The 65,890-nt window shown below is 36.7% G+C and overlaps 4 protein-coding genes and 1 long non-coding RNA gene across 5 annotated transcripts in view; 3 read left to right on the forward strand and 2 right to left on the reverse strand.

Annotated features, from left to right (window-relative positions):
• LOC121266140 overlaps positions 1-3,595 on the forward strand; it is a 6,225-nt gene extending 2,630 nt beyond the window's left edge. The window contains exons 2-3 of the mRNA XM_041169874.1: positions 40-149; positions 3,252-3,595. Of these exons, the coding sequence (XP_041025808.1) occupies positions 40-149; positions 3,252-3,472 (331 nt within the window). The 3' untranslated portion in view covers positions 3,473-3,595. The remainder of the gene's footprint in view (positions 1-39; positions 150-3,251) is intronic.
• A 3,967-nt stretch (positions 3,596-7,562) lies between these two features.
• LOC121264161 (protein SUPPRESSOR OF FRI 4-like) lies at positions 7,563-21,060 on the forward strand. Its single transcript, XM_041167238.1, has 7 exons — positions 7,563-7,807; positions 9,273-9,373; positions 12,070-12,190; positions 12,367-12,803; positions 19,873-20,027; positions 20,107-20,160; positions 20,837-21,060. The coding sequence occupies exons 1-7, from the start codon at positions 7,614-7,616 to the stop codon at positions 20,906-20,908; spliced, it is 1,134 nt and encodes a 377-aa protein (XP_041023172.1). The 5' UTR covers positions 7,563-7,613; the 3' UTR covers positions 20,909-21,060.
• Positions 20,123-32,501, reverse strand: LOC121264162. The gene is made up of 3 exons (XR_005940460.1): positions 32,484-32,501; positions 27,964-27,975; positions 20,123-20,262 (listed from the first exon to the last, which is right to left on the reverse strand). It is a non-coding gene; the product is annotated as an uncharacterized LOC121264162 (long non-coding RNA).
• On the forward strand, positions 23,393-43,910 carry LOC121264160 (GTP-binding protein ERG-like). The gene is made up of 8 exons (XM_041167237.1): positions 23,393-24,071; positions 27,692-27,781; positions 29,597-29,742; positions 41,077-41,235; positions 41,344-41,410; positions 42,244-42,351; positions 42,473-42,612; positions 43,306-43,910. Exons 1-8 carry the CDS (start codon positions 23,565-23,567, stop codon positions 43,388-43,390), a joined length of 1,302 nt encoding a protein of 433 aa, XP_041023171.1. The 5' UTR covers positions 23,393-23,564; the 3' UTR covers positions 43,391-43,910.
• Positions 43,911-53,713: 9,803 nt separating this feature from the next.
• LOC121266161 (protein UNUSUAL FLORAL ORGANS) lies at positions 53,714-55,306 on the reverse strand. The gene has a single exon (XM_041169898.1). It carries the CDS (start codon positions 55,181-55,183, stop codon positions 53,855-53,857), a length of 1,329 nt encoding a protein of 442 aa, XP_041025832.1. The 5' UTR covers positions 55,184-55,306; the 3' UTR covers positions 53,714-53,854.
• Positions 55,307-65,890: the final 10,584 nt, after the last annotated feature.

Genomic DNA, 65,890 nt, shown 5'->3' on the forward strand with positions numbered 1-65,890 from the left:
CTGTGGTAACATTATTGCTTGTTACTTCTTTCTTTCTAGGTTGGACGTAACAATGGCAGGAGTAATAAGAAAGTTTTTCATTGCGTCCATGTTTATGTGGGTTGCTCCTGTTGCAATATTGTATGGTTTTAACCATAATTTGCTTCCAGGTAAGATTACTTTTTGTTGATATCCTGCCCGAACATTTCAGTTCTATTATCTGTCATATAATAGGTTGTCTTAAAATTTGTATTGCATCTTAGAAGAGATTTCTTTCTCGATCCAGCTGCTCACTGGTTTAATATTTTGCCCTTTGCACTCGATATGACAGTTACCTATTATTTCTTGTCCATGAGTTTCTTATTTCGGTTTTAAACCCTAATTAGGTTTTAAACATTCCGAGCTTCCTTGTGGGGAGGAATTGGAGAGGAAACTAAGTTCCACTTGGTCAAGTGGAATAAGGTATTTACACCGATTTCTAGTGGAGGGTTGGGAATTTGAAATATGCGGATTTTTAATAAGGCACTCCTTGGAAAATGGTTATGGAGGTACCATCAAGAATGGGAGTCTATGGAAAATTATTATTGAGTTGAAGTATGGGAGTTTGCAAGGGGGTTGGTGTTCTAATGAAGTGAGAAATGTGCATGGTGTCGGTTTGTGGAAGAATATTAGAAATGGATGGGAGGATTTTGCTCGTCTTACTAGTTTTGTGGTTGGTGATGAATCTAGGGTCAGTTTTTGGCATGACTTTTGATGTGGTGATTCAGCTCTTAAGGCCATGCTCCCCACTTTCTTTCAGTTGGCTCTTAATCAGGAGGCTTCGATGTCTGAGTAGTTGGATTGTAGAGTGTCTGGAGGAGTGGATAAGATGATATGGTTACCATCCAAGAAGGGGAGATTTACTGTACAGCTGTACTATAAGTCTCTTATGACACACTCTATAAGAAGCTTTCCATTGAAGAACATATGGAAGGCTAAGGCCCCCCTAAAAGCTTCTTTTTTTGTATGGACAGCTTCATTAGGGAAGATTCTCACCTTAGATAATTTAAGGAAACACCGCTTTATTGTATTGGATTGGTGTTAATGTGTAAGAAAAGTGGCGAGTCTATGAATCACCCATTATTCCATTGTGATGTAGCCATGAGTTTATGGAACGATATCTTTGCGAGAGGGGGGCTCATTTGGGTAATGCCAAGAAGGGTTGTTGACTTTTTGGTCAGTTGGCAAGGCATCCGAGGTAACTCAAATTGCAGCTACGTGGAAGATGATACCGACCTGCCTATGGTGGTGCATATGGATGGAGACGAACGGTTGGAGCTTTGAGGATCGTGAACGGACAATGGACGAGCTTAAAACCTTTTTTCTGCACACTTTATTCCATTGGTCGATTGTAATAGACTTTAATGTACATGATTTTCTTGTATCTCTAGACAGTCATGCCTAGGTGTGGCTCTTGTATTGTCCCGTGTACTTGGCTTTGCCTATTATCAATAAAATTTCTTATTTACTGATCAAAAAAGAGTTGTTGTATTTGTTCTAGTGATTCCCTGCAGTGGACTGTTTATTTCAGTAGAGCTGCTCACAACTGGGAAATTGGAGTTATTTCTGATTTTGCCAGTTTATTGTATTCCTTGAATTTTGGTAATAATGTGGTGGACAGGATGCTTTGGACGAAGACAGGGAGTAGAAAGTTTACTGTACGATCATTGAACAAGGTTTTGCCAAGTCAGAATCATTCTTCGTTCCCTTGGAAGTGTATTTGGAAAAGTAAGGTGCCACCTAAGATTACTTTCTTTGGCTGGGCAGCATCTCTTGGGAAAATTTTGACGTCGGATAATTTGAGAAAGCGGGTCTCATCGAAATAGTCGGTGTTATATGTGTAAGAAGAGTCGGTGGATCATCTTTTACTTCGCCGTGAGGTGGCAAGGATGTTATAGGTGGAAATCTTTAATAGAACGGGCATTGCATGGGTAATGCCCAAGAGGGTAGTTGACTTGTTTGTGTGTCGGAAATATGTAAGGCCAATTCACATATTGCAGGTGTATGGAGGATGATTCCTCTATGCATCATGTGGTGTTTATGGATTGAAAGAAATGATCGAAGCTTTGAAAATAATGAGCATTCTCTAGATGAGCTAAGAAGTTTCTTCGTCCATACTCTATTTCTTTGGGCCTTCTCTTGTGTACTTAATGGAGCTTGCTTCAATGAATTTCTTGTATCACTTTCTAGCTCCTTATTTTGTAACTAGGTGTATGCTGTTTGTATACCTTATGTGTACTTGGGCTATGCCCATTTACTACTATCAATATAATGTTATTTTACTTATAAAAAAAGGTATTACTCATGTATACATCCTTTGTACTTGGTTATGCCTATTATTATGAATAAAACTTCTCGATACCTATCAAAAAAAAAATTATTTCTGGCAGGGATTTTTTAGTTTCCTTTGCACTCGATAAGACAGTCCAACACCCGTCTTTAAAGATGCTTACATAGGAAGCCTATGGGTCCTAGTTAATGAAAGTTGAGGAATGTACAGAATTGGCAAGTGCACTTGTGCCTCTGTTTGTATGCCATCATATTTAACAAGAAAACATTATCAAGCTTATCTTGAAAGCCTTGGCAATGTGGGAAATTCATCATAGGACCTCAATACTAAAAAGTTTGAATAAAAGCTTCAACAAGTATCCACAAGATTAGAAGCAATAAAGTTCGAATTGCAAGAAATGGGTGCTGGAAGCTATATATTGGGGCTGACTTGGTTGAAGTTGTAATACCCTAGATTGAGCATAGGAAGGTGGTGAACGAGATTCCACGTTGCTTGGAAAAGAGAAGTTCTCAATCTTTACTAAGAATTTCGAGGGGCTCCAATTGTAACATATTATATTTAATACACGGTTGAAAGGTATTCCACGTTTCCATGTATTACTAGTTGAAGTAATATACTATATCTTATGATCCTTACAACAGCCAATGCAAGTCGTTTATGTGAGACGCTTTTAAGCGCAATACAGAGCCTGTTTCTGGCAACTCGATATCCGTTCTTGTTTCAACTAAGAGTACTGATGGCTGGAATGTTGGGTAACAAAGGCTAGCTGTTCTTCCATACATATCTTTTACATCAGCGATTATTTTTTATGGGCTCTGCTTTAACTTGATTAGATTCTATGCTAATAGTTTTTATTTTTTGTTGGGGTGTGGTTATTTAAGTTATTTGTGGAGTTTCTTCGATAGCCAGATGACCTCAATTAGTACTTGCTCATCTTGAACAGGTTCAACACAGTTGTCTCCCCATTCTCTGACGCTGGTTAGTGGCTTCCTTGCTGTCATATCTGTCAATGTGGTTATTGCCCTCTATGTATATATGGCAATGAAGGAACCTTCAGATAAACATGAGCCAGATCCTGCATTTCTTGCTGAAGCGAAAGCTAGTGTCAGTCAGTCTACAAGTCCAGCCGATAATTCTTCCCAGCCAGGAAAGAAGCAACAGTAGTTTAAGCTTAAAGCCTTTCTCGTGTACCAAAAATGAAAAAAAATGCTGAGAAAACTTGCTGGTTGGATAATTGTCAAAATTTCACATGATAAAGTTATTCTCAAGCTTGGTGTTTGATTATTATTTATCTTTGGTTCACTTTTTACTTATCAAAAGATTATTATATTTTGTTACATCCGGCTTTTGATGCGTTCTTATTTTTAGTGGGCTGGATTTGTAGTCAAATTCTTCTTGCATTAAATTTAGGATTCCTCAGGAGCAGTTACATGATAGCAGCCTGGTTGACCAGGCAGAAGCTTTCCTTGGATGAGCGAGAGCCTCTTCTACATGGGGGCTTATCTTTGTTCATATAGAGGGTACAGTGAAGAGCATTGCGCGTGTAGCAAAGCTGTGCGGTGTGTCTGTCTGTGTGGCTGATTGAGGACCCTCATTAGTTTGTAAGGACCTTGATCATTTCCTTTTTATTGTTGTGCTTGTATTAAAGATTGAGGACTCTCTGTAATTTGGTTGTGTTCACTTGTGTCGTAGCCCCTGCGTGTCTCAAGTGTCGTGGGGCACTTTACAAGGGAAAGAAAAATGTGTAGGAAAAGTCTGGCTTGTGACACCCGTTGCATAAGCGGGGGAGTGGACACAACACAACCAGCCAGACAATTATGCTATCATTCCGACCAGATTGGTGAAAACTTAGGGCTCGATTGGATAGTCAGATGAGATGGTTTGAGATGAGTTGAATAAAATACTGTTAGAATATTATTTTTTAATATTATTATTGTTTTAGAATTTGAAAAAGTTGAATTGTTTATTATATTTTGTGTGAAAATTTGAAAAAATTATAATTATGAGATGATATGGTTTCTGTATCCAAACGAGCTTTAAATTTATCTCATTTTATCGCATTTTATTAATATGATGAGGAAATTTATTTAAAAGCCTTATTTTTTACACATTCAACACACATAATATCTCTTAGTTTTTGAATTTATTATTTTTAAAAAAATTAATTTAATGCTTGATGTAAAAATTAAAATGCCACAAAATGCAGTGCGATAAGAATGATATGAAAATCTAATATTAATCTAGAAGTATTATAGTTACAAAGAAATTTTGTATTCTTGATGTAATTTTACGTAATATGTTAGATTTTTTGTCTTTTTTTTTTTAAAAAAAAATAATAACAAACGTGTCATTCAGTTATAGAATCTCATGCAATTACAGCAGTACAAACAAACTTTACAAGCAAAATGATAAAAGTTATACATTGGAGAGTGCAGCTTTATCCACAATTAAGCGGCTAATAAGAAAATGATCCTATCACAGTCGACAGTATCAAACACCATGGGTGCATGACGCACCAAAAGATGTGCAGCCTCATAGCCATGCCGTTTAACATGAACAATGTCAAAGGGATAAAAATAAGATAACAAGGTTCTGATCTCTTTCACCAAAAGACAACATTCTAGCAACCCAATGAAACATCTAGTAATACATCAACTTTAGCATCAGATGGTAAACTATTACATGGAGTGAGAAATATCCTACCAAGAGAATTTGGTTGCCAGTATTCATCCCATATCCTAATATGGTTACCCCTTCCTATCCGTTATAAGCATCTTGCTTTTACAACTCGTTTTGATTCAAATATAGTTAGTCATGCAAATGAAGGTGTATAACCCAAATTGGAGTTTAAAAAAATTAGAATAAGGAAAATATTTAGCTTTAAAAACTTGATAAAACAGAGAATTTTGATTGTGAATTAACTACCATGTTTTGCCAACGAAGCCCAATTGAAAGCTTCCAAATTGCGAAAGCCCATACCACCCTGGATCTTCGACTGACATAAACGACTCCACTTGACTCAATGAATTTTTCTTTCATTACCATGTTCCCACCAAAATCGTGCATACATTTCTTCCAATTCCTTACAAAACCCTTTGGAAGTTTAAAACAACTCATAGTATAGTTAGGAATAGCTTTTACCTTCGCTTTAATAAGGACCTCTCGACCAGCTTGTGAAAGAAGCTTCTCCTTCCATCCTTGTAACTTTTTTCAGATTTTCTCCTTCATTTCACAAAAACTAGCATGCTTAGAACGACCCGCAAATGAAGATAACCCAAGATATTTATCATGAGGTCGAATAGATTGTACACGCCTTAGTGCCTTGATCTGATTTATGGCTTCAAGTCTGGTATTTTTACTGAACATCAATTCTAGTTTTGCCCTATTAACTTGCTAATCCGAAGCTTCCTCATAAATAGTTAAGATGTGCTGAGCTTTGCATTTGCAGCGAGTATTGCATGACAAAAAATGATGCTATTGTCAGCAAAAAATAAGTGATTGAGACAGGGGCTCTATTACATACGCGAATACCTTGTAAAGAATATGATTTCTTCTCTTTCTCTGTGAGGCTTTATAGTGAAAGAACCGTATATTCTGATCCTCACTACTTAACCATGAAACTCTTGATTGCTGCTTCCACAACAATTCCTCTTGTTCCAATAATACATTTACTTTATCTCTTAGCCTATGTATAAGAGAAGATGAGTAATCAATCCTAGAAGATGCAGCAAGGAAAGCTAGTTCTTTTTGCTTAGCAACCAATTTTTGTTTAATATTCCCAAATTGAAATCGACACCATAAGTTTTTAAAGAGTCAATCAAATTAGGCACAGTAGAATCATTTCTTGAACAATTCCAAGCTGCAACTATGGTTTCCTCACAGCCTAAGGAACCTGCCCTGGTGCCTTCAAAGCGGAATAAGGACTCGCTTGTTTTTGGAGATGAGATGAGATGAGATGAGATTAAAGTTAAAAAGTTGAATAAAATATTGTTAGAATATATTTTTTAATATTATTTTTGTTTTGAGATTTGAAAAAGTTGAATTGTTTATTTTATTTTGTATTGGAAGTTGGAAAAGTTGTAATGATTAAATGAGATAAGATGAGATGTTTTTTGAAAGCAAACGAGGAGTGTCTTTGACTAGGAGCGTAATTATGAAAACCCTTAGTGTTCAACAACAGACAATTATGGTAAAAAGCAAGAGTGCACATATTCTGAATGTGGAAATAGGGATATAACTCCAACCAATCCCAATTGCCCAAAAAACGATACTGCCTCTCCTTAACATATGCAAAATCCTCTTGAAAATTACTCCCAAGTAAGCTGTGTTTAACCTACGAAATTGGCAATAATCAATAGAGCGGTGCTACTCTACTGCTTGAGTAGTCCCGTTCATTTATACCACTAGTTTATTTTGAATTTTTTTTAAAAATTTTTCTTTTCACGTTTTTTAATAAATTTAATATTTTTAAAAAATAAAAAAAATACATTAATATATTTTAAATCACTTTCTTAATTATTAAGTAGAAAAAAATTTAAAATGACAAGTAGTATACTTGAGCGGTAGACTTGGGACGGCAAAGTAGTATTTCTCTAATCAATAACATGTCTAAAATCTTGCATCAGTCATTCTGGATGCATCCTATCACCCAATTTCTCAAAGTTGGAGATAATTTCATTGAAATCTTCAAAACATAACTGAGTCTCAGAATTTGTAGCAAGTAAGCTACATAAGAAATTTGATAAAGCTTTTCTATGGCACACCCAAAGGTGACCATAAAAAGCTGTGATTCGCCAAGAAATATCTCAATTGAAATTAGAGATATAAGCATCAAAACAAGATCAGGAGCTTCCCTTCGGACAATGTCACCAAGGGCACAAAGAATCCAAAGAATAATACGTCAGAACTATTTTATTTGAATTATATTAATTCACAAGAATGTGTGAGCTTGATTAAAAAATATATCAAAATATTTTGCAGTAGATAGAGAGAAGAAGCAACGAAGGCTATATTCAACAAGAAAAATTTTATACACTATACTACTATTTTATTTTTATCCTATTAAATAAGATGTGTCATATTTATCACTATTAAATGATCATTTATTATATATTTCTTTATTATTTAATACTTTTATATATTCAACAATCAATTTCGTTAATATAAAAAAAAATGCTTTCAGAATCAACGGACCACGTGGCAGTATTCTATTTGACATGCAGTGTAACGAGAGAAGAGGAGGGAGACCCTAATAGACCTAATCGGAGGCAGAGATCATCAAAACGGGAGCGAGAAAAAGAAGAGAATGGGAAAGAAGAAGAAGAGGACGTCATCAAAGGTGTGGTGCTACTACTGTGACAGGGAGTTCGAGGATGAGAAGATACTCGTGCAGCACCAGAAGGCCAAGCACTTCAAGTGCCATGTCTGCCACAAGAAACTCTCCACCGCCGGTGGCATGATCATCCACGTTCTCCAGGTCCACAAGGAGTCCGTCACCAAGTATTTTTTTTTCCCGAAACCTTATAATCCCTACGTATGATACGCTTTAGTTTTGTTCCGTGGGTTCTTGGAGTTTTTCTTGATTAATTTTTTATACCATATGTGTTTTACAGCTCAAACTATTGGGGGGATTCTTAGGGTAACCATTGCGATTTTGAAGCTTTGAGCATGTTTGTTAAAACTGTTTTTATTAGGCTTTGAGGAGTGATGGTGTGATATAAATGCGTTTTAAGAAAACCAAACTATGCTGCTTCTATTTACTTTCGATCTTTTAAACCGGTGATAGACTGCCCTAAGCTTATTTTTATGAAAATAACTTTTTATCGGCATTATGTATTGAAAAAATCCCTTGGGATTCGCTCAATTAGCGAGAGCCCTGGTTTTGGGTATGCTCACCCAAGTCTAATGGCCTGTTTGGGATTGCGTTAGGAGTCTTAAAAAGTGCTGAAATAATTTTAAACGCTCTTTAATGGAAAAATTAGGTTATTTGGGTGATACATATTAAAATACTTTTTAATCTCAAATAAGCTAAAAAGTATGTTTGAGGAAAAACAACATTTTGATGCTCTCAAATGTGCTTTTCCAAATAATCTGGAATGTAGTTCAAATTTTAAAAATACTATCAAATGGGCGAAAATATCCATACAATTTTAAGATAATTACAATTTTCAAAGTTTCAAAGATATGGTCATAATCTTTAGAAAATCCAATGATCGTCATTTCTACATCAAAAAACCATCTTTTAATTTGTTCCAAACAAATGTAACATGTTTGAAAGTGCTTTAGACATATGGTTACTAAAAAGTAAATAACTTTTTAATAATAAAACTTATTACTTTAGCTTTAAGTTATAAACCCTAAAGCTTAAGCTTTATTTCCTACCGCAATCTTAAACATGCGCTAAGACTCGAACCAATGGGTGCAAACAACTTCTAGGGCCAAGTCCCATCAGTGGAAAGCTCATGAGTTACCTGAGCCGTGTGATGGAAGACATTACGCACATCAAGGGTTTAACTTTGTAAAAGACATGTTGTGTTTGCATTGTTTCCAGTTCCTCATCATATAAAAAATTCAGCATTATGAATTGAAGAGGAGTTGTGGGGGATATATGGTGACAATTAATGGAGGAAATTGATCAAGGTGTGTTTGTCAAATTAATAACTAAAATGAAAGCTCGTTATAAATTTTTCTTTTTATCAGAAAGCTTATTATAACTCAATCAGGGAGATCATTCATTAACTGTCTTAGATGTTTAGACTCTCGAGACATTAAAAGAATAGCAGGTCTCTTTGGCTTTAGTCTTATGTTGGGGTTTATTTATATTTGAAAAAAATTATTAGTTGACTGGGAAGTGGAAATTTTTCTTTTTGTAAATTTTGTTTTGTACATGGATTGACATTGGCTGCTTTGGGATTTTTAATCTAAGTAGTTTTTTGAAACTGTTGTGCTTATATGATGTTTGCAGAGTCCCTAATGCAAAACCTAGTAGAGAGTCCACAGATATTGAAATATATGGAATGCAAGGAATCCCTCCTGATGTCTTGGCTGCTCACTATGGAGAGGAAGGTGAGGGTGTTTGAAAAGCATGGACAAATATTTATTATCTCATTATTTTCAGTAATGAAAAATATTATATTTACAATAAAGGAAAATACGCCAACAATATTGCAAGACTTTCTATACCATTGATTTATTTTTCATCATTGTAATTATAGTGATTCTAAAAATTATTATTATCCCATCCTTTTCCTCTTACATTGTATTATCAACTCTCGAATTTGGAGCTTTGGAATTGGCTGATAAAGCTTATCATCAGTTAAGATTACATCATATTCTCTTGTTGGTTTTTCCAGGTGGCTTTATTAATAAGTAATGAAATTTTGTTAAAAGCACATTATGAGAAAGGATACACCTAACTACTGTAAAACATAAAAAGAGCTAAAGTTTTTAAATTCTAGAAAGCTAGTGAAATGGGAGCTAGTTTACATAGAGGGTATTGAATACAATGGCTTTTAACTTTGATACTGTCCTCTCTATTCTCATGATCTTCAAAAGTTTGGGCCTTGGCTTATTGTTAAATGCACCACTATATGAAATGGTTTCTATAGAGTTTTTTTAAATGCTTTAAATGAGGCCTTGGTGGGATCTTCAGTCTCAAGCGTGTTTGAGGACATAAGGAGATGCAATAGAAATTAATTTCTCACTGGAAATTAAGGAATTGTCGAGTATCCCGAGAAACCTAGAAGAAACCTAGAAGAAACATTCAGAATATAGATATTCCATAATCTTGGTATAGACGCACCACGGGCTGCCCCCACAGATTTTTACTTCATCTGGGGTTTTACTGCCTCTTTTGCCACTAGTTTCCAACCAAATTCAGACAACATTCTTTATTTATATCCATGTCTCCAGCTGTCACCTTATCTCGGAACTTCAGTGTGATTGTTGGCATGATATTTATTTCATGAGGTTTGTGGTTTCTTTTTCCATAGTTGCTACACTGCAAAATCTTTTCTTGGTTCTCTGTATCATCTGTAATAAACTTTACATTTGCAAGTGCTTCTTTTGCTGAAACTCTAGTTAGCTTGGAAACCTCTTGTGCATTTTTTTTTCTGTCCACTCTCTCTCTCTCTCTCTCTCTCTCTCTCTCTCTCTCTCTCCTTTCTTCTCTATTCTTGAATTCATCTTTTATAATGGTCATCTGTTAAAAGTAGACACAAAAGGACTGCTTCTGAACTTATACCCCATAGAACTGTCTACATGATACTGTTCCTTGGCCTGTAGGCCTGATAAAAGGTTAAGAGTCCTAGCTCTTTTGTTGTGTTATGTCAGTAACGGCTGTGCTTTTGAGTCAAGAGAAGGGTAAACAAACACATCCCATTGCACATGAAATTTAGGTTTACTGCTTAACCTAGTCTGGGAAATATTAAGAACTGAACTGGATTAAGAAGTATGTTTAACCCCTAGGGTTGGTTCAAGTGGTAAGATCTTTGGTCTTGGCGGTATGCTCCTTCTAGGTCTAAGGTTCGAACCCTTGGGTGCTAACAATTTTTAGAGGCCATCAGATTTGGGGAATTTCCACTTGAATTACTCGAAGTGCACTTGCTAGAAACTCTTTGCCGAGGACCTGTGCACCTTTGGGATTACTCGGGGCAGAGTTCCGGACACCTGGTGCCAATAAAAGAAAAGTATGTTTCTGGCTGAAGTAATATCCCCTATATGTAGGGGAAGGGAATCCCATAGTTTGGTGTGCAAGGTCCTCTTTAACATAAAAATTGGAATAACACAAGATTTATGGGCTGAAAGGATTAGGAAGCATGCCTTATTGGCAACTCCAATAAAAGTGGTAAACTGTCAATTGATAAACCCATGCATTTTTTGGTTGCGCTTAAATGCACTTGCCAAAATATTAGCGTGAAACACAAGTTTGGCGGGTGCTTATTTTTCTCCCAACTTATCTATTTGAGTAGCATCCATCCCACTGCACACTGGCATGTACAACCAAAGGGACAGGAACAGAATAAGAAAGTACAAGCATGCATAAGAAAGAAAGTGCAACTTCCAGGGATAGAAAACAGTTCATTGGATCCCAAGCAAATGGATCTTATAGTTTGCAGTTCTGTTTCCAGAGGAACAATTCTTCATGCATTTGACCAGTATTTTCATTTTAACTTATAGTTTGCAGATCTTTTTCCAGTGGGACAATTCTTTCATGTATTTGACCAGTTCTTTCCATTTTAATCATCAAATAAATTTTACTTCTTGTTTTTATCCCGTGAACTAGCACGCACAAGCAATGCTCTTGTATATGTCCCGTATACTTGGGCTTTTGCCTATTCTTATGATCAATAAAATTTTGTTTACCAGTAAAAGAAATTATTTATAGAAATAAAAATTCTTGTTAACTCCTGGTTTAGGTCTAAATTTTTAATGGGAGAACCAGCCTTTGAAAAGTTAGAAAATGGCTTGATGCTAATCTGAAGCAACATAAGCCTAATGCACCCGCATGAAAATGTATGCACCCACCCGCATGATAAAAACAGTATTGGCTTTCGGTGTGCTGATATGCATGCTTCTCCAGTCCTTGAAGTTCACATGCATATTTTTTCTATGGGTATTAGAAACTAATAAAATAAACATGGAAGGGATGCTATATGTGTCTTCCCTTTTAGTCCGATTACATCTGATAGAAAAAATTTCCAGAGAGGTTTTCCTTGGGAGGTTGTTTTTGCATATTAGTGACATTTGTGTTTCTTTTGCAGAAGGCGACGCTCCATCAAAAGTGGCTAAAGTGGATATCCCATCTACCTCACGTGGAGGCGTAGTGTTAGGATCATCGGGCATTGGATATCCTCAACCTACTTTGAGCACAATGCAGCCAATGTATGTTCTCTGTTTGAATTTTTCTCCCAAGATTTTCTGCTACACATTTATCTTGCATTTGATCTGATGTAAAAGTAGATCTGAATTTTCACCTTATCTTACAGCACTGAACACTGTTTTTAGGAGATCTCCACTCTAGCTAATGCCTTGACTTTTTTTTTTTTTTTTTTTTGGCGGGGTGTTGGTTATAGTTATAACTCTGCAGTACCAGTGCCTCCTGCTGCTTGGGCAGTTCGTCCTCGTCCCCAGCCTTGGTACCAACAGTATCCTGCAGTTTCAGTTCCTCCTCCTCCCCCATTGGGTTATGCACAACAGCCATTGTTTCCTGTGCAGAACATGAGGCCACCTTTACCATCAACCACATCACCTGTGCTACAGCCTTCACAGATTAATCCTCCAGGACTGCCCATATTCAATCCTGCCCCTGTATCACAACCATTGTTTCCTATTGTTGGGAACAACAATATGGCTACTCAGAGTTCACCCTTTTCTGCTCCCACGCTTTCGACAAGTATTCTATCAAGCTCTCCAACAGAAGTTAAAGGCTCAATTGACGCACATTCAGGTGCTAACACTTCCGTGACAAGCAATTACCAAGCACTAAGCATTCCAGGTTGGATATATCTTAAAATTGATTTATGTAAAAGGCTCTTTTGAATTTTGGTTTTCTATCAACTCTCCCATTTACTGATAAAAAAACATTTTAGAATATACCAATAAAATTGTAAGTTCAAATTTAAACAAACCATCATTCGTGAAATTATATCATTTTATATTCTTGATGTTGGGATATCATTGGTATCACTAGATGTTTCCGTATGTTATGTCGTGGACTGAGTATTGTTTAATCAGATGTGCTTAGATGTATCTTCATTGGAACACTTCTTTCCTTTCTCTCTCCTCCTTAGTTTCTCTCCGTACACTTTTCTCTTTTCTGTGTATTGGCGTTGAAGATGGTTTCCATGGATTTTTGATTGAGATTGAGATGATCTTTTTTAGTTTCTACATTTAAGGATTGGGTATAGAAAGGCAATCCTCATAGAAACGAAGTTGTTTGAGATAGTGCATGCAAGAAGTAGAGCATTTCGTATCATTGAGAGGGAAGGAAGGTGACTAAAGAGTTGGTAATCAGTTTCACCACTGCGAGATGTGTTGTGCAGTCTCTTGAAGGTTGTGGTCGAGTGGATGCCAAGAAGGATTACATTAAAACCTTCAGTTATGGCAGCAATGCCTATATTGCTCAGAGGTCCTCTAATGCTTTCGGTAGACATTTGGCCATTGTGGAATATAGAGGTGGTGGTAGGAGAAGCATCATCATTGTCCTAGAAGATGTTGGAGGTCTAGGCTAGAGAAGGCTGGCGTTGGAGCTCCGTTAGTTGAGTGGTGGTGGGGTGAAAGCTGCAGGGGAGAAGTATGGGAGGGAGGCTCCCAGCCATCTTTCTGTGCAGAATACCACCTCTGCCAAGACCTATGCTGAGGACATAGTTGGAGTTGTTCCAGCCTTGAGAGGAGCTGCTAGTAATCCAGATTTTGATTTGAAGGGCAATGATGGAATTTTAAAGGAGAAGGGCAAAGAGGAAAGCCATGGCAGAGATGTTTACACAAGAAGAGATGAAGGCTCTCTGATCAAGGGGAGAGTAGCTGAGAAGGTTTCCTTACTTAGAATAAAGGAGGAACTTATAGCTGAGAGGGAAAGGCTCACGAGGTTAGTTGATAGTATTGACTTGGATCTGGGCATGGATCAGGGGCCTGAAATAGCCCGTGGTGCCCCTGAGGCTTTGAGCACACAAGTGGTTGGGCCTAAGCCTTTGGGCCCGCAGAAGGACACGGGGGAAAGTAAAAAACGGGGAGAGCTAATAAGAACTGGGTTGGTTAGCATGTAGGCCCATCAACGTATGAGGTTGGCCTGAGAAGCAGGCCTGGAGATGGAGGCCCAAGTTTTCAGGCCCATCAATGTATGAGGTTGGGTCCTCATTCGGTGCTTCTCTACCGGCGATTGACACCCATCGGACGAGGCCACCACAGACTTGGTCGACGGAGGTAGGCAAACAGGTGGCTGGTCTCCTGGACGAGGGGTAGTGACGGCGGCGCCGTGGTCAAACACTAGGGAAACTGGTCTAGCTTTCGAGGCAAAAAACGCTAACTACTTTGGTCCAACAGTCACGGAATCACCATAGACCGTGCCTTCGGCTAAAATGATGGCCCTCTCAAGATCAGAAATGGACCCTAAGAGGTGAGGGGTGGTGAGGCTGACAAGGAGGCAACATGAAGCCCTTTGGTGTTGGTTCCTTTTGATTCCTTTAGGACTGAAGGAGAGTTTGATAGTGTGGGGACGGCAGATATAGTTCCCTTGGTGTGTGAAGATGTGTGCTACTGGGACGACCCATTCCCACTGCTATCCCTGCATCCGTTCAAGAACAGTAATCCTCAGGCTTCAAATTGGGTCTTGAACAAGGCAAAGGATATGCAATTCAGTATGGGGATTTTATGCGATGGTTTTGAGGACCAGCTCATTGCCCTCCTTGTAGCTATAGAAGCAGGAAAGAACAGTATGGGATCACCCAGGGAGCTCGCATCAGCAAAGAAGCGAGCAAGAGAACTCCAAAGACTTGACTGGATAGTAAATGATGGAGCAAGTGGAAAGAGCTCTAACCGGGGAAGACTGAGGGGAAGGGCAAAGGATGTGGTTTTATGAAACCAAAGATTGTTTCTTAGAATGTAAGGGGGCTGAATGAGCAAGATAAATGCCTTATGGTTAGAAATCAGCTTCGTAAATGGAAGGTGGACGTTGTATGTTTACAAGAAACGAAACTTATAGTTATTTCTCTTCATATCATTAGAAGTCTGTGGGGTTGTAGTCAAGTGGGATGGCATTATTTACCATCCAAGGGAGCATCTGGGGGCATACTAGTAATGTGGGATCGGAGAGTGGTGGAGAAAATGGAAGATTTTTTGGGAGATTACGTGGCGGCATGCTCGTTTAAGAATGTCATGGATGGGTATCAGTGGGCTTTTGCCGGAGTTTATGGGCCTAATCTTGATTGGTCCATAAGTTCACTATGGGATGAGTTGGCGGGTATTGGCAGCATATGGGACCTACCTTGGTGTCTCGGAGGTGACTTCAACGTCACTCGTTTTTCGAGTGAGAGATCGGGTGGTTTGGGTTTCAACCCACCTATGGTAGATTTCTCTAACTTCATCTCTGAACAAAATTTATAGGTTCTTCCTCTTGCAGGTGGCTCTTTCACTTGTTCTAGCAACCGAGATCTTCCATCTTGGTCAAGGCTTGACATATTTCTAATCTCACCGGATTGGGAGGCTCATTATCCGGACCTCATTCAGAAGAGATTACCCAGGTTATGTTCGGACCACTTTCCCATCCTTTTGAACTGTGGAGGCATTTGAAGAGGTCCAAGGTACTTCAAATTTGAGAACATGTGGTTGAAGTCTAATGGTTTTCTGGACAGAATACGTCAATGGTGGTCATCTTACCATTTTCATGGCAATTCTAGTTATATTCTGGCTGTAAGTTAAAGTCTTTGAAAAAAGATTTGAAGGAGTGGAATGCACAAGAGTTTGGTAATGTAGAAAGCCAAAAAATTGTTCTCTTGGAGGAGCTTATGGGGTTGGAGGGTGTGGAAAAGGAGAGGGTACTATCTGAAACCGAGCGGGGGCGCAAAACTCAGGTGACTGCGGACATTGAACGAATCTCTTTTTGGAAGAAATATCTTGGCGACAAAAACCACATGCTTTATGGTTGAAGGAAGGGGATAGATGCATCAAGTTCTTCCACCAGGTGGCCAACTTGCATAGGCGGAACAATGCTATAGAAAACTCCGATAATAGACAAGGCGGCCTCATCCAACCAAACCGAGATTTCAGATCACATTGTCAATTACTATGATAAGTTGTTTTTGGAACAGTTTTCGCGGAGGTCGAGACTTGATGGGCTGGCTTTTGATGTTCTTGATCCGCAGGCTTTGGAACAACTTGAAAGGTCGTATGAGGGGTAGAGGTCAGATTGGTAGTTAAAGGTATGGCGGGCAACAAAACCCCAGGCCCTGATGGCTTTACCATGGCCTTTTTTCAAACTTGTTGGGATGTACTTAAAGAAGATGTCATGGGGGTTTTCAATGAATTTCATGGAAGTGGCGGTTCGAGAAAAGTCTCAATGCAACCTTTTTAGCACTCATCCTTAAAAAGACCGGCGTAGTAGAGGTGAAAGATTTTAGTCCCATTAGCCTGGTGAGTGGGTTATACAAAATTTTATCCAAAGTATTGGCGAACAAGATGAGCAAGGTGATGGAAAGTTTGATTTCGAAGCCTCAAAATGCCTTTGCTCAAGGTAGGCAAATCCTTGACTCAGTACTTATTGTCAATGAATGCCTAGAGAGTCGTATTAAGTCAGGAGAGTTGGGACTTCTATGCAAGTTGGACATGGAGAAAGCTTATGATCACGTCAATTGGGGCTTCTTACTTTATATACTTGAGAGATGTGGCTTTGGCACTAAATGGTGTACTTGGATCCATTATTGTATCTCTACGACTTGTTTTTCTGTATTGGTGAATGGCACGTCAAAAGGCTTTTTCAAAAGCTCCCGAGGATTGCGACATGGGGATCCCCTTTCTCCACTTCTCTTTGTTTCTTTGATGGAAGCTTTTAGTAAGATGATTGCAGGGGCGGTGGCGGGTGGTTTCTTATCAGGATTCTCAGTTGGTGAGGCAGCCTCAGGTTCGCTCAACATCTCACATTTATCGTTTGCTGATGATACTCTAATCTTTAGTGATGCCAGACATGAGCAAATTCGAGCTTTGAGGGCTTTTTTATTATGCTTCTAGGCTGTGTCAGAGTTGAAGGTGAATCTGGCCAAATCTGAGGTAGTGTCAGTGGGGCTTGTACCCAATGTGGAGAGTTTGGCGTCCATATTGGATTGCAAGATATCTCAGCTACCCATGAAATATCTTGGTCTTCCGTTGGGTGCGGCTTTTAAATCAAAATCCATGTGGGATGATGTGCTAGAAAAAATGGAAAGGAAATTAGCCGGTTGGAATCGGATGTACTCATCCAAAGGGGGTCAAGTGACTCTCATCAAGAGCACTCTTTCTAACTTACCAACATACTTCCTCTCATTATTCCTGCTTCCTGCTAAGGTGGCTCATCGCATGGAGAAACTTCAACGTGATTTCCTTTGGGGAGGGATAAAGGATGAGTTTAAATTCCACTTGGTGAAATGGGCCACAATTTGTTCTCCCATCAAAGAAGGAGGCCTGGGAATTTGGAATTTGAAATCTTTCAATAATGCTTTGCTGGGCAAATGATTATGGAGATATCACAATGAACGGGAGGCCTTGTGGCGAACCGTCATTGCTTTGAAGCATGGAGAATCATGGTGAGGTTGGTGTTCCAATTAGGTGAGTGGGCCTCATGGAGTTGGGCTTTGGAAACATATTAGAAGAGGTTGGGATACATATGCAGCACATACGTGTTTCAAAGTTGGAAATGGAGTGAAGGTAAAATTTTGGCATGATTTATGGTGTCATGATCGGGCACTCAAGGAAGTTTTTCCTCAAGTTTATGGCTTAGCAAGAAGAAAAGAGGCGTCAATAGCGGATTTAGTTATCATCTCCAATGGCCTTCCACAATGGAACATTACTTTCCATAGAGATGCACAAGACTGGAAAATGGATGAATTTTCGGTGTTCTTTGACCAGGTGTACTCCACTCGTGTGTCGGGTGAAGGTGAAGACAAGATTTATTGGCGTCCTTCTAAGAAGGGAGTTTTCACAGCCCGTTCTTTCTACCATTCTTTGACCATGCACACCTCAGCCCGTTCTTTTCCATGGAAGAGCATCTGGAGGACAAAGGCACCTCTAAAGGCAGCCTTTTTTGTTTGGACTGCCTCTTTGGGGAAGATTCTTACTATAGACAACCTGAGGAAACGTGGAATCATAGTTATGGACTGGTGTTATATGTGCAAGAAGAGGGGCGAGTTCACTGACCATCTATTACTACATTGTGAGATTGTCAGGATCTTGTGGAATGAAGTTTTTGTTCGATTGGGTTTAGCTTGGGTGATGCTGGAAAGGGTATGATGACTTTCTAGCCTCGTGGAGAGGTATTCAAAGCAACTCGCAAATTGCATCCATATGGAAAATGATACCTATATGTCTATGGTGGTGCATTTGGAGGGAGCGGAACGCAAGAAGCTTTGAAGATCAAGAGCGATCGATGGAAGAGCTTAGAAATTTGTTTTTCAATACTTTGCTTCATTGGTCGATTGTAATTGATTTCCATGGCATGTCTTTTCATAAATTCCTTGTATCTCTAAACTAGCACGCATAGGCGTTGCTCTTGTATATGTCCCGTATACACTTGGGCATTTTGCCTTTTTTTTATCAATAAAAATTTGTTTACCGATTAAAAAAAAAAAAAATGTATCTTCTATAAATTATTTGTATAGGATCCTCTGCTTTCTTCTTCAGAAACAGTATAGCTATCAGGCTATGAATTTCATGCATGTATCGCCTCTTGACAGTATGGATTTATTGCTTGCTTGCCTAAGGGCTGTGTGATGCCCATGTTTTTTTGGTACCATATAAAATTAGACTACATTGTCTTTTTAGGACTTTAAACAGAGGAGTCTCCCGCTTCTGGTATGATTTTCAATTGATTTGTTAAATTTAGGAGATTCCTTGTTTCTCTCTTTTATTTATGTTTCTTATTTTTCTTGTGTAGTTGCTATGCAATTTATTGTGTCAATAGGTATATGTAAGATTTAGATATTGCCTGTAGATGTTTGTCAAAGGATAAAAAAAAAAAAAATCCTAAAAACATAGAAACGATGCACCTCACAAGATAAGTTCCATCATGATGTTTAAAGAATACTTTTTTTTTTTTTTAATCTTGACCATATTTACCTTAAGTTTCTCAATCTCACCCTGTACCACTTGGCCAATCTTCCATTGCTCTTGTATCTCTTACTTTGTACACTTAACTTTAGTCTCTACACATATGTTGAGGAGTAAATTGGTCTCTACTCTGTTATTTTTGTAATCTCTCTCTCTCTCTCTCTCTCTCTCTCTCTCTCTGTGCATAGACATAAAACCAATCCCTAAGGCTTGGCTCAAGTGGTAAAGGCCTTGAGTTCGGGGGTATGCTCCCCCTAGGTCTAAGGTTCAAATCCCATTGGGTGCAAACAATCTCTAGGAGCCATCAAATTGGGGATTTTCCTTGAATTACCCGAGGTGCACTTGCGGGAAACTCCTTGTCGAGGGCCTGTGCACCCCCGGGATTAGTTGGGACACTGTTCATGGACACCTGGTGCCAATAAAAAAAAAAAAGCATAGACATAAAACCATCACCTAATATATATGTGAACAAAGTGTTCTTTTATGAGAAACTTTGCTGCTGCTGCTGTGTGTTTTGGGCCTGCTATTGGTATCAATGCTACACCAGTTTGATTTGTTTTCTTTTTAAGGCGTCTTGTAATTTTAAACTGCTTTCATTGGATTCATTGGATACCACTATTTCTAGAAGTTGAACTTTGATACTTGTGTCACACTGTTCTGCTGTGTACTTGCCCTATGTTCATCTTCCATTCCTAATTGGCGCCTTTGTTGTTTATAATTATGTTGATTTTGTGAATCTTTGTAATTTAATGCATTTTTTACACTTACTCTAGGCGGGCCATTGATCAATTCACATTCTTATGCATCTGGTCCAAATACTGCTGGTCCTTCAATTGGACCACCCCCAGTAATTGCAAACAAAGCTCCTGCTACACAGCCAGCCACTAATGAGGTCTATCTAGTTTGGGATGACGAGGCAATGTCCATGGTTAGTCCCTTCCCCCACTTAAAAGTCTGTAAAGGATGCTTTTGACTATTATAATTCTTACTAAATGTGGCTATTGCAGGAGGAAAGAAGAATGTCCTTAATGAAGTATCAGGTGCATGATGAAACTAGCCAGGTAAGTTGTACTACTCTTTAAACTATGGAGTTGCTTTCGCATCTAACCAGATCGTAGGCTTTGCTTTTTAGCGTTTTCAGATTCGATTTTTATGCTTTCTTTCTTATTTAGAGAGATATTTTCAAATTTTTCCTCTTCAAAAGTGTTACACACTTGTTTAAGAATGTGCGAAGTCATTTAATCATTGTGTTTTTCTTCTGTTAACCCATTCGGTTGATGGACATGTAAACTGCCATTCGGTTTGCATGCAATGCCACCACTCTTGTGGGTATCAAAATATGCAAGTAGGTATTTACATTATTTTTGCTGGTAATTAGTAATTATTTCGTCAAGCTTGCTTCCAGGATTCTCGAACCTAGCATTGTAGTCAGTCAAGAGCAATGTGTATGTATTTTCTCTTGAGATTTGGATTTACCTGTTGTTATTCAATCTCCTATGCTTGATTCCGAAGTTTGGGGTTTTGGGTGGAACAAGGTGTTAACCATCAGATTTTTGCCTATTCATACAATTTGTTTTATGGTCGATCAGTGAATTTCAGACTTGACCAGGTCAGCTTCTTTTGCAAAGTTTGGTATCTCTTGCTTAGGACCAAGCTTTATGACATATCTGGTTTGCCCAAGTAGTTGATAGACATGGTTTCTTTCTGATTGTCCGTATGGTAATTTATATGTTTCAGATGAGCTCTATTGATGCAGCCATAGACAAAAGAATATTGGAGAGCAGGCTAGCTGGTCGAATGGCCTTTTAAAAATCAAATGGATGAAATGTTTCTGTCAATGCATTGTGCCTAAAACATTGTCGGCAGTCATTTTAACAGCAAGGCAATGCCTTGATCTTGGTTCTCACCGACGTCTTGTAATTGGCCACTCAAAATTTATTCGTGTCTTGTATTCTTAGCAAGAGAGGTTGGAAGGAGCAATTTTTAGTTTATTTTATTTTATTTTTATGTAGGGAATGAGTTTTTTCCTTTCATATTATTTTTTCTTCTATCCTTGAAAATGAGAAAATTGCAATTTGCTTCTGCTTGAAGTGTGTGTTTGTGCGCGCGCGTGCGGTCCTTCCGGGTGTAAGTAAATACAGTCGAGTTCAAATTTTTCATCAAGTTGGATTTTATGTTCACCAACAATTCATTTATATTTGAGTGAGTTGAAGTTGGATTATTTGCATTATATCTTATAATTTTATCTACAAATTTTGTCTTTTTGTTAATATATTTATAAAGTTTATATATGCATATATCAATGACTATATTTATAAATATTTAAGTATCTTGGTTAGTGATTTCCTATAATCTATTTAAATATTAGAAATATTCTCATTATAAATATAAATATAAATATAATATTATTAAAAATAATAATACAAAATTATTTGAGCTTTTACGAGTCGAGTTGAGCTGTTATATCATATAGATAGATAGCGGTACCATTTTACCAGGTCTAGAAGGCTCGGATGGATGTCGGTGAGATATGGGTTTGAGAGCTTGATGGGTTTGAGTGTATTGGTGGGCGAAGAGGTGTGCTGTGATCTAGGGTTGGCTAATTTGGCCGAGGAAGAGATGATTCTCAAAGCTGAGCTTCTGCAAGCCATCGGTGAGAGAGAGTACTCGAATCAATTACTCCTCTCCATCAAGTAACCATCGAGATCATCACGATGCCGGCTAGGGTTTCGTAGAATCGTTGCTAGGGTTGAGAGAGGAGGGAGGGGGGGGGGGTTCCGGGGTCACGGGCCGAAGGATCGAGATTTTTTTTTGCCTTTTATACAAATTCGGTTATACCGGGTTATGAATACGAAACCCGGGTTTCATACCTGGGTCTGGACCGGATATATCCGGTTTTTATAATACGGGTTCCCGCCCGGATTTGATCCGAGTCGGAACCCGTAACTGGAACCCGGTTATCTGGGTTCCGGACCGGGCTGGAAAAAAATCTGGCCTGGATGAACAGTCCTAGTTATATGACTAATATTGTTTAATAATCTATCATAATTTTATATTTGTGAACGATTTATTTAATAAATGAATTGAGTTAAATTCAAATTTGAATTGGTTTATTTTAAGTGACTTATTGAGTAGTCTTGTTTATTTGCAGTCCTATCTGCCGTAATATTTCTTTAAATAAGAGGAATCAGAGATATAGTTTGATGAAAATGTATATTTTCTGGAATTATTAATCAAACTTAAGTCTTAAAGCATGAGAGAGATAGATAATGAAACGGATCTAATAATATTTATTAAATATTTATGATTATTCAAAAAATTGGTGTAGACAAATATAAATAGTGTGAGATCTATTATTTATTGAGGAGTTTTGTTATATACAGTTATTTTTGTGTATTTTTTACGCACTCTATTGATGTGATTGGTCAAAAATAATTATTTTATATTAAAAAAAGTGATGCCTTCAATCACATTAATAGAATAGACAAAGAGTACGAAAAAATAATACATTTTTGTAAGGGTAAAGCTACTATGCCGCCCAGGCATTTTTTTTCCTTTTTTTTCACATTTTTTAATATTTTTAAATATTTTTAAAAAATAAAAAAATATTAATAGATTTAAAATTACTTTCTTAATTACTAAATAAATATGTATATATAAAAATAAAATTCAACCAGCAATGAACTAGGGTGGTCAAATATAGGTGACAAAGAACTTTTCCCTTTTTGTTATCTTCTCCTCTTAGAGCACTAGCATTGGACTCATTAAATGAGTCAAATCTTTAAAATTTGATGATTTTAGCTTTAAAATCTTGGCATTAGATTTACTATATGCTCAAATGTCAAGTTTTTAGTTACAATACATTTCTCTTCATTTTCAAATTTGAAGACTCACTATTCACACTCTATAACTATTATTTTATTAACTTAAATTATTATTTTCCAATTTTGAGCCACAATATATTTAAGTTGGAAAATAATAATTTAAGTATCAAATTAAATTATTAATTAACATATATTTAGTATAATTGTAAAATATGAAAAAAATAAATTAAAAATATTATTATTAATAAAATAATATTATATTATTATTTTGATTAATCCAATAACTAATTCAATATAGAGTTATGGATAGAGGGGTTTTAGATTTATGAAAATTTTTTATCAAATTTTAAAGATAAATATAATGAATCCAACTCCGTCTGAAAAGTCAAAAAAATCCAAATGCCATGTAATAAAATTTACCCGAAAACGAAAAACGAAAAACTTTAAACAATGAAGAATTTAAACAAACAAGCCAAAACCCAAAACCCTGAAAGTCTGAAACTCCAAAATCCAGCGCTCTGCAACGCATACCTCCGCAAAACCATCAGCACCTTTCATATATACTTCTACACTACAAGTTCCGAGCAAACCTTTCTCGCTCGCTCGCATTCTCTACATGTTGTGTCTATAGAAGCTGAGATATGAAAGCTTTGAGAGCTCTGAGAACCCTCGCGACCTTCCCTCCAAAACCCTACAGAACTCCTCTCCATCCAACCTTTCTTCTTCAATTTTACTCAGCCCAGCCTCAAGAAGACGATAACGCACACTCACGTACGTTCTCAGACTCTGAAAATGGCTCAGACTCAGTCTTTGACAGTGACCATTACACATTACCAACCATTAATTCGGAACCCAACACTGAAACCGCTCAGCAGCCCACTTGGGACGAGAAATATAGAGAAAAAGCTGATCAGTTAATCTTCGGAAAGGAGACCCAGAAAGGAAAATTGAGGATTTTGGAGAAAGAGGAGGAGAGGAGGAGGAGAGTGCTTGCCAAGGTGCTGCTCGAGGCAGCGTTACAGGCAGCGGACGATGAGGTGGGGGAGGAAGATGAGGAGGCGGTAGTGAAGGAGGAGGACCAGAAGTCATTGTCGGTCGGGATAATCGGTGCTCCAAATGCTGGGAAGTCTGCACTGACGAACTACATGGTTGGTTTTATCGGCAACTAACTTAGCATTTGGATATTTGAATTTTTCGGATCATAGCTTGGTTATATGGTTTTGAACGAAGAGTATTTTGAGTCTGTGACTTTATGATATACGACAGGGACTGTGGTCATCATTTTATATTGTTTGGAATGTTGACTTATAAAAAAAGAAACAAAATTAGAATGTGGTTTGCGATTTTGGGTGTAGATTAGTGTGCATTTTTGCAAGAGAAAATGAGTTTTTGGTAAGATATGTTTACCTATAAAAAAAAAGAAAAAAAAAAAGAAAGAAAAGAAACATATTGATGTTGGAGTTTATCAAAGTTTATTTTCTTTTTGATTGTGAGACGTACTGTTCTTTGATATTTGACTCCACTGCATAATGTGAAACCTCCTGACTAATCCCGGGGGTGCACAGGCCCTTGGCAAGGAGTTTTCCGCAAGTGCATTGTGGTGCACAAAATTAGAAGTCAGATCCATCCATAGGACTATAACTACCATAATAGCTCAAACCTGGTCCAAGGAGTTACAGTTTTTCATTAGAATCTTTTACATTTCTCGACAGACCTCCAAGTTTTAAACCCCAATAAAAACATCTCTAAGAAATCTATTTTTTTTTAAACAGGGCTCTTTTGGGAAAATGGTTGTCATTATGCCATTCTATGTCAATTGGTGGTGGATACTATGGTAGCATGTGGGACAAGTGGTGTTCAAACGAGGTTTGTGGGCTTTATGTGGTTGGGGTGTGGAAAAAAATTAGAAGGGGTCAAAGGGATTTCTGCTGTTTTATTAGATATGAGGTCGGTGACGGGTCCAAAATAAGATTTTGGTACTGTGTGGTGTAGAGACCAGCTTTGAAGATTTTTTTCCTGGAGTTGTTTCCCATATCTTGTTGTAAGGAGGCTTTGGCCATAGACCATTTTTAGATCTCTGATAACATACCACAATCAAATGTGACTTTGTTGGATCAGCCCAGGACTGGCAGCGGTGGAGTTGTTCTCTTCATGATTAAACAATTTTTACCCTTTCAGGTTGAGAAGTGGTGGTGTGGACAAAAGTTGTTGGATCCTAATCCAAAAAGGGGGACCTTTGAGGCTGTCTTTCTTCAAAGTGCTCATCCCACAAGTTGGCTCTTCATTCCCTTGGAAGAGAGTACAGAAATATGGTGCCTTAGGGTAGTTTTTTTTGTTTAGGTGACAGCTTTGGGGAAGATTTTAATGCTGGATAATTTGAGGAAGAGGCACATTGTAGCATTGTTGTGGTGTTATATGTGTAAGCAATGAGGAGAAATCATTCGTCATTTTTTGCTTCATTGTGAGGTAGCTAGGTATTTATGAGCTTTGGTTTTCAGCAGTTGTGGGATCTTGTGGGTTTTGCCCCAACGGAGCTATTGGCTTGTTGGTGGAGTCCTTACAGGAGTCATATAACTATAAAGCTTGGAGGATGGTTCCTATGTGCTTAATGTGTTGTGTTTGGTGTTAGGTACTTCTCAGGTATACATCCTTTGTACTTGGGCTATGCCTTCTTTTCTTATGAATAAATCTTCTTGATTACCTCTAAAAAATGTGTTTTATTTGGTAGGAACACAGTGACACACATTTGAAGTCCGTGGTAACAATTTTCTTTGGCTGAATACCTCCTCTTGTCCCTTCTCATTCATCAAATAGCAAAAATTAGATTACACAGATCAGAAATTCGAAATCTGACTTCCTATCCTAAAGGGATTCAAATCTTGGATAAGATATGTTTCCCATACTTATCTACCCAATCAAAATATTCAAATTAAAAATCCTATAAATCCTATACAGCTGTACAAATCTGTCTATACCCGAAATACATAGATAAAACATAGGAATTAATTCAAATAAATATAATCCACTAATACTTGGGAGGACAGTGATATAGTTAAAATTCTTAAATATTCAACTCCCTTTATATTTGATTGGCTGCATGAAAAAGGTCCCATGTCTTTTTAGCTTCATAGGTGTCAAAGATTTTTGTTCCTTTTTCTTTTCTCACTGGTTGGGTTTATCCTTTTATCTACTTCCCGTGTACTTGGGTTGTGGTTATCTGCACTTCAAATAAGATTGCATTATTTTTTATTGATAGGTAAGAAGATTCAAATAAGATTGCATTATTCATAAAAAACATATTGTTGTGACTAACTATGGAAGACCTAAGAAAAACATCAACTTTTAGTGTCTTTATATCTATTTTTTTTTTCTTGTTTGGGATTCTATGTATGACGCAGAAGTACTATGTTTGAGAGTACTTATAAAAAAACATATGATGCGTGGAGTATCATCAATGAGTTACATGGTAGTTTGTGCAAAATAGATCAAAGTTTTATACCATGGATGCTGTCTTCTATTGCTTTTTCATGGTGCCTGTATGATTTGTAATTTATTTTTTCAAGTCTGATACATAATGCTGAGCCGTGGGCATCATTGATGCAATAATTATTGAGCCAAGTGCGTTAGTTTTGGCAAGTGGGATGTTCGGGGAACTTTTATAAATTTATTAGCTGTGAGTAGGGCTGAAAGCTGATGGGTTCGGTGCGGTTTCGGTGCCAAACCAACGCCGAACCGACGTTTGCCATGAGAGGAAAAAAGGGGCCGAAACCGGTCGATTGGGAGAGAAAACCGATATTATCGGTCTCGGCGTGGTGCGGTTCGGTTCCTCGGTCTGCCGTCGGCGTCTCTGTGACGGAGGAGGGATGTGCCCCCGTTTACCATGAGAGAGCAGAAGCGAGTTGCAGGTGAAATGGAGGAAGGAAGAAGACGCGGGGAAGAAGAAGAAGAGGGGCCTGGGGTTTATTAAATCCATTTTGAAATGGCGGCGCCGTTCCATATGTTTTTTTTTAAAGTTCCAAGGGAAAAACGACGCCGTTTTATATACATATATTTAAAAATATATATATATAAAGGGTCGGCCGGTTCAGCAGTTTTCCAAGGGTTCGAACCGACGCCGAACCGGCCGATATCGGTTTTCATCAATTCCTGCCGCTCGCCGACCTGTTCCTTGCCGGTTTCAGCCGGTTCCTGACTCCGGCAGCCGGTCTAATCGGTTCCCGGCCGGTTTAGGCGGTTTTTGTACACCCCTAGCTGTGAGGTAGGAGTTGATACATGAATTCAGGTTTGGAATGATCTTTGGTGTGGAAATACTTTATTAAATGGGTATCTGGAACCTTTTCACATTCGAAGAAATAGAGAACCAATGGTGCAGCATATATGGACTGGTTTAATGGTAGTTTCCCTTAAAATCCTCTTTTATCAAAGCAGTGCATTGCTGTGTGGACATCCCTTTCCATATAAATGTTGTTATCGTTAATGTTGTCGTTATTATTGTTATTATTATTATGTTAGGGAGTATATCCTTGTCTCTTGGTCTTCAGTTCCACAATGGATTGTAGAGTATGCTTTATGCATATTAGCATTATTCAGTAATCCTTTTATTACTAATATTGATATTAGTATTGTTTGTTGGTGTTGTTGTTGTTGGCATTATCATCTTCTTCTGTCTAGCGTTAATTACGATTTTTTTTTCCAGCATCTTTCATTTCTAGCATTTTTTATTAGATAACCGCATGCATGTGTTATATCTGTGGTACATCTATCACAGGTTGGAACAAAGGTTGCTGCTGTTTCCCGGAAGACAAACACCACTACTCATGAAGTGTTAGGAGTGATGACAAAAGAAAACACCCAAATTGTGCGTATCTTATTTTGATATATTACCTCCTCATTTCTTTCTGTGTAAACACATGAATTATACAGTAGGTGTGCATCTGCTTGCAAAACTTAATAATTCTAAATTATAATCCATATCAATTCCATATCTTTACCACGTGCATATAGTTTCTACATCCCATGTAACTAATGAAAATATGTAACTTAATAAATATTCTAAGTTTTCTATACGATATAATGTACATCTACGATTGGGCTTCAGATGCATAAAAGAATATAATGATGGGTTGTACAAATCTAGATAAAAATATTAGTGTCCAAGGATTCACAAACTGAGCTTCCATTCTTTTTTTTTTTGATAAGTAAAATAAGTATTTATTAAACCACCAACTGTCAGTTACAAAGGTAGAAACAGCCCTAATTATGTAGGTGCATTAGAAACTAAGAAATCATGAAGGTCCATGCCATTAAAATCCACAGCAATGGCCCAAGTACAAAGATTCCTAAAAAATAACAGTTTTAGCTCCGCCAAGGATCTTTCTTTGTCTTCAAATGTCCTCCCATTGCGCTCTTGCCATAGACACCACATAATACAAATAGGGATCATCTTCCAAACCGCTCTAATCTGTCTCACACCTTGAATTGAGATCCAGCAAGCCAATACATCCAAAACGGTTTCCGGCATAACCCATGCTAAGTCCATTCTTTTAAACACCTCATCCCAAAGAGTCCTGGCTACCTTGCAGTGTAGAAGTAAATGATCCACCGACTCACCCCTGCTTTTACACACACAACACCAAACTGAGCTTCCATTCTAGCAGAGCATTCCAAAGATTCCAACTAGTAATTGATGGAACAAACCAATTACCAAGCCGTGAGCACTTTCTTGCCTTCTGGAACCGCAGAGTAACCCTACTAGACCATGATTGCCTTCCAAACAATTCAATCCTCCTAATGCTGAAAAATTGTTCAATACATAAGGAGCCAATTCTTTCAGACACAGAACATGGTCCAGAGATTCATCATTTGGAGCAACACAGCAATCACATTTTGAAGCTAATGAAATGCTTAGCTTCTGAGTATTCACATCTAAGGGAGGACTACTATAGAAATACCTTCATGAGCACAGAAACCTTAGTGGGAAGATATCTACTACATACACACTATTGTCAATGCACTTGCTGCCCGAAGTTTTCTAATTAGAGCCCAGGCTGATCTAGTGGAAAAAGAACCATCTGTAGAGAGGCTCACCAGATAGGGATATGACCTGTGTTCAAAGACTTTTTCAGTTAACTCAATGCCTCTGCGTGAAGCTTTAGGAATTTCATTTCATAAAGATGTGGGAGATTATACTAAATTTTATATAGGGGGATCAAGGATTTTTCTTCCATTTTTCTGTAATTATTAACTCTATGGCTAATTGTAATCTTTGGAATGCATTCCAGTTAATGTTGAAATATTAAAAATTTTCTAATTCAATTATTTTTTCCTTTAGCAAAAACTGAAGCATTTCTTGTGTAAAATGCTATTTATCCTTTTTCTTTCATGTTACTCTTCCTACTCTAAAGCACATAAAAATGAGTCTTACAACATGACTTTAATGATATTTCCCAGTGTCTTTGGCCCATTTGGATAGTGAGATGAGATGATTTGTGAATAGTAGTGAGATTATTAGTTGAAATTAGATGAGATGAGATGAGTTGTATCCAAACGTGAGAGAGAATTTTTAGGATTAAACATTATCATTATTGTAACTGCACAATTTTGATGTTGTAACTGTGGTTTTGTGCTATTTGATAATATTATTACTTGATGGTTCGCTTTATGCCCTATGCAGTGTTTTTTTGATACGCCAGGACTTATGTTGAATAAAAGTGGACATCTTCACAAGGATATGAAGGTTCGTGTGGAAAGTGCTTGGAGTTCTGTTAATCTCTATGATGCGCTCATTGTTATTTTCGATGTCCATAGGCATCTTACAAGGTCAGTGAATAGAATTTGATTACGAGTAGACACGATACTTTTTAATTTTTCCATATGTTAAATTTCTTTTGATTTTAAGAAAATTATTTTATTCAGACTGAAGATGTACAGCTTAAGTTAGATAACAAAAAAAAAAAAACTGAAGATTGATACCTTGATGTACATGCCATCTAGTTTTCATTAGTCAAAAGTTTCATATAGCTTAGAATTCCATTTAAAACTTCCTTTTTTTCCTATATTTATTCTAGAACATTTATGTGGTAGGGACTTTACAAAATTGTCATGCTTGTTTCTGCTTGTCTTTAGTGTATGTGGTTATGTTTGTATGTGAGGTTTGTTAAATTTTACTCTTTGTACCAATCTGTTATGAAGACAGTCTGCTCTTATTTTCACTCTGTCAGGTGCAAATATGTTGTATTGGCTGTATGCAATAGGATTTTGTTTTAGCTAGTAAAATTCCTTCCGAATTTTTTGACAAGTAATAAGAGAATTTTATTACCTAGTAGCATAGCCCAAGTACACGGGAAGTGTACAAGAGAAAACACATAGATACCAGCTAGAAACTAGAAAAGGCTAAAAAAAATCATGAAAATTATCTCCATTCAATACAAGAGCCTTAGCCCAAGAACACAAAGTACTAAAGAAAAACTCCCTAAATCCTCCCATCGAGCGTTCTCAATCTTCAAAGCACCACCCATTCCTCTCCAACCATAGGCACCACATCAAACACGAAGGGATCATATTCCTATGGCAACAATGCGATGTCTCCCCTTAAAACCTTGCCAACATGCGAAAAGATCCATCACTTGCTTAGGCATCACCCAAGCAATACCCATCCTACCAAAAACCTCATCCCACAAAGTCTTAGCCACCTCACAATGAAGAAATAGATGGTGAACAGATTCACCATCTTTTTTACACATGAAGCACCAATCCGCGACAAATAATCCACGCTTTCTCAAATTATTAGTGGTCAAAATTTTTCCAGGAGACACTAACCAAATGCCACCTTACCAGCCACTAGGCACCTTAGATCTCCAAATGCATTTCTAGGGGTATTTATTGACACAATGACAGAAAAATGTCACCTTACTAGCCACTAGGTACCTTAGATCTCCAAATGCATTTCTAGGGGTATTTATTGACACAATGACAGAAAAATGCCACCTTACTAGCCGCTAGGCACCTTAGATCTCCAAATGCATTTCTAGGGGTATTTATTGACACAATGACAGGTTAATGCCTTATAAAAGGAGCTAACCGAAAATCTGGAATTTCTAGCATGAATCCACAGCAGACTATTCTCCCTTCCCTGAACAATCTTCATATCATATAATCTTCCAAAAAAATCAGAGACTACATTCACTTCCCAATCATGCACATCTCTAATAAAATTGACATTCCATTGAAGATTATTATTTAAAAAAGTAAAAGGAATCAGCCACTGCAGCATCTTGATCTCTAGCAATCCTAAAAAGCGAGGGATAAAATTCTTTAGAGCAGAATCCCTAGACCAAGTATCATGCCAAAAATTAGTCATTGTTCCATCCCCCACCTTGTATTTAAAATGATCGACAAATTCCCCTCAACCCATCCGAATAGACTTCCACAAACCCACCCCATTAGCTCCTCTTACTTCGTTAGAACACCAACTCCCCCACATCCTACCATATTTAACATCAACAATAGTTCTCCATAACACATCCCTCTCAAGATGATACCTCCAAAGCCATTTCCCAAAAAGAGCTTTGTTAAAGAGCCTCAAATTTCACACCCCCAATCCTCCACAAGAAACCAGTGAACAAACCTTATTCCAACTATGTGAAACTTTCTTTCCTCCCTGACCTCCCCACAAAGAATTCCAAAAGATCCTCTCAATTATATTTGTCATCCCTGCAGGCAAAGGGAAAAGTGAAAGGAAATACATTGGAAGATTAGACAACGTACTCCTTATCAAAGTAATTATTCCCCCTTTAGACAAGAATAGCTTTTTCTAACCAGCTAACCACCTCTCAATCTTTTCAATCACACTATCCTAAATCATTATAGATTTGTGAGGAGCGCCCAAAGGAAGACCAAGATATCTCATAGGTAATGAGGATACCTTACACCCCAAGATATTAGTCAAATCCAAAATATTTATAACAGAGCCCATTGGAACAATTTCAGACTTAGATAAGTTAATTCTAAGGCCAGAAACAACTTCAAAACATAGCAAAAAGGCTATCAAAGAACGAAGATGATCCTGATTGATCTCACTAAAAATTAAAGTGTCATCTGCAGAAAGAAGGTGTGAGACTTTTATGCTGCCCCGAGTCTCATCTCCCACCAAAACCCCAACAAGAAACTCTCATCCACCGCCGCTTCAATCATTCTACTCAAAGTATCCATAACTAGAACAAAAAGAAAATGAGACAAAGGACCCCCTTGTCTCAAGTCACTGGAACTATTGAAGAAACCATCCGGGGTGTCATTCACCAAATTAGAGAATCTAACTGTCGAAATACAATGCTTGAGCCACAAACACCACTTCTCTTCAAAACCATATCTTCCAAGTACAAGACAAACTCCCAATTAACATGATCATATGCTTTTTCCATGTCCAATTTAACTAGAATACCAGACTCGCCCAATTTGATTCTACTTTTCAAACATTCATTAGCTATTACAACTGAATCAAGAATTTGTCTTCCCCTCACAAAATCCTCACCCTATCGACAAAGCCCTCATCCTCCAACCACAAATTTTCAAATTTAAAGTACCTACGCCTTCCAATAATGCCCTCACCCTTTTGGAGTGGTAGGTTTTTGTGCGGTGCCGGCATTGAGAATGAATGCACCGATTAACAAAAATAATGCCCCAACAATCCAACATAATAGGATAATGATCAGAACAAATCCTCGGTAGCCTCTTCTAACACAAATCAGGAAAATAAGGTTCCCAAGAAGCCGGCACCAAAAATCTGTCTAGCCTAGACCATGCTCTCCCATTGGACCACATATAATTCCCACCTACCATACGTAAATCAATAAGATCCAACTCAAAAATGAGATCTGAAAATACAGTCGTTGCATGAGAGATGTGAGAATCCCCACTCGATCGCTAGGAAACCGACTAATTTTGAAATCCCCTCCGAAACACCAAGGAAGGTCCTACCAACAGCAAATACCTGCCATTTCATCCCACAAAATTCTCGTACTACTGTCCAAAATTTTTTTTTTATAAGTAAAATAAGTATTTATTAAACCACCAATTGTCAATTTCAAAGATAGAAGAGCCCTAATTATGTAGGAGCATTAGAAACTAAGAAGTCATGAAGGTCCATGCTATTAAAATCCACAGCAATGGCCCATGTACAAAGAGTCCTAAAAAATAACAATTTTAGCTCCCCAAAGATCTCACTTTGTCTTCAAAAGTCCTCCCATTGCGCTCATTCCATAAACACCACATAATACAGATAGAGATCATCTTCCAAACCGCTCTAATCTGTCTCACACCTTGAATTGAGGTCTAGCAAGCCAATACATCCAAAACGGCTTCTGGCATAACCCATGCTAAGTCCATTCTTTTAAACACCTCATCCCAAAGAGTCCTGGCTATCTCGCAGTGTAAAAGTAAATGATTCACCGACTTACCCTTGCTTTTACACATACAACACCAATATGCAATGATTATCCTCCTTTTTCTCAGATTATCCATGGTGAGAATATTGCCCAAAGATGTTGTCCACACAAAGAAAGAAGCTTTGGGAGGAGCCTTATGTCGCCAAAGCCTTCTCCATGGAAATTGTATCTCAGGAACTTTTGTGAGAACCTATAGAAGGAACGAACAATGAATACTCCTTTCCCTGTAGGACTCCACCACAAATCTTCATGCTGGATATTTGGAAGACAGGAGTACAAGAGACTATAAAAATCTACAAAACTCTCCATCTCCCAATCCTGTGCCGCTCGGTTGAAATTGATGTTCCAGTGAATGCTCCTACCTGAAACTTCCATAACCTCCGCTACTGTGGCATCTTTGGCACTTGCAATCAAGAAAAGAGTAGGAAACAAATATTGTAGAACACTGTTACTACACCAAGCATCCTTCCAAAATCTGATCTTGGAACTTGTCCCCAATTGGAGTCTAGTGTGTTGATGGAAGACCTTCCATCCTCTTCTAATATGTTTCCATAGCCCCATTCCAGAGGCGCCTCTAACTTCTCTAGTACACCATCCCTCTCCTAAATCACCATATTTGTTCTCGGTCACAGTCTTCCATAAAGCATCTGGTTCCTTGGTATATCGCCACAACCATTTGCCAAGTAACGCCCGATTGAACAATCTCAAGTTGCTAATACCCAAACCACCATTAGAGATAGGACGGCACACCATCTCCCACTTAATTAAATGGAATTTAAACTCATCTCCTAAGCCCCCCACAGAAAATCTCTCTGTAGCTTCTCAAGTCGACCCACCACACTTGCCGATAAAGGGAATAATGATAAAAAGTAGGTGGGTAGGTTAGAAAGTGTACTTTTGATTAACGTAATCCGGCCCCCTTTCGACAAGTACATTCTCTTCCACCCTGCCAATCTCCTCTCTACTTTTTCAATCACTGTATCCCAAATCGAGTGTGCCCTCAATGCTATACCCAATGGTAATCCCAGATAAGTCATAGGAAGAGACGCTATCTTACAACCCAGTGTGCTAGCCAACTCCCTTATATTCTGGACTTCTCCAATCGGCACCAACTCGGATTTATCATAATTCACTTTTAAACCAGACACTGCTTCAAAACAAAGCAACAGCACCTTCACAGCCCTCAACTGGGCTTGATCAGCCTCGCACATAACAAGCGTATCATCTGCAAACAGCAAATGAGAAATAGTAGTAATACCCCTACTCGACAATCCAATCTGGAAGCCACTAACAAACCCATTAGTCACTAAAGCCGAGATCATCCTGCTTAGTGCCTCCATAACAATAACGAAAAGTAAAGGAGATAACGGATCCCCGTGTCTCAAACCACGAGAGCTCGGGAAGAAACCCTCTGGACTGCCATTGATCAACACGGAGAATCGTACCGTGGAAATACACTAGCTAATCCAAGACCTCCACCTTTCTCCAAATCCACACCTACCCAATAAGTATAGAAGGAAATCCCAATTAACATGATCATACGCCTTTTCCATATCTAGCTTACACATAATCCCTGGGTTGCCAGCCTTTAATCTATTGTCCAAACATTTATTGGCAATTAGAGCCGCATCAAAGATCTGTCTACCTTCAACAAAAGCATTTTGAGGCTTAGTAACGATCTTCCCCAAGACCCCACTTAATCGATTGGCAATCACTTTTGCAATGATCTTATACACACCATTCACTAAACTAATATGCCGAAAATCTAAGATCTCAATGGCCCCTACCTTTTTAGGGATTAATGCAAGAAAAGTGGTGTTGAGACTTTTCTCCAATTTTCCTACCAAGAAGAATTCCTGAAACACCTTCAAGAGATCTTCTTTAATCACCTTCCAACATTCTTGGAAAAAACCCATAGAGAAACCATTCGGACCGGGGGCCTTATCTTTTGCCATCTTCCTTACTACGTCATAGACCTCTTCCTCTTCAAAAGCCCTCTCCATCCTAGCAACGTCCCCTGGCTCAATAGTGTCAAACCAATCCATCCAAAGTAGGCCTCCACCCAACCTGCTCAGTGAGAAGCTTTTCAAAAAACTCAATCACGTGGTCTTGAATAACCTCTTCTTCTCTGCACTCGACCCCCTCAATTTTCAGCACTTCAATGTTATTATTTCTTCTATAAGAGTTTGCAATTCTATGTAAAAACTTCGTGCTCCGATCCCCTTCCTTTAACCAAAGAACTCTTGATTTTTTGTGCCATGACATTTCTTCCTGCAGGATTTTCCTCTTAAGATCTGCGACCAGCAAAGTTTTATGTGCTTGCTCCTCCTCAGTAAGTGGCCTCCCTACTTGTAGTCATTCTAAATCCTATATTTCCATCCACTTGGTATTTTTGTTCTCCTCTACGTTGCCGAAAGACTGTATATTCCACCCCTTTAAATCTTTTTTTAAGACTTTCAATTTATTCGCAAAAATGAAACTGGGTGTACCTTCGAAGTGATACGAAATCCACCATTGTTTAACTCTTTCCACAAAACCTTCTGACTTCAACTATATGTTCTCGAACTTAAAATACCTCTACCACTATGAATACCTCCACAATCAAGCAAAATAGGCCAATGATCCGAGGCTAGGCGTCCCAAACGCTTTTGCCATACATCCGGAAAATGGCTCTCCCACTCAGGGGAAATTAAGAAATGATCCAAGCGGGACCAAGTCTAATTATTTGACCATGTGGTTGGACCCCTAGCAAGCGGAAGGTCTATGAAGTTCAAGTCAAAGATACACTTTGAGAACTCCAAACTTGCTGGCATGAATCCGAGACTGAGAAGCTCGGATGGGATTATCGGGCTAGGGCTCGGGTTCTTGGCACCCTTGGGCGACACGGGTTTGAGGACCTTGGGCTGAGATGACCCGGGTCCTTGCCCGCACCTTTGGGCCTTGGGCTGAGACGGCCCAGCCCCACACGAATCCTGCACATTTGGCCGAGATGGCCCACCCATCTTTCTCCATACATTCCAGCCCTTTCCCCTTTTAACTCTCTGTTGGACCCCTTTTTGAGCTTTACTCGGCCCCACTACTCATGACCTGCATCTTGGCTTGTAAATCAAACGCAGGATCAGTTTCCTTAAATGAACCGACAAAAGCCACTATCGCAACCATGTCTCTCTGCAAGGAACGCAACTGCCCCTGCATTTCCGGCAACTTCCTTCACAGAGCCCCTGCCATGGGGTTGGCTCAACGCACCATCACGACGCCTTTGCCCCTGGCCCCTATCAGAGGCTTTCGCACCACCCACACTCACCCTTATAGCTTTCAGTATCGACGAGGAGAGGACCTTTTTATACAACCGCGCAAGGTGCCTCGGAACCCCCCTTCCATTGCCTGGTTGACCTCCACCATACAAACCAGCCACTTTAGTACCCTATTTCCCTTGTTCTAATTGCACCTCCCTCATCTTCCTCCAACCCCAACCATTTTCTCCTTCTGGAATACATAAAACATTCCTCCTCCCCCCTGGTTATACTCTGAAATTTCAAGATATCTCCCTCTCCTATTTGCACATCGTTGAGCAATAATACTACAGAAACCATCTCGCATTGCCGAATACACCTCCTTCTTCCCCATGCTTAGACTCTCCTCTAACACCTTCCCAAGCCACTGAGTTGAAGAATGCCCCAGCATCACTGTATGCTCTGTTTTCCAGCTTCTCTCGGTGACTCTCAAACCACCACCACCTAGTTTTGACAAAATAAAGAATTTGGATTCAATCACCTCTTCTCTATAGAACGACCCATCATAACCATCACAACTTCAGAAAGCAATCAACGTAACATTGACGGTGAAAAAATGTTATAGGAAACAAACGAGAAGAAAAAGTGTGCATGTGTACGGAGAGAAAAGAGAATACAAGATGAATAGGGATGAAAATCCCCCAAGGAATGTTAAAAGGGTTTTTCAGAGCATGGAGATAATTTATGGAAGATCTTCATGAAGAAAACTCATACCTAATAATAGAATCTGACCACGTTAAGCACCTGCACATGAACTGTCCAAATTAGGACCATAAACACCCGCAAAAGCCCATTCGAATCCATCATCCACATTCTTAAAATGGCAAGCCACCACATATTTTTTTGTGGAGCATATAAATTTTAAGGGACACCACAGATTGCAGCAGTATAGAAGATGGTTTCTATTTGTATTTTCTGGTGTATTTGGAGAGAACAGAATGATAGACTTTTTGAGGATCATGAACGTTCCTCGGAGGATTTTAGGAGTTTTTTTTGGAAGACTATTTATGTGGGTCATTGCTCTAGAGTTAAATGGTCTCAGCTTCCATAACTTTCTTGTAACCGTTTCTAGTTCTGTACTCATATGTATACTTCCGGTGTACTTGGGCTATGCCTATCTTTATCAATAAAACTACTTATTACTTATAAAAATAAAAAAAATAGTTTGATTAATAATCTTCAATTTGGTTTCCTGAAAGCAAATTACATCAGCCCTCCACTTATGGATCAAATAACTCGACACCAAAGTACCTCGAGAAGAGTCGCCTGACGCTGTAGACCCATTCTGTGCTGACGACACAGCCATTGGAGCCGTCGTTAGTTTGGGCTGAGCCACCACGCTTATTGGGCTCTTGGGTCTCAGAAGCCCTTGTTGGAGCTTAGCCTGTCATTTCACAGGCCTATTAATGTGGCCTTTGTCCAGCCCATATCCCACCATCTTTAGAAGCCTTAAGCCCAAAAGACTCCCCCGTCGCCTCCTTAGACTCCCTAAGACCTACAGATTCACAGCCCAAGCCTATTAACAAACCCAGGCCCCATCTACTTTCTTCAACAAAGCTTAGAACCTCTCCTTCCAGCCAATAAGCTTCGCCTGAATATGCCATAGCAACCCCTCGACTTCTCCTTCCAGCCCAACCTCTGCATCACCTCGAAAGGCCAGCCATTGGCACCACCATCTTTACGGTTACGCTGGGACTCACCTTTCAAGCAGTCCTTACTATTTCTTCCTTCCAGCACAAGATCATCCTTCCTATAATCTCCATTGCCACTCTTATGACGTGAACCAGTCGCCGGCTTCATCAACACCAACAAATACGAAACTTTACAAGGAGAATTAGCACCTCTACTAGAATTGCCCACGATCACCTCTTTCCCTCTGTAGTCCTGTGGAGCACCACCACTATTAGTCACAGCTCTGTTCTCTAGAGCTGAAACAGAGGGTTGAAAACCTACGATATCTCTCATTTTCCTCACAAAACCAGCCCATCCACTCCCTTTCCAACCTTCTGGGATCACAATAATGCCCTTCCCGGTTCCGGTACAATACTCAACCAACTTCACAAAACTTCCATACGAGTTGTGGCATCTTTGAACCAAGAAAACTCTATACCCGTCCCATCTAGTCTGATATGATCCCATGTTACCAAGAGACCTCAAACACTCCACCACCATAGCCATCCAGTTCACCATCCCTCTACCAAGATAAAGAGACTTTGTCATCTTCCTACTCTTCTCAGAAATACAGAAAAGATTGCCCCCTTTCCTGAGAAAAACAAACAGCTTTGCTTCTACCTGTAGTCTACGCTCCATCTTCCCCTTATAAAAAGAAAAGAAATAGCTCCAAGCCCCGATAAAAAGATATTAACTTGAAATAAGGAAAAACAAACAGAAAGAAACTGGTAAGATTAAGGATTATTCCCGGCGAGAAGTGCCGGGAATAGGAAGATGAAGAGACATGCGAGAAGAGAGAGAAAAGTCAAAACATACAATCAACAACAGATATATGCTTTCCTTCTGACTTCTTAAAAGGTTCGTGTAAAGAAGTGTATCTAGATGCCCATTTATTCAAATCGCGTTGGGATCAATATAACTTGACAGTAACATTTCCAAAGTTCCATTCCATACATTTTGGCCAACACTTTCTTACCAATATCATGTTCCAAAGGCCTGTATTGAAAAACCTTCCTTTGAGTTTATGAGATTGAAATGTGAGGTGATCTTTGTTTTTTGCTTGTCATTTAAATTATCTTTTTCTTTTTCTAGGCTTGTTTTTCTGGAGAAAACTTCTATTATTCTTGTATATTTTTGTTTTGATCGATAAACAAAATTGTATTGATCATAAGAACATTCTCGTATATTGATTGTTAGTATTTATTATCTTAGGTTTCATAATCTTACCTGAGCCTTTTATTTTCTTTTCAATTATCTGCTATAAGAATCCCCAGGGGTTGGCTCAAGTGGTAAAGGCCTTTGGCTTGGGGGTATGCCCCCCCAGGTCTAAGGTTCAAATCCCCTTGAGTGCAAACAATCTCTAGAGGCCATTAGACTGGGTGATTTTACTTTTGAATTACCCGAGGTGCACTTGTGGAAAACTCCTTGCCGAGGGCCTGTGCACCCCCGGGATTAGTCAGGATGTTGTTCCTAGACACCCGGTGCCAATAAAAAAAAATTATCTGCTATAAGAATCAAATGGAAACCCGTAGTCATGCCTTTTTCCATAATAAAATGATTAATAAGCCTCTCGAAGGGCTTTCATGGTTCTTCATTGTTGTTTGCTTATTGTTGATATCAGTATCTCTCATTGCTTGTACCAAAAGTGACAAGTTTCACTCGCTTTATATATTAGCTATTATTTAATATCCTTGAGCATTCCAAGTTTTGGATTTATTACTGAATGGCATGGACACTGTTAATAAATTGAAAAATCGTTAGAAATTGCAACAAATGATCTATATAAGCTAAACATGAAAATTTAAGCAACTAAGGCTTCAACAAGGAATGAGACAAAACATGAACTATATGGTAAGTAAATATCAAGTATTCACTACTGATGAGATACTAATGCCCCACGCATTCAAGAGGCAAAAGGGTTTGAAGTTGCCGAGAGAATTGCTTTGTTTAATGAATAAACGAAACTTTTATCAATAGAAGCTATAAGGGTGCTGCCCAAATGCAAAGGAAGTACACACGAGATCCACCTGAACAGGACAAAAAGCGCAAGAAAGTCCTTAAAACTAGAAATAGAACCAAAATGAGTAGTATCCGAAGAGAAAGGGAATTAGGGAAGAAAGCCCCGAGATCCTCCATCCACTCACAATAGATGGAGGATTGCCGAGAGAATTGCTTTTTTCAAAATAAGTAAAACTTTTATCAATAGAAGCTATAAGGGTGCTTACCCAAATACAAAGAAAGTACACACGAGATCCACTTGAACAGGACAAAAAGCGCAAGAAAGTCCTTGAAACTAGAAATAGAACCAAAATGAGTAGTATCCAAAGAGAAAGGGAATTAGGGAAGAAAGCCCTGAGATCCTCCATCCACTCACAATACTCAAAACTCCATAATTTCTTTGCCTCCAAATGCACCACATCAAATCAGAGGGAATTGTTTTTTAATAATGTTTCACAATGAATTGAAGCCCCGTTGAGGCATGACCTAATTTAGTGCAACCAAGCTAAAAGTAGAATTCCATAAAGCGCTACTTACCTCACAATGATGCAAAAAATTATCAACCATCATCTGATTACTTAATTTGAGTTGTATGTAAACTTAATATAATGCGAAACAATTTACAATCTGCTGTATCATACCTCTTTTATAGCCCTTTTTGTGAATAAATGCTAATGAATCCACTGCTATTTATAATCATCTTTCAGTCTTTGATTACTTGGACCTTTTGCTTCTTTCGACACATTCAGGCCTGATATAAGGGTAACAAGATTGATCCAACGAATGGGAGCACAACCACACCCAAAACAGAAGCGCATCTTATGTATGAATAAGGTGGATTTAGTTGAGAAAAAGAAAGATCTGTTAAAGGCAGCCGAACAATTTAAAGATCTTCCTGGATTTGAAAGGTAAGTTTTCTTGCAGGGAATAAAAGAATGTTAGGTTGTGACCTTTCTGAAAACTTTGCAGTGTTTCGGATCGCTTCTGATTGCATATAATTTAATTTAATTTTGTAGGTATTTCATGATTTCTGGACTTAAGGGCTTTGGAGTGAAGGGTCTAACCCAATATTTGATGGAGCAGGCATGTAGTTGTACTACCATTTCATTTTCTATTCCTAATTGTATTTGAACCTCTGTTAATAAGAGATTTCTGGAATTTACGTTATTACAGTATGTAGTTTAGAATGTCATCTGATTATCAGCCTAAACATTGCAGACCAGCTTTTTGGTCTGCTGTTGTCTCTTGTGTGGACTATAGTTATGGGCTCTCTTATAACTTCTGATTGTCAGAAGAAATTTTTTTCTGATTTGTATTATTTGGTATATATGTATATATACTTATAATTCACATCATGCCTTTGCACCTTTACTTCTTTCTGGGAAGAATTAATATTCTAGTTCTTCTCACTCGTTTCAGAATTAATATTCTATGAAGAATTACGTTCCAGTCGGTTTAAATCCAACTTTAACAGGGATACTCATATAGCTTGTGGTTTATTTGTTTTTTTATGTCAATAACTGTTGAATTATACTATCCACAGAACATTTCATGAACTTTCAGCTTGTGGGATTACCTCCTGCATATAATAAGTTCATCTTTATATTTTTGAATATTCATAGGGCTTTAAATGCAGTTCCCTAGTGCAATGTTTGCTCATGAAAATAAACACAGAGAGAGAGAGAGAGAGAGAGAGATCTTACTGACCTGTTTTGCATGCAATAATCCGTCCATTCACAATGGATCCTCTTGATCCCTGAAATCAAAATTCTTACATGACAGGAAAGGTATAGGTGATACACTGTGAATGGATTGTGAAAGAAACCTGATGAAATTGGCATTGCTCTTTCTATTCATTATTCACTCAATCTAGTTGTTCTCCTAACTCTGACTTTTCAGTGGCTTTTAATCCTTAGGCAGTTAAAAGGCCCTGGGATGAAGATCCTTTTGCTATGAGTGAAGAAGTTATGAAGAACATATCATTAGAAGTTGTCCGTGAAAGGCTATTGGACCATGTTCATCAGGTAGACCTGGGATTTTCTCATATTTCTACTTTAAGGCCATGGCATTCATCTGCCAATAGGACCATCTGGGTATTTCAGGAATTAGCTTAGATAATGACACTATGTATTCTGCTCCTTTTAGGAAATACCATATAATATTGAACACCGTTTAATGGACTGGAAGGAATTAAGGGATGGTTCTCTAAGGATTGAGCAGCACTTAATCACCCACAAGCCAAGCCAGCGCAAGATTCTTGTGGGGAAAAAGGGCTCCAAAATAGGGTAATCTGCTAAATTCCTTTCTTTAAGATTATTGATCTTTTTGTAGTTTCTCATTGTAGTGACTAGTATTTTAATATTTTTTAATCGTAGCTCTCTTGTTTGATCATCTATTCATATTAGAACAGATCCTGTTGTCGTGTTGGAATGAAATAGAACTGGAGTTATGAAGTTTGTGCATTACCAATCTGTTCTCTGCTAGGAGGCGTTTAAATTCATGATCTTAGCATTTGAACTTTGCCTAGTTATCAAAGGGACTTAATTTGACCATATCTTTGAAAATCATCTGAAGCTGCTCATAAGTTTGTGAGGCTGATTTTATTGAGGAATTTATAAAATGATTTCGACGAGATATAGTGGCAGGCCACTTGAAACTGAACCTGTCTAGTCTAATTACCTTCTCATCAGGATCCCCCAACCACAAGCTGCCAACTTGGAGAGTTTTATTATGAGATTTTTTCTGGATTCAGCAATTTTCTTTAACCCCGAACTAAAAGTTTGATCTACCATGGTTTGTATTGGTTCCCAGATATATGCTCTTAGGTTCTTGTATGAAGACCCTGTGTGCAGTGTGTACTCTCTTTTGCTTGAGAGTTTTAGTTCTCTTTCTGCGTGATCAATAGACAGCATCTGTTTTAGATCTTTATTAATTTTACACAATCCTAATTATAAACACATGCTTTTTTACGTGAACAGGAGAATAGGCATTGAAGCTAATGAAGAGCTAAGGTCCATCTTCAAGAGAGAAGTACATCTCATCCTCCAGGTTAGACTTAAATGATGCGTTAGCAAGTTGTCTCAAATATCAAGAATCCTACCCTCCTTGCACACCGACTTGAAGTGTATATAAAAAAGGCCAGTTTACTGCACTTGTACCTTGATCTTCCTTGATACTTTACCTTTCAAAGGCGATCTGGAGCCGAGCTTCAAAGTGGCAAGTAATTCAGAAGATCAATCTGGTATGAAAAGACAGGTAGGTGGGTCCGCAAGACTCCATCTTTTCCAGAAGAATTCCCACCACCATTAAGCTTACAAGTTGTTAATTAATCACATAAAGTTTTGAGAATATGTATTGTCCACTCTTTTGACAAGAGTTCTCTCTGTTCTTTTCTTAATCTATATACCAATGATGGTAAGCTTAAAGAGGGTCCATTCATTTGCTATCGATCTGTTGTTGAAACCGACATATAATGAGTTAATGTTGTTCATGTAGACTAGGTGCCATGCATCCTGGACACTTGAAAAAAATATGAAATTACTCCGAACGAATTCTTAATAAGGGGTTGTAACAATTATAGATAGCTTACATTCAGATCCTTTGCAAGTGAAGTCCAATGGATCCTTCCAGAGTTCCAGGTGGCTCAAACTACAGCCGAGTGACAAAGTTCAGCTTTCTTTTATCGTGGTCGCGGGAGTGAAATTTCTCCTTCTCACTTCATGATAATATTTACAGTTCCATTTGTTGCTAGAAACCGAAAGCAGGATAAGTACATTAAAGTAAAAATACAGCACAGAAAGCAGGAGGAAAAATGACTGATGAACGGTGTTGATCACGTCTTTGCATATTTAATTACTTTTTATACACTAAATGGTACTGATGTTTTAATTTTATTGACTATTATAAAACTCACGGTCAATGGTGATTTATTTACGCATCAACCTCTGTCTAGAAGAGTAATATTACTTATTATTTTAATTTTTATCATTTTTTATTATTTTATAATTTAATACTAAATGATTAGAAATTATTTATTATCTTTTTCTTTTTCTTGTAACCTACCATCTAAATTAAGGAGTTGAATAAATGAAAAGAATGATAATGTCTTTGCTTTACTATACAAGGAAAAAAATTTTTATTTGCGTGCTTTTAGACCCCAACTATTCTGTTTACATAAAAACCTGTCACATCGAATGCAAAAGATATGCGTTTTAATTATTATTATTAATTGTTCTAAATCCTACCCTAAGGTTACACCATAAGTACTTTTGTATAGAAGTTTGAACTCAAAAGTACACCTGATGCATGCTGAAGTAAGGAACTGAGCAACTAAAAAAAAATCAATAATGTTACAGACAACTGTACATGGCAATCGTTGCGTAACCGGCTGACATGTCAGTCAATTTATTTAATTAAAAAGAAAAAAGAAATAGAAATCGAACAGATAGAAAAAGGAGGGAAAGGATGGTATTGTTTTCATTTCAGAAGAAAATAATCCAGAATGGCAAAAACGTAGATCTCTTCATCTCGACAAAAACAAGAAGCAGGGTATCGTGATTCCCGGCAGCTCCATATCGATTTTGGGTCTAGAAGAACCGTAGATCTCTTCATCTTCACATGAATAGCTATTTAATCTCCCCAACGACTGAAAAGTTTTACATTTGAGAAAAAAATCTAGCAAAAACGCAAAATCGTGGAAAAGTTCCGAGGCAGTCGATTTTTGGGTCTAGGAGAACCGTAGATCTCCTCATCTTTGTCAGTAGCTGTGAGATCTCCTCCATCTCTGTTCTTTGGCTTCGTGTCTTCGTTGCTAGCTTCAGGTAAGAAATCCTGCGTCGTCTGCTTCCTGTGTTCGTGTCTTCGTGTTCGTATGTGGTGTTTTTGTTGGCATTTTGGTGGCTAGAAACATCTATAAGTATTTTTAGTTGTTAAAATGGAAGGCTCCAAAGCCACAGGGTTCATCTAGAGGCCGACCAAAAAGTATAGGAAGTAGGAAATTTACACTGGTTATGTCCATTAATTTTGCCTCAGGGTTCGCATTTTATAGATGTTAGTATTTCATTTTTAAAGTAACCATTGTTTTTTAACATGTATAACCACGAAATTAGTAATGCTACAAATGCTTTTTTGTGAGCTTCTTGCCACAGGGTTGGCATTTTGTTTTCCTTGGCTTTTAAGAGCAAGGAGGCAATCCCAATAATAGGATTAATGGCACATTCTCATGTTTAACTGCATGAAGACATCATATTAAGTAGAAAAAAGACAATCTGTGAGCTAGTTTTGGGGTTTAGAGACTGGGTTGTTCAAACAAAACCATTTCATAGTTAAATTTTTAATAAATTTTCAAATGATAGAGTCCATTCTTCAATTTTTTTTAAAAAAATCTATTTCTTTTGTTAATAAATTTAATTCATTGCACAGAATTAATGGCACATTCTCATGTTTAACTACATGAATACATCATATTAAGTAGAAAAAAGACAATCTGTGAGCTGATTTTGGGGTTTAGAGACTAGGTTGTTCAAATAAAACCATTTCATAGTTAAATTTTTAATAAATTTTCAAATGATAGAGTCCATTCTTCAATTGCGTTAAAAAAAATCTATTTCTTTTGCTAATAAATTAAATTCATTGCACAGGCTAATTGCTGATGTAATTATTTTGTTAATTTGTTTGGATCATTTACACTCATGCCTCTAACCTTTGTTTTCCCAAAGATGATCAACTTAATCTGGTGATTTTCTTGTTGTTGTTGCAAGAGGTATAATTTTCCTTGGGATTGTTAGCATGGAAAAAGGAGAAGACAAGTCAGCTGGGCTAACACCATCTAGTTCAAATCCTCCAAGCATAGTATGTGATATTATTATAAAGATTTGTTGGAATGTGTTGAGTTGATGTTTATTGATTGATTACATCATTCCTCCATGGTTGCTACTTATCATTATTATTTTTTATGTCAGGACATTCTAATGACTCCAAACCTTTCAAATTACATGCACGTTTGGCATGGACCAGTGCCTGCGTGGTCACCGACCTTTATGCCATATCCAGATGGCAACCAATATCTAATCAACATTCAGGTGGTGATGTAACTTTGTTAGTATTTTTTTAATAAATATACTTTTTCAGAATTACATTAATTGCTTTAATTTTTGTGATTTATGCAGAATGTTGGTTACAAATTTCAATATGGGATGGAACCTTCCACTCCTCTCATCACTACAAGCTCCGCAACAAGCTTAAAAGTTCGTACAAAGGATCCACCCAATTGTAAGGAAACTGAAGCACGATATACATCCTCTAGACTTGATGAGGAAAGTACAAAGGATACACCAGAATCACGGGATACCGAGGATGATAGTGCCGGGACACCTGAGTGTGTCCAAATGGATGGTGGTGATATGATTGAAGAGCCAAAGTCGAGGATGGAATTTAATTCTTTTGAAGAGTTATTGAGCTATTATAAGCAATATGGTAAGAAATGCGGGTTTGAGGTGATGACCAAAATGAGTGAAAATGTCGAGGATGAGATTGTTAGATATGTCACATTTGCCTATGCCCACAGTGGGAAGGCCCGAAATAGAACGTTGAATGTCGCTAAACCACGTCCGACATGAAAGACGGAATGTAAGGCAAAAATTAGTGCCTTACAAGTTGAGGGAAATGTATGGTTGACAACATGTCATAATATCCATAATCATAGCCTCAGTCTACAGAAATCCCGCTTCTTTCATTGTAATAGAGAAGTTAGCGAGATAGTAAAAAGAGTTCTAGATACAAATGACTTGGCTGACATTAAAATGAATAAGAGCTTTGGTAGTTTTGTTGTTGGTGCGGGCGGATTCGAGAACCTCCCGTTTTTGGAAAAAGATTGTTGTAATTATATAGACAAGGCAAGACATCTGCGACTTGGGAAATGTGGCGCTGGAGTGCTTCGAGAACACTTTTTAATGATGCAATACAAAAATCTCGGGTTCTTTGCACGGATGGACTTAGATGATGACGAGAGGTTAAACAATGTCTTCTGGGCAGACCCTCGTAGTAGGGTAGCATATCAGTATTTCGGTGATGTGGTCACATTCAACACCACGTATCTGACGAATAGATATGATATGCCCTTCGCACCATTTGTTGGTGTAAACCACCACGGCCAATCAATTTTGTTGGGAGCAGAATTGATATCCAGTGAGGATACAGAGACATTTGTGTGGTTATTCCAGACATGGTTGAAATGTATGGACGGTATAGCTCCGCGAGCCATAATCACAGATCAGGACAGCGATGAAAAATGCGATTGCCATTGTATTTCCAAAAAGCTGATATCGATTTTGTTTGTGGCATATACTGAAGAAAATTCCTAAAAAACTTGGCTCCCATAGTTCGTACAAAAGTGGCATAAAAACTGCTTTGATGAAATGTGTATATGACACCCAAACTGTTGAAGAGTTTGAAAAATGTTGGGAGCAGCTAATCACCACATACAACTTGCATGAAAATGCCTGGCTACAAAGTTTATATGATGAGTGTGAGCATTGGGTACCGGCATTCTTGAGGGACATATTTTGGGCTGGAATGAGTACTATGCAACGGAGCGAAAGCATGAATGCATTTTTTTACGATTATGTTCGTGCCAAGACAAATTTGAAAGAATTTGTCGACCAGTTTGACAATGCATTGAAAAAGAAAATTGAGAATGAAACTGCTGCGGACTTCCACTCATTTAGTGTCTCAATTCTCTGTATATCTATATCTCCAATTGAGAAGAGATTTCAAGATATGTACACGAATGCTAAATTTAGAGAAATTCAACAACAAATTACCGGTATTATTGATATGGATTCAAAGTTATTTAAGCATGATGGTACAATAAAGACGTATCATGTAGAGGATGAAGTTTGTGTGGAAGAGTTCACAAAGCTGGTTACACACTATGTGGACTTTAATGAGGAAGATACAACTGCACAGTGTTCATGTGGGTTGTTTCAGATGAGGGGATATTGTGTAGGCACATTTTGGCAGTATTCAAATGTAATGGGATTAAGTCTATGTCATATACATACATTTTAGATCGATGGAGGAAAGACATCAAAAAGAGGTACACGTTAATCCATAGCAGCTATGACGCAGGAGATCAGCGAGCAGATGCTAATAGATATTCAAGTCTGTTAAATATCTGTTATCAGATGATTACTCATGCTGCGGGTTCAAGTCGGCATACTAAGGATGCAACTACAAAATTGTATGCAATGATTGAGTTATATCGTGCCAACCAAGAACCTCCATCGATAACCCTAACTGGTGCGAATGTTGGTTGTACGACTGCTGATATAACTACAGTTGGTAGTTCAAAGCAAGTACTAAGTCCGAACGTTGTGAGAGGGAAAGACAGACCCCCATCTCTGAAGAGAGCATCGAGGATGGAGAAAGACATGCGGAAAGTTAAAGCAAAGACGACCAGTGAAAAGGAAACGCAAACAGGTGCATATCTTAAATATTTTAAATTTTATTTACCATTTAATGCAAATATGAAAAATATGCTAAAGAATATTTGTGACTTGTTAATTAGCGAGATGGAGAAGATATAGCAGTCGTGGACACTTGCAGAAGGTTATTTGGCCCTTCGGAGATGGATACTTCCAATGTTGAACAAGTCCAAGCCCGAGAAATGGTGATTGGTAGTCAAGAAAGTGTAAGCGAATCTCTTGTATTGTCGATATTTTAATAGTATTATCCACAACACAATGCAATAACAGTTGATGTTTACTATTTACAGATGCAATTTGCGTTAGATGGATGGCAACCGAAAGAATTTGGTTTGAGTGAATCACAACCGATGCAATGATTTGATGCATTGAGTATGTTATTAATAATACTAATATTTAATGTTGTTACAATTGATATTTTTAGTTGTCATTTTGCGAACTGAGATGATCAATGTTGTATGTTTTGCAGAGCAGAGCAGACTTGTTGGTATTTGTGTATTGGAAAGCCAATTATTGCTATTTTGTTAATTGGAAGGACATTTGTTAATTGTGAAGCCATTTGTTGATATTTGTGTGTTAGGAGGACATTTGTTGGAGCTTTGGCAGTATTGAGAGGACATTTTGTTGAAATTTGACTTTAGAGTTGTTGATGTTTGTGTAGTGGCAGGTGTAGTGTTGGCCAAATACAAACTGAAATTTACTTTTTGTTGGCAAGTTCGTTAATGTAATTTACTAAATTTATGCCGAGTTATATCGTGTAATGATTTTTTTGAAACTATATTTTGTGTAATACAGTTTAGTGGTTGGCATTTTGTGTCATCACTTTTATGTACAAATACAAACTGCTCATAACAAACTGCTCCTCAACATACATCATCCATAACAAACTGCTCAATATACATTACAAACTGCTTATAACAAACTGCTTTACATCACTACTTTACAAACTGCTTCACAAACTGCTCATAACAAACTGCTTCTCAACATACATCATCCATAACAAACTGCTCAATATACATTACAAATTGCTTTACAAACTGCTCATAACAAACTGCTTTATATCACTGCTTTACTAACTGCTAATAACAAACTGCATTACAAACTGCTTCTCAACAAACATTATCCATACAACTTGCTCAAACTTAACAATTTTACAATCTGCTCAAATCCAAACTGTTCTGTTTTACAAACTGCTTATCAACAACCAATATCTATACATACACAAAACTGTTTTACAACTTGTCTAATACAAACTGTACATAACAGTTTTACAATCTGCTCAAATCCAAACTAAACTATTTTACAAACTACTTATCAACCAACATCCATACATATAAAAAACTGTTTGACAACCTGTCCAATACAAACTGTACATACCAGTTTTACAATCTGCTCAAATCCAAACTGTTATGTTTTACAAACTGCTTATCAATAACCAATATCCATACAAACTATCATACAAACTACTCAATATACATTACAAACTGCTTTACAATCTGCTCATAACATTTCCATTACAAACTACTTCTCAACAAACATTATCCATACAAATTGTTTTACAAACTATTTCAAGATCCATACAAACTGCTCATACATTAACCTAACCATATTGTTTACAAGCAATATATATTACATCACTGTTTGACATTCTGCTCAAACTGTATATAATAGCAGTTTTACAATCTACTCAATATGTATACATCAATTACATCAACTACATAGTCCAATACAATTTCCGGAACTACTAACACTATCCAGGAATTACTTAGACCAAGCAACAACCAAAATGCAACTAGAAATGCAAAAGCCCAATACAACCGAAGTAGTCTGCGTGAACGCCTTATTTTAGCTTCTTGTTCCCGAAGCACCAACTCCTCCTTCATAACCTCAATCTCCCTCTTGTGGACATCGTCGAGTTTCTTCTTGAGATCTTTCTCATTCCTTAGCAGTTCATTGGTGCTTTCTCGAAGTTGGAGCTTATTCTCTTCATTAATATCTGCCCATTTGAAAAACCTGCAGTATGGTAATCCTTGAAGATTAAGAAGATATATAAGAAATGTTAAATGTTTTAATATTAATCATTATATAACAAATGTTAGATATTTTAATATTAATCATTAATCTTTACAAAAATAAAATTTTTTTATATACAAATTATGTAGTTACCTTAGTGTTGTACTTTGGACACCTTAAGAAGGGTCGTCCTGGATTCTTTGCAATACAAGCCAGTCTTAGTATGGCTGGCTCATCACAAAAACAGAATGGTATGCCCAAAGCACGTTTACCAAAGGAAGATAAAGATATCGATGATGACATCCTCGTATGGCAGTAATTTCAATAGTACAGAAAATTCAACTGCCGGGAGGAATTCGTTGAATTATTCAGATACATGCTTCCCAATAACAGTAACATTTTAACATTTTAATGTGGAAGCAAGCATCCTAATAACAGTAGCAGTTTAACATTTTAATGTGAAAGTAAGCATCCCAATAACAGTAACAGTTTAAACTTTTAATATGGAAGTAAGCATCCCAATAACAGTAGCAGTTTAACATTTTAAACTGGAAGCATGTATCCCAATAACAGTAGCAGTTTAACATTTTAGTGATGTTCTGTGAAGTTTAAAGAACGCTATGATAATTGAAAGGGTGCCTCATTTTAAAAATAGTTGATAGTCTAATAAAACTTTCAGTGAGAAATTGAGAATTGAACCCTGCTTATTCAGTTCTAAAAACAGTATATTGGGATGTTTTACAAACTGATTATGTTTCATGCTATCATGCTAGACTGTGTCTATTAGGAGGGCCCATGTTGATATGTAGTTTTAGCTTTGCTTATTTGACTCTTACTTTATATATGCCCATTTGTTTACAGTCATTTGATCCTCAAAATTACATTAATAATAATAATAATAATATATCCTATAGCATCTCAAGGAGTTTCTATATTCATTAACTGTAAAATTTTCAGTTTGACAGCCAATACTTCCCTACTTGAGAAATATGGGATTGATCCCAAACAAACAAGAGTAAATACACAAGAGTAACAGTTTAATATGGCAGTGAGACTGTTATAGACAAGAGTAAAACATCCCACTAACGTTTTACAAAAATAGCTTAATAAAATAAAATTTGCTAAAACACCCTGCTCAAATATTATTCTATGCATTCCATAGAGATGCTACTACTCTCATACGTGTGGAATTTATAAATTGGCAACTTAACAACGATGATATGATATGTGATTTGAATAATTACATGATTAAATAGTTAATGTAAGAATTATACATCATAGGCAATGTATTACATGACTAAATGTACAATATATGATAAAGAATTATTGACTTCCAAACATTTGGAAAGTAAAACCAAAGCACAAAAAAAGGAGAAAACTAACGACATTTTTGCAGTGATGATACTTTGAAACTCGGCCCGATCGATGATTACAAAAAAAAATTTCGGGTTAGAGTTAGGGTTAGGGTTAGGGTTTCGGGGCTTGATAACCAAAAAACTTTAGGGTTAGGGTTAGGGTTTCGGGGTTATAGGCTTGATAACCAAACAAATTTAGGGTTAGGGTTAGGATTAGGGTTTCGGGACTTGATAATCAAACAAATTTAAGGTTAGGGTTAGGGTTTCGGGGTTTTGTGGGAAGGAGGGGATGTGGCTCTGTCTTCGTGGAGAAGATTTCATAGAAGACGAAGACAATGACTTCGCAAACCGTTGGTTCGTGGGTACGAGGGTTCGTGGGTTAATGGAGACCACGAAGACTGACTGTGGAGAAGACAAAGACTACAAAACACAGTGACTTCGCAAAATTGTTGGTTTGTGGGGTTCGTGGGTTCGAAGGATACCATGAAGAATGACTGCGGAGAAGGTGAAGACTTCGTATGCGGCGACTTCGTGGGGTGGCTAGTTCGTGGAGAATGATGGGGCTTCATGGAGGACGATGGGGCTTCGCGGAGAAGAGGAGGAAGAAGAAGACAGAGTGAAGGGTAAGTTTTCGTGGGGATGGGTGAAATGGGAAAGAAGGCGAAGCGACCCTTTATGTCTTCGAGGGAAACGAGGCTAAACGATGACGTTTATTTGTGTGAAGTTTAAAATCCCTTCCGTCTTCAAGCAATTTGTGTAACGACGCCATTCCATTAATTGCCACGTCGGACACGCTGCCGCGAGGGTTCCCCTACGTGATTGTGAGTAGCATTTTTTAAAACAAATAATGATACATGCAATCAAGTATCGTAAGTCGTTTTGTAATAATTTCGTAAAAGAGTGAAATTTATTATTAAAAAATTAATTTTTTATGTGAATTTCCTATATATTATTTTTTTCAAGTAATTACGTGACGTTTGTGCATTCACGATTGCAACTGTCATTTCTCTTCAAAAAATAAACAAGTCTTATATAATTTTTTTTTTTAAATAGGTTCAATTAATAAAGGATAATTTTTTATTAACTTTTTAAAGACGGGGTCTATTTTTTTTACAAAGAGAGATAAGTGTACAAATCATTTCTATTTTTTATTTATTAATCGTTTTCAACCGTTGCAGCTTGCAGCATACACGTGCATGCAAAACACAATGGAAAGTCCAGAAGGATTGGGAGGAGTGAAACTAGTAATTGAACTAACTGGTTTAGGTCTTTGACGATGTAGACGTAACCAATTAAGAGCAGTACTATTTATAAGGTGACAATAAAGTTTTTAGATTTGGCATTTTGTTGCATCCGTACAGTTGAACTTTTGCAGTAAATAGTATAGTTGAAATTCAAGCCAGAATCAGTTTCAAAGACGCAAAATGGTACCTGATCATCATCATCTTCACGTACATGACACATGAGAGAGCTGACAGAAAGAAATAGAGCTGAGAACATTACACATGAACTGCATACTAAAAAAAGATCCTAAACATCTGAAACGTAGTTCCTCACTAGCTAAAATTACATCATGATGATCTTGTACTACAACTATATATATTATTTGAGTACCACCCATTGCAGCTTGCTGCTACTAACTGAGATCAGACACCAGATTCGAAACTAATTAACAACTAAACATTGTAAGGCTGAAATGGTAGGGTCAACTGGTCCAGAAGTCCAGTGACTGGGGTGGCAAGCCTAGGCTCATAAGCAAAGCCATGCAATTCACCATCACGTCCATTGTTGCTGCTGCTGCTGCTGCTGCCACCATCACCTTGAGAGTAAGGACATGGAGGAATCCATAGCCACCTCTTCTCGCAGATATCCAACAGCAAAGCCTTGTCCGTCCCTCGTATCATAATCACAATAAAGTCTCCATGTCCAACGCAGTCGAACCCATTTCCACCTTCCAACTCTGCAAACTGGATGTAGAGTTGCTGTGGCATTCTTTCGACTTCCACCCATGTAGTCCCGCATGCTTGCAAATCCCACAGCCTCAAACTCTTTGGTACATTTAGTTTGCTTTTCTCAACTGCTGCAACTAAGAGGAGATTTCCCCTACTCTCGACCAAGCTTGGCGATCGCAGAAACCTTCGCATGGGAGCTTGAATCTTGCACCATATATTCGCTGCAACATCATGAGCTAAAACGCTAAATGGGTTATAGTTCATGCAGTAGAATTTTCCTCCCACGTAAACCATTCGACCTGACTCAAGGCTACATAGCCTTGGCAGAGAAGAAGTTGTACCCCATATTGAATAAAACCCACCCCCATCCATATGAAAGTTCTCGGCCGTTAAATTCTTGACTGCATAGGGAGAAATCATGTCATCCCCGGCAACTGTGACATCTATTGATGAATGGTTAACGGTTAGGCCAATAGAAGGGAAGAGCCGGGGTCTTAGCGTGGGAGGCAATTGAGTTAGAGAACCAAGGATGGGGTTGCATAGGATTATGCTTTTTGGACCAGCCTCATCTGAAACCCAACAAACTAAGCCACCGGAAGAAGAAGCAGGTGAGAACCCGGAGGGAACCAGAGCAAAGGAAAGGCGATGCCATGCGATATCAATAGGATCAAAGAGATATCCTTCACAAGGTCCCCTATTGTCTCCATCTCCTCCACCACTTTCCCTATATATGTAGCTCTTGAGGGTTTTGTGCTTAAAGAATAGAAACCAATGATGGCGAGGAGATACTTGGAGGTATAATTCAAGAAAGCTGTCCGAAAACAAGAGTGCGTACCATCTCTTACAGACAGAACGTGCTCGAAAAAAGGCCGGTGGAGGGAGAAAAGCAAGCACACGATCGAGCAGCCTCTGTGGGAGTTTACTCCAGATCCTTCTGTCCATCCAGGGTGTAGTAATAGTATTTGGAGTGGCCCCGCTACTGCTACCACTCATAGTAGTAGTGAAAGTGTAGGAAAAGGGTAAGGGCGTCATAGAGGGGTGAAAGGTCTCCATGTTTATGGCTTGGCTTGGAACTTTTTTTTTATTTTTTATTCAGTATAAAACTAAAACGCTCCTGATCTCAGTCTTTCTTTTTCAGTGGAAACAAAAAGTAGAGCAAAGCCTTAAGCTGGAGAAGGCTTCGGTTTATGAAGGGATGCCTTGCTTTTCATGTTTAGTGAAGATTCACTCTTTCTTCGCAAGAAAGAAAGGTGGCTAATATTTTTGCTTTTGGTGAGAGCTTGGGAAGTCAACATATAAATGGAAATCTAAGAAGGCACCATGTTGGGAACCAAAAAAAGTGTTTTTTTTTTTTTTAATTTTTTATTTTGGCAGGTTACTGCAAGAAACTGCTAGCAATCACCTATTTCGGTTTTCTCATCATTAGTAGGGTTGGAGAGAGAAGTAGAAGGAGGAGGCCGCAGCCCCCCAGAAGACAACTGAAAACAGAAGAAAAGACGCGTTTCTAGCTAGGAAGAAAGGTACTTAAAACTCATGAAGTTTGGTTGGGCTTGGATTGTTTTGTTCGGATGGGGCGGGACAAGTGTTTATATAATGCGGGGTTGGCATACCTTTCTGATTTCTCTTTGGTTTCTTTTACGTCGTTTCTTTTTGCGAGAAAATGAATGGCAGTGATTCGGATTGATCTTCCTATCTATCTATCTATCATTTCAGTGTTGTTTTGTCATCGCCGAGGTAGGACCTAGGAAGGACAGAGCAGATCAGAGAGGTAAAGTGCCAACACGAGTGTCCTTGCACTTATCATTCACTGCGCAAACCCCTCCAAGTGGTGCACCAGCTCAAACTCTCACAAGTTGAACCAGCTAGCGCGAGAAACGTGAAGGATATTTCTCTTAATTATATATATATATGCAGCCGATGTAAAGATGGATAAAAACAAACAAACAAACAGTAGAGTTTTTTCATTGCAGTCATGTGGTCATCCTGAGGATCAAGTACAACAAAATCCGAACACCCATGGATCGTGTAGCAAGGCGTGTATCCCTTTCTGTACAATATTTAATAATATATTTTGGCCAGGCGTGAAGATATAATTAAAACAATTTATATGCAGTGTTAATTACGTACGTACTAGTTTTACTCTCCATATATTTACCTTCCTATAGTCTATAGAGAGACGATATTATCGATCATAATCCCTAGCTTGAAGCTGGCGTTCTTCTTGTCTGTTTGATGCCTTGACCAGAAAGCTGATTCCGAGGTGCATGCATAGGAAAATAATATAAGAAAAACTATATTATAATATGTTTACAACTAAATAAAAAAAAAATTACTATTTTATTTACTTTGAATTGCTACAAATTCAACAATTTTGAATTAAAGTAGAAAAAATTTAATATTTGAATGTGTAGTAGTAGTTAAGTTATAATATAATTAGTGGCGTATCATTGTTCTCATGCATATATGGCTATGTGCTATATATATATATATATATATATATATATATATAATGTTATACATCACTCTCATCTTATTTTAATCATACTAAGTGGTATGTGACACATTTATCACCATTAGATGATAAATAAGTATGTAATAAATAATCATTTAATAGTAATAAATATATTACATCATACTATGTGCCACATTCACATAAGAATCAGTCGTGGAACCAAAAATTTTTTAATTTGCACGTGGAGCTTACGTGTAATGTTTATGTAAAATAAAAAGAAATAAATGTGAAGCTTAAATATTCCACATTCGATTATAAAATCATCATAACTATATATAAAAGTTACATTTACGTAAAATCATCTTTAAAGAGAATTTTCTTTTCCAAGAAAAAAAACTTATAATTTGTCATATAGATATAGAAATAAAATTCTAAAACACACAACATAACATCTCCATTAGATTTCTTATTATAGTCTTCCATACAATAATATTCATCATTTTTGTAAAGATATTTTTAAAAATTATGTTCTCAATAAAAACTAACAAATGAATTTTCAAAAACCATCTTTCATTCTAGCACGTAAGCTAGTTTATACAAGTTTTATGTAAAATCTGGATATTTGGTGGAACATTCAGTATATAATATTACTACAATTGCTAGTTCAAATAAATTTTTTCTTGTTTAATGAAATCTAAAAAATTCTCAATTATTTTTTTATACAAAATACCAACCTTCAATGATTCTTCTAGTATTTATTTGATTTATGGTTTCATTTTAAGAAACTTGGAGTCCATATTAATAAATTTGTTATTCTCGTAAATTTAATTAATTTAGTTTTAAGATTTTTTAGAATTTATCCATCAAACTGAAAGACGTGTTAGGGGTAAATAAATTAATTTTAAAGGGACCACGTTATGGTAAGTACATGATATATAGAAATTAAATAAAATCTTGCACCATATAAAATAAATTAAAGAGAGACATTAATTTCTATGTATATAATTTTGAGGGGACCAATTTTCGTATACATAAATTTTTGAGAAGAATACCAAAAATATTTTAAATTATAAAAAAATCTAGGAGGATTATATATATATATATATATATATATAATAGAGCAGTGAAACTCACGAGTTAGCTAATATTGTTACCAGCAAACTACGATGGTCGGAAGATCAGCACTTACAGCAAAGAATTTGGAGAAGAATATTCAGGGAAAAAAAAGGAATAGGATATATATCATTTTACGAATAAACTTAGTGGAAAAAGTTCATTAACCAGATTAATTCCATGTATTTAATTATTCTTTTTACGAATCTATATATGTATATGAACGTATAATTAATCATGCAAGTATATGGTCCATCCACAATTATTATTAACATAATGTGCGTTGTTGTTGACGTCGTTATTGTTGTTGTTGTTAGTCACATGAAGAATAAAAAAAGGAATAAATAGCAAGAGGTTGCAAGCGATGTGTCTCTCGATAATGATGGATTGAAATAGAATAACGTTAGATGTAATTTTAGAATAAGTAAATTTTACAGATTTATTTTTAAAAAAGTAGAAATTATTATTAAAAAACAAATTTATATATTTTATTTATTTTTTAATAATTAAGAAAGTGAATATTAATGAATTTGTATTTTTTTAATTTTTTATAATAATTAAGAATGCTTAAAAAATGAAAAAGAACATTTACACTGATATGCAGATTTGGTGAGTTTCGGCCTCAAACGTCCTATATTGAAGCGTTAATTTGTGAATTAGGTTTTTGTTAATTGAGTACTGCTCCTGAAGCATTGTTTATGTTTTTTAATTTATCACTAGCTGATGTTTTATTTTCAAGAAAAAATCAATTTGCTAGCACGAAAATTGCTTTTTAAGAAAAATAATTTCATCTCAAAAAGTATTCATATATTTTCGGTTGACAAGAACAATACAGGCCATTTTAATAGAATTTCTGAACAAAAACTAATGGAACGATTTGAAACAAATTCGAATATATAGTTTGAATTGGACCATTATCTTTGAACGGATATATATCTTGATTGAAGTGTACGGTTACTTTTATATATATTCGAACGAAACTAGATATATATAAATAAATGATATTTATAATAATGAAGTGAGTAAGTGTCATGCATTCATTGAAAAAAATAATAAATATAAGATTCGCATGAAAAAATTAATTTTTTAATAATAAACTCACTATTTTTCAAAATAAATATATAGCACTTTCACAATTCATAATTATATCTAGTATTACTTTTCAAACAATATTTATAACAATATGTCAATAACATCCCGGCCAACATCAAAGAATCCCATTATCTATTGATCGTAAAACAACTTCAATACTCATCATTAGCCAGATCTAGAAAATACTCATTGTGGCACACCATTTTTTAAATTTCTCTACAATTTTACTCCAAATATCCCTAGCAGCTCCACACTACTCCCATAGAACATGTCTCGAAGTTTCTGAATCAAAGCCATAAATAGGACACATGCTATCCTCCACCACTCTTCTCTTCACTAGATTAGATAAAGTGGGAAGTACTTCACTACATGCCCTCCAAGTGAATATTTTCACAGCATTAGGTATCTTCATTTTTCAAATAGCTTTCCAAACTCTCCAACTCAAGCTCCCTAATATGGGCAAGATGAAATGAATTCACACATGGGAAATATTTCAACTTTCAAGAACCCAACACTTGTTCTCAAAAAAGCAAGAGATGAGCTGTTGATGTTTAAAAGTTCTAATTACTTGCCCCAAAAGGTGTCAACGTCTAGTTTGGTTCAATCACCACCCAGATGGCATAAACCAATAGATGGAGTTTATAAGCTAAACTGGGATGCAGTTACTAAAAATGCAGATGGTAGAATTGGCATTGGTGTGATTGCTAGGGACTTTAAGGGCCAGGTTCTTGGCACCTTTATAGCTCCCAGAAAACTGAATACAAATTCTTTTATTGCAGAAACATATACACTATTGGTAGCAACTATTTTTTTTTTGTAAAATAGGTCTTAAATAGATCATTCTAGAGGAGGATGCATTGCGAGTGGTGAATATGCTAGATAAGGCTAATATAGAATGGAGCTTAGGGGGCATATTGATCAAGGATGCAAGGAAAATCTTGAATTCCTTTGCTAATTAGTTAGTGATCCACACTAATAGCGGTGCAAATATGGCTGCTCATTATCTAGTTAGAGATGCTTTTAATCTAGATAAAGACTTATATGATTTGGAAGATTTTTCTCAATATATTTAGTCCAATGTTATCAGTGAGATATTGTAAGTCTTCAGATTTCAATAAAGACTAGTTTGATTTAAAAAAAATAATATTCATAATTTATTTATCATGAAAAAATATTATTTTTACAATATATATTCCAAAAACGATAGATAAAAAGGGATACTAATTAAAGAATATTAACTCCAGGCATGATTTATGATCCATTCTTGTATTTGTTTTTTGTACACTAATGTCTTTCTTTTAAGATGAATAATATTTTTCTTAAATATTATCATTCGAATGATAAATGATTGCTCAAATGATATTTCCAGCTGCTTTATCAAAGGTACCAAATAGAAATTTGTCCATAAAGATTTTTATCCTTAAAAGTTAAAATCTAGACAACTATCTAAGAAAAAAAATCGTCATTAATGAACACTTCATGGTTAGTACGTCCACACAATTAGTCCACAATTTATTGGGACGATTAGGTTATGTTTAATTGATTGTTAAATTAAATTCAACTCATTTTAAATTAATTATTAAAAGATTTTATTATTTTATTATTTTTTTAATTTTTTATAAAATAATTAAATTCATCTTAATTTACTAAATACATTTCAACTTAAAGCATATCTCAAATTTACAAAATTTTTATATTTGAGATTTGTAACTCGAGTTACATTAATTTTACATGAGGCATTGCGATGAAATATCTGTATTGAATTAGGGTTGTTGAGAGCTGAGAGTGAGAGGCATCTTTGTCCGAAAGCAGTTTGTCAGATCATACGTCTAATCTCATATCCCATTGATGGGTTTTTGGCAGAGACAGGCGTGAACTATAAAAAGCTTTTTGAAGTCAGTCAGGAGAGTCCTTTGGAGATTCAGGTGCAGCTTATTAAAGCTGTATTTTTACGTACCCTAGCTACCTCACCTGGGCTACTAGTCCGGCATGCTCCTCTCCTCTTTCTTTCTCTCTGAGTCACAATATTCTCTCTCTCTCTTTCAAGGGCTTAGTCTGCTGGGCTGGCTTTTGTTTGGTTTCGTTAAGGGAAGAAAATCTTAGTCAGAAACAGTCGCAATGTCTTGTTCGTGTCAATCCCTTTCACCGATTAGCATTTGTCTCAGAGTTAACCCTTCGAAAATGGTAAAAAGCGTTTTGCGCAGATTTGGAAATGGTTACTTCCTTCAAGAAATCTCCACATTCGGAAAAAGCTAAACCGTTCATTTTTAGAAACTTGTATTCACCTCAAGCAATCCCCCCTTCCCCTCTCCCCTCTCTCTCTCTCTCTCCATTTTTGTTTTTTGTTTTTAACCCACAGTACATTGGGATTAATTTAGATTAAAAAATAAATAAAATAATTTTAGATGAAAGATAAAAATTTAAAAAAATATTATTAAAATATTATTTTTTTAATATTATTATTATTTTAAAATTTTAAAAAGTTGAATTGAGATTTGAAAAAATTAAATTGTTTATTATATTTTATGTTAAAATTTAAAAAAATTATAATAATAATATGAGATGAGATTAAATAAGATTAAACACTTTATGAATCCAAGCAGGGCCTTCAATACATATTGTAAAATAAGGATATTTTGATAAATAATATTATTTTTGTAAAGTGATTTATAAAAATATCATTATTTTTAAAATATTATTGTGTAAAATATTATGAAAAGTGATGTGCATTTATCATTATTTTTTCTTCTTTTTTTTTTCCTTGCAACATGGGTTTTTTTTTTTTAAAATAAAATTATTATCCCCTCACCCATTTGCTACAAAGATCCTTAATTTCCCTTCTCTATATTTTCTCCAATTATTTGGCTAGACGCTTTGACTTCCTCAAACTTCATACCCTCCTCTAGACAATTGAGTTAATTTATTGAATAAAGAAGTGGAAATTAAAAAAATAAATCTTGCCAAAAAAAAAAAAAAAAACAGAATTTTATCAAAGAATTGTGGAAAAAACTAACCTACATCATTTCTATGTTGTGCCAACTTTATCCAATGATCTTTAATACTTACGCGATGAGAAATAATATTTGCAGTCATGGATAGATAGACAGTCATGAATTGTGCAAGCACTACGTATTTATTTTGAAATAAATAAATAAATATAAGATTCACATAAACAAATTAATTTCTTAATTGTAGATCTTACTAAAAAAGTACGAAATATAATATATATATAATGTTAGATAGAATGCATATCAGAATTTGACTAATTAATTTTAAGCTCCTTAATTATGTTTATCAGCCGTTAATTAAATGCCTTGGGAGAGTCTAGTTTGTCCAACCGGTGGGTGACCATTTTGCGTATTTTGGGAAATGAGGCATATTGCAAGACTAGCTAAGTAATTTGTTCCTAGCTTAATTAATTTTACTGCCTATACATCCGGTATAATGTATATGTGCCATATGACCAATATTGTAGGAATCATCATAAACGTCCATATATAATATAATGAATGAATAAATTTACGTATAATCGTGAAATGTATAAATATCGCGTAATCGTTTTAAACAAGAGTGGGATTCACTATTAAAAAATTAATTTTTTTTTATGTGAGTCTCATGTTTATTTATTTTTTTCAAAACGATTATACGACGGTTACAAAATTCACGATTACAAATATATTTTCTCTATTATTATTCCAATATGAAGAGCTAAAGAGTTATAAAACCAAAGGGATCGAGAACAATATGTACGTACAAGAACGTCCCAATTAAGGTGGAAGACGAGATCATAAAGATGACGGCCAAGTGCAATATTATTCACTATACATGATATATAGTAAAATCGTGGATGTGATCTCCGGAAAAAGAGTAAAATCGTGGATGCATGCATGCATGGATTTGCTTATTAGAATATTTAAATACCAAGTGCATATAAAACATGAGAACAGGTATCTTTACTTAAAGTTTCACTCTCAATATGGAATATTAATGGAAAACCATCTTGAGTAGATCAACACCAAGACATAAATTTGCAGTACTGTACCTATCGGGGCTCAAATATAATTCAGAAATCTTATACTTAAATATTTGTTTTTTTATTTCTTTACTTGTTTCCTCAAAATTATAACTAGGGTTGAAAGAATACAAACTCAAATTGCTAGAATAATAATATCTATTTAAGGCCCCGTTTGGATAGTAAGATGATATGATATAGTTTTAGATGAAAGTTGAAAGTTGAATAAAATATTGTTAGAATATTATTTTTAATATTATTATTGTTTTGAGATTTGATAAAAGTTAAATTGTTTATTATATTTAGTGTGAAAATTTAAGAAAATTGTAATGATGAGATGAGATGAAATCGTTTCTGTATCCAAGCGGGACCTAACTTTCATAAAAACAGTTAAAAAATGACAAGTTTTTTTTTTTTTTTTTATAATTTTTATTTTTCGTCACAATCTCTATTACCACCCCTAGTTTCCTATTCTTCATTGATAAAATGTTGACACATCAAGGGCGTAAAAAATCTTCTATTTATATGGTTACTCTTTCTAAGAGCATTCACGTTAGATTACCAATCACAAAAGTCAAATTTTGGCGTACTTTGTCTCTTGCCTATTCTAATCAAAATCTATTCCTACGTTGTATTGTCTATCTACTCTCTCTATATATATAGTAATAAAATATTTTTAATTTAATATTTTTTTATCGAATTTATTTTTCTCATATTTTGCAGTTCTACCAATCATATGTAAATTGATAATCATATTCGAATTAAATTATTGTTTAAAAAATCATATTTAACAGCATTTTATGAATTATCGTTTACTTCTAGTAGGGACATGTGGCAACATTAACATAGCCAATATTTTTATAATTATGAGAAGCATTTATCCAGATCTTCTATAAAACACATATTTGTTTTTCAAAAAAGGAGAGGAGAGAGGGGAGCTTGTTCAGTGATTCAGTCAACTGATTCCTCTTTTTTTTGAAATGTAGTTTATCAATTTAACATTAAAATATCACAATCTAATTAACCAAACAAAATCCAACGTACATAGAATGCAATAATCAAGCTGACCAAAACATGAATTGGGAACATCACATAAATCTCGACATGGATTGAACAAGGAGAACTAAAGACTCCACCTAAAACAATATTTGAAGAATGAATCACAAGCACACAATTCATTTGCAAGTCATTTATAGCAAAAGGACCTCATGAAGTAAACATGGAGTATACGAGAGAATACCCTAAAGAATTACACAATAAGGTTAAAGAGAGCACAAAAAAAAATAAAAAAAAAGGATCTCATCACAGTAGAAGACTTCTCAACATGAGCCACGTAAATATGATTATTCCTTTCACCAAATCACCCACAATAAGGCAAAGAGGAGCTTAATTAGTTCCATTTCAGACTATTTTCATGCCAACAAAACAACCCTTTCAGACTGTCCATATCCTCTCACAACCATGACACACATTAGACCAAAAGAATTCATTAACAGGCTATCAACTACACAAGTATCTCATGAAGGGGAGATCTCATAGCCACTTAGTAAACGATCGAGGTCAACTCAAAAAACACTTCCGAGTCTTTTAAGAATAGGGTATAAGAGTATAAGGTCATAGCTTCAAAACCTACCAAGTGCATGGGTAATATCACTACAAGAAAATCCAGTTTTTGCTGCCAAAGAAAATTGTTGCGAGCGGTTTTTGGACGTAACAGAGACCAATTATTGTAGCTGCATTTTTAACGTGGCGACCACTAAATTCGCCATAAAAAATCACCTATTGCTACGACATAAGGTCGTCACAATAGATATTCTCGTGAATAGTACTTAAATCACAGGTTATTGTCATGTTGTAGCAACATTATTATCGCCGCAATAGTCAATAACACCTAAATTGACGGAAAACTACTATTGGTCTCTCCGCAAACGAAATTTTCTACTCCCATAAACAGAGCTCTCTGTCTTCTCTATGACTTATCGATTTTTCTCCTCCCACAAACCAGCTCCTGCATGCCGTCACTCAATGCCATCACTCCACACCTCCCTCGTCTGGCCAGTAAGTCTTCTCTGTCTCTCTCTTTATCTTTCACTGTTCGTATATTTCTCTCTCCCTCTCTCTCGATAACTTTCACTCAGTCCTTCTGATCTCTTCCGTCGTGATTAAGGCTGCCCCACCATCGCGCACCACCTCCTCCATGCGATCCCTATTTCAGCAAGCTATCTCCAACTTCTTTCAATCTGTGTGGTACTTCTCTCCCTCAATCCGTGTCTATCTCTCTCTGTTTTGGGTATTTGTATTTAGTTAGGGTTTTTTGTTCAATTGTAGTAAATAATGTAAAATTACAGTGCATGCTTTATCTACATTACGAATTCTTTGATGCTGAAGGATTGGCTTTGATCAGTTTTTCATAAATGATTAGCTGGTTTTTCATAAATCTAATTGGGATTTTTTTTATAGGTTTTAATGGGAATTTTGTAATGATATTTTGAGTTCTTGGCTTCTATATATATAGGGGCACAATTAGTGGTTTCCCTTTTTGCCTTCACATGGTCAATAGTACATATCTCAGACTACTCAAAACCACTACCACCAAATGCCTCATCAACTAATGAAATAATGAAATTATTGTTTAGCAATGATTCTTCTAAATTGGGAGAATTTCTGGATTTCAATTTTATGAATCATACATGAATTATGATATATCAATTTTTTGATTCCCTAGATGGGAAATAATAAATATAAAAAGCTATTGTTGGGAGTGAAAATGAGATTGTTGGCTGTCAATTGTTTTCATGAACTAAGTAATTGGGAGGACAAAGATTTTACCCTTATGAATAGGAAAGACATGAAAACTTGTAGCATACTTAAAATTACTAAGAGTAGTTTTATGTTGTTAGTATTGTGGATTTGAGGATGTAGATCAACAAATAATATTAGTGTTATTTATATTTAAAGTACTATATACAAATATAATCTATTTTATATATTATTAATACATATGTAATATAATATATCTCTTATACTATAAAAGAGCCTATCGGATGAAGAACAATATTTTGTGTTTGAGGGGGTACGCGTGGTGAAATTA

The sequence above is a fragment of the Juglans microcarpa x Juglans regia genome, chromosome 5D (genome assembly GCF_004785595.1).
Source record: "Juglans microcarpa x Juglans regia isolate MS1-56 chromosome 5D, Jm3101_v1.0, whole genome shotgun sequence".
Lineage (NCBI taxonomy): Eukaryota > Viridiplantae > Streptophyta > Magnoliopsida > Fagales > Juglandaceae > Juglans > Juglans microcarpa x Juglans regia.

What these genes read in the sequence shown, in the direction of transcription:
- LOC121264161 (XM_041167238.1), top strand. Translation starts at nt 7,614, where the DNA reads ATGGGAAAGAAGAAGAAGAGGACGTCATCAAAGGTGTGGTGCTACTAC. An exon ending in CCAAGCACTAAGCATTCCAG is followed by an intron (nt 12,804 to 19,872) that starts GTTGGATATATC and finishes CACTTACTCTAG; the next exon opens with GCGGGCCATTGATCAATTCA. An exon ending in TGCATGATGAAACTAGCCAG is followed by an intron (nt 20,161 to 20,836) that starts GTAAGTTGTACT and finishes TATATGTTTCAG; the next exon opens with ATGAGCTCTATTGATGCAGC.
- LOC121264160 (XM_041167237.1), top strand. Translation starts at nt 23,565, where the DNA reads ATGAAAGCTTTGAGAGCTCTGAGAACCCTCGCGACCTTCCCTCCAAAA. An exon ending in CTGCACTGACGAACTACATG is followed by an intron (nt 24,072 to 27,691) that starts GTTGGTTTTATC and finishes CATCTATCACAG; the next exon opens with GTTGGAACAAAGGTTGCTGC. An exon ending in GTCCATAGGCATCTTACAAG is followed by an intron (nt 29,743 to 41,076) that starts GTCAGTGAATAG and finishes CGACACATTCAG; the next exon opens with GCCTGATATAAGGGTAACAA.
- LOC121266161 (XM_041169898.1), bottom strand. Translation starts at nt 55,183, where the DNA reads ATGGAGACCTTTCACCCCTCTATGACGCCCTTACCCTTTTCCTACACT.